Source organism: Temnothorax nylanderi, unplaced genomic scaffold, assembly GCF_030848795.1.
Source record: "Temnothorax nylanderi isolate EJ_2023f unplaced genomic scaffold, tnyl_v1.0 TNYL_tig0855_pilon, whole genome shotgun sequence".
Taxonomy (NCBI): Eukaryota; Metazoa; Arthropoda; class Insecta; order Hymenoptera; family Formicidae; genus Temnothorax; species Temnothorax nylanderi.
In genome coordinates this window covers 1-60,385 of record NW_027249917.1, presented here as the reverse complement: position 1 = coordinate 60,385, position 60,385 = coordinate 1, and the positions used below count along the sequence as shown (strand labels likewise).

General features: G+C 38.7%; 2 protein-coding genes, 4 long non-coding RNA genes and 1 pseudogene across 12 annotated transcripts; 4 read left to right on the top strand and 3 right to left on the bottom strand.

The window, feature by feature from the left end:
• Positions 1 to 3,662: 3,662 nt before the first annotated feature.
• On the bottom strand, positions 3,663 to 42,183 carry LOC139785654 (uncharacterized). Of its 6 annotated transcripts, none has more exons than XR_011722031.1 (3): positions 42,020 to 42,183; positions 40,884 to 40,986; positions 3,663 to 8,239 (listed from the first exon to the last, which is right to left on the bottom strand). It is a non-coding gene; the product is annotated as an uncharacterized lncRNA (long non-coding RNA). The 6 variants fall into 6 exon arrangements; XR_011722034.1 differs by having other exon boundaries at positions 3,663 to 6,328; XR_011722035.1 differs by lacking the exon at positions 3,663 to 8,239 and adding an exon at positions 14,119 to 14,142.
• On the top strand, positions 18,951 to 20,401 carry LOC139785653 (uncharacterized; annotated as a pseudogene).
• Positions 20,432 to 22,433, top strand: LOC139785659 (uncharacterized). Of its 2 annotated transcripts, XR_011722039.1 has the most exons (4): positions 20,432 to 20,555; positions 20,777 to 20,950; positions 21,579 to 21,785; positions 22,166 to 22,433. It is a non-coding gene; the product is annotated as an uncharacterized lncRNA (long non-coding RNA). The 2 variants fall into 2 exon arrangements; XR_011722038.1 differs by lacking the exon at positions 22,166 to 22,433 and having other exon boundaries at positions 21,579 to 21,912.
• LOC139785656 (uncharacterized) lies at positions 32,158 to 36,193 on the top strand. Its single transcript, XR_011722037.1, has 4 exons — positions 32,158 to 32,268; positions 34,192 to 34,278; positions 34,495 to 34,598; positions 35,618 to 36,193. It is a non-coding gene; the product is annotated as an uncharacterized lncRNA (long non-coding RNA).
• A 2,947-nt stretch (positions 42,184 to 45,130) lies between the features above and the next one.
• Positions 45,131 to 46,252, top strand: LOC139785660 (uncharacterized). Its single transcript, XR_011722040.1, has 3 exons — positions 45,131 to 45,331; positions 45,484 to 45,659; positions 45,740 to 46,252. It is a non-coding gene; the product is annotated as an uncharacterized lncRNA (long non-coding RNA).
• A 2,406-nt stretch (positions 46,253 to 48,658) lies between these two features.
• On the bottom strand, positions 48,659 to 50,296 carry LOC139785658 (stromelysin-1-like). The gene has a single exon (XM_071724831.1). It carries the CDS (start codon positions 50,294 to 50,296, stop codon positions 48,659 to 48,661), a length of 1,638 nt encoding a protein of 545 aa, XP_071580932.1.
• A 2,619-nt stretch (positions 50,297 to 52,915) lies between these two features.
• On the bottom strand, positions 52,916 to 54,180 carry LOC139785657 (uncharacterized). The gene is made up of 2 exons (XM_071724830.1): positions 53,506 to 54,180; positions 52,916 to 53,410 (listed from the first exon to the last, which is right to left on the bottom strand). The coding sequence occupies exons 1-2, from the start codon at positions 54,178 to 54,180 to the stop codon at positions 52,916 to 52,918; spliced, it is 1,170 nt and encodes a 389-aa protein (XP_071580931.1).
• Between the last annotated feature and the right edge of the window lie 6,205 nt (positions 54,181 to 60,385).

Genomic DNA, 60,385 nt, shown 5'->3' with positions numbered 1-60,385 from the left:
ATAGTATGATTATATTGTAATTTAAAAAGTTTAATTACAAAAGTGTAATTTAAAAAGTACAAAAAGTACATATATTGTAATTTAAAAAGTACAATAAAAAAATAATCATTACGCAGCTTTAAGAAAAAAGAATTTGATGATATATCTTAATTTATACTTTCTCATACTTAATTCATATTTGCGTCAATGACAAATGAAAGGAAAATTAGATAAATAAATTATTTTGAATAATTACAAACAATCACAAATTGAACTATATCATCAAATGTTTTTTATTTCAAAAGGAGGGGTGTCAATAAGGCCGTTTTTTGGACCACGTCAGAATCGCTGTGGTATTTTTTTCCTACCGATGTAGCTCACAACCTCCTAGAACCGTTTGCTGTCCGAGCAATTAGAGGCTGAGAACGGGCAACTTGAAATCTCAAAAATCAATGGAGTTTTTCACATGGTGGTAGTGCCGGTCTCATTTCAGCATGTCATTGTTGAGCTTCCATCACCATATTTTCTCAAAAACTACTAGAGTATTTGCTGCTTTAAATACGAAAGGGAGCTCATCAGACCTTCATGCATCCAAGATAGAATCAAGCCTGGTATTTTGAACGGATTGCTATATTACTGAACAATCATGCAATAGCATCCCTTGCGATGAATTGGACGATACTACTATAAGCCCAAACTTGATTTTAAGGAATTACATCATTTTGCGAATGCAATGTATATTCGAAATCACATACTGTGAAAAAATATTTGAATTCCAAACCTCAGTGAGGAGATGTAAAGAATATCTTCCGGAACGGACTTCTTTTTCATAGAATGCAATGCTCAGCTTCGCGGAGCATTGGTATCATTCAGGTTATTGTGTTCTGCTGCACAGTATGTACAACAAATAATCAATCGTTCCATTTTAATTAACAATTCATGCATTCCCAAAACGAGAACAGTACTGTGCACTATCCACACTTCCAGTAGCTTTGTTCTTTTGTTTTTCTTCCCGTCATTCGTTTGCCTTCACGAAATCAAGACCCAACGCATTAATTCTTCACCTCATTCAATCAATGGTTTCTCATTAACGATAAAAGCAATCCTAGAGCACAAACAGTATTGTGCACTCTTCATCTGACCAGTAGCTTAGTTGTTCTGTCTCCTTCCCGGCATTCGTTCCTCTCAACAGATTCAACATCGACTTGGATACACAGTTGTCTTTTTAGCGCGTTCTTGAACTGAAAGCATTGTAGGTGAACTGTCACCACATTATTCTCATCGCACTTATGTTTAAATGAATCGTCTTTATCAACGATCAGCGCATTTTCAGAGCATAAACAGTATTGCGCGCTGATCTTCTTCAGTAGCTTAGTTTCTCGTTTTCACTACTTTTTATCGCTCATTACCATTTTCTTGTTACTATTACGTTAATATCCATTATCCGACCGCATTATGAGCAATCGTACGAGCAGCACTTCAAGTACTATCAGTACTGAATCTGTTGCTACAACTGATACTCCTCAGTGCTCCAACATCTCGGAATCAAGCAACATCCCTTCTTCGGTGAAAATAAGAGTCAGCATCCAGGGCTGCAGAGTATCCGGGGCGAGATGCATCGTATGTAAGAAGGCTAAGAAACTGACTCGTATCTCTCCTATGGCGAGAACACAAATATTCATAGACAGAGGTATAATCATTCCGCCAGATACTCGATGTTGTATGAGACACTTGGAAAATGGTTTTCTCAGTAAAACAGCAACAAATGATATCGAAGTAAAGTCAAACTATTCGATTCTAGATGATAAAACTCTTTGTGGATTGTTAGAAAACTTGCGTTTGGTTGCTTCTCGGAAAGGACTCGATTTTGATTATCCACCTGCACTTACTGATGACGATTATTATAATCTGACTGGGTTGAAGAAAGATCAATTTGATTCCGTTCTTGCTTCAATCTCTGGTCATATTAGATCTACATCTGGACGTTCTCCTCGGACTTGTCTTGCCTTGCTTTTGACGAAACTACGTACTGGTCTTTCGCTTTCAGTTTTGTCTACCTTATTCGCTCTCCAAAAGAGGAGAGTAGGTAGGGCGATAGCTGCAGCTCGTACTGCTCTCCTTTCAATGTTTGTCCCGAACTTTTTGGGAACAAATCATATCTCTCGAGAAGATTTCATCACAAAGCATACGAGAACCATGGCTAAAACGCTCTTCGCGGGTGGAGAGGATGTCTGTATCCTTGTAGCCGACGGTACGTATATGTATATAGAGAAAAGTTCTAATTACAAGTTCCAGAGACGAACTTTCTCACTCCACAAAGGACGTCCGCTAGTGAAACCCATGATTCTCGTAAGTTTAACAGGATACATCTGAGAAGTTTTCGGACCTTACTTCGCGGATGGTAAAAATAATGATGCAAACATTTTGACCAGCATAATGCGATTTGACGCGAGTAGGCTCCGATCTTGGTTGCAACCTAACGATGTTTTCGTGGTGGACCGTGGTTTCAGAGATTGCCTCGAAATGCTGCAAGATCTAGGTCTCATAACTAAAATGCCCCATTTCCTCCGAGAAGGTTCGCAACATACTACATCTGAGGCCAATGAATCACGCCTCGTGACTAAAATACGCTAGGTGATAGAGGCGGTTAACGGTCTCCTCAAGAAGTGAAAAGCACTAGATCATGTATTCCCAAATTCTCAAGTACCGTATGTGGGAGATTACGTGCGCATTGTATCCGCTCTTTGCAATGCTTTCAGACCACCGAGGATCAGTGATGATCCAAATGATACAACCATTGCCGAGCGTATGTTGCGTCTATCGCAAATGCCGAACCTCCTCCAGGAAAGAGTTGAAAGAGAAGGTTGGTCCAGGAAAAGGGTGATGTGGCAACCCGTAGTTGCGGATTCACTCCCTAATTTCCCTCAATTGACCTTACACGAGTTGGCTCATCTGACCATTGGCTCATATCAATTGAAGCAAGCGCAATCGTATGCAGAGGAGCACACAGCTGGAGATGGGATGTATCAACTGTTCGTCCATAGGCAAGAGAGGAATATCTTACGTCTTCAGATACAGTCGCGCCACACATCATCGAAGGTGTATAACCTGTGGATTGAATATAGTCAAGGAATCAATCCCATCATATCCTGGTACTGTCAATGCAAGGTCGGTGCTAGAACCGTTGGTTGTTGTGCACATGTGGCATCCGTCCTTTGGTATTTGGGGTATTCAAGACACTCTGAAAGACTTCAAGAACGACCATCCCAATCCTACGCACAATATATCCAAGATGCAGCTGAGAACATTTCAGACTGGTCTGACAATGAGTCAGGTGGAGATGGCGACCAATCTAATTGAAGATTCTCCGACGCCTACTCCCAATTTCTCAATTACTGACTGTTCACTTCTTCATTGTGAATTCGAAGAGTATTGTAACGGTATTAAAAATAAACGATAATTAAAAATACGGCTAAAAAAATACTGTTATTAAAAATAACGGTGTTATTAACAAAAAATATATAAAAAAACAAAAATATATATATGGATATAAAAAACGAAAAATATATAAAAAAACAAAAATATATAAAAAAACAAAAATATATATATAGATATAAAAAACGAAAAATATATAAAAAAACAAAAAATATATAAAAAAACAAAAAATATATTAAAAAACAAAAAATATATAAAAACAACAAAAACAAAAAAGGAGCTACAAAAACTTTCTACGTCCACGTCGTTAGCTCTGGGTAAAGCTAAAAGAAAGTTCCCTTTTTGAATGGGCGAGAGGGGCGGCATTTCCCCTTTTTTTTTGCTCGTCAAACGCTCGGACAGCAAACGGTTCTAGGAGGTTGTGAGCTACATCGGTAGGAAGAAAATACCACAGTTTGGAGCGAACCCTCCCTCTCTCTCCCTCCCTCCCTTCCTCTCTCTCTCCCCTCTCCCACTCTCCCCTCCCTCTCCCTCCCTCCCCCTCCCTTCCTTCCCCCTCTACCTCCCACCTTCCCTCCCTCCCACCTTCCCTCCCTCCCTCCCTTCCAACAATGACATGCTGAAATGAGACCGGCACTACCACCATGTGAAAAACTCCATTGATTTTTGAGATTTCAAGTTGCCCGTTCTCAGGCTCTAATTGCTCGGACAGCAAACGGTTCTAGGAGGTTGTGAGCTACATCGGTAGGAAGAAAATACCACAGTTTGGAGCGATTCTGACGTGGTCCAAAAAACGGCTTTATTGACACCCCTCCTTTATAAACAATATTTAAAAAAAATAATATATATTTTTTCTTTTTATAATTTAAATTATAAACATCATTATAGTTATTACAAAGAACTGTAAACAAGATACTAACATTTTCATTATTAAAAATTTAATTGATCAAGAATAGGGTGCTAAGATTGCTTATAGTTTTATATATAATAATTTGCAAACAAAGCATCTATAAACATATACAAGTAATACTTTCAAATATGAATACAAGTTTATATTGAGATAATATTATAACAAAGTAAATTGTTATTATATTTACATATTATTACCTATTGCTTATTCTTAATAATATGCTGAGAATGCAATTGCTCCCCCTAACATGCGTGTCCAAAAAACATTTCAAATACATCTTTTTTAAGATGTTTTTAAGACTTTACTAAAAGACATCTAAAAATTATCTTTTATATAGCAATTAATTTGGAGTATGTGTAGTTACTTATATTATTGATAAAACATTTATTGATTATAATGTATGACACGAGCCTAACGTAACCTATACAAATATTTAATTTTTAACTAAAATCTGATAATTTGATATGTTTTATTATTTACAACGATACGACAACACAAATGACACAATTAAGATAAAGCTTTTTGAAAATGCATAAAAAGATACAAGACAGAAATTGAAACTACTTGATAATTGAATTGACTCGTTATACCTATTAATGATTTAGTACTTATATAATTGTGCTAACGACAAAAATTGATCTATATTTAATATACATCTTACATGCACGCACGCATGTACGCACGCACGCATAAATGTTTGGGCAAATGTGTCATGCAGTCACAGAGAATATCATCAATAAGGAAAATTTGTATAGTTTTTAGTTTGCAATAAAATGCAAGTAAAATCTTCTTTTGTACTCATGACCTCTTCGCGTTCTTGAGGTCACCTTCGTTTTTTTAAATAAATACCTGTTTTTATGACATATTTGATATTTGTGTAATGGGAGGTAAAAGGAATTAAAATTTATCGGGTAAAAAAAATTGCTAATATGTGTCGTTAAACTGAATTAAACTGAGTCTTGTATCGTTTTGCGAGTTTTTCAATAATTAATTAATAAGAAATTGATTAATAAAGACCTGCAAATGAGCATGCATTTGGGCGATTTCGCGGCGAGGCACTGGGAGGAGCACGCGCCTAGCAACTATCAATGACCGCTGAGCTGTCTTTTGTCACTGAATTGCGCTAACTTGTGGATTTTTAATAATTAACTTTTTATTTATAATTATTATTGAAAAATTCGCAAAATAGTAGGGGAGACCGGGGCAAATCGTGACATCTTTTGGTTTTGAATTTTTTCTGAGGTAAGTATTTGAGATAAAAATACGTTTTAGCCGGTTTTTTCATCGTGCAACCTTCTAGTTTTCAAAAAATATTTATTTGTGTCTTTTCATCACATTACTTTTAAAGTAGAACACGAAATGCCTCACTCTGTCTCGTGTCACGAATTGCCCCAATACCGGGGTAAATCGTGACAAGGCACGGGGCAATTCGTGACAATTCTTCTTTCAACGGGTTTCAATATCCGAATTCGTCCTATTTTCATGATTTATATCAAAACGTAAACTTACTCACTCAAAAAAGGTTTTTATTAATCAAATTGTACATTAAATGAAATAGGAAGGGCAAAAAATCGTTAGGCTTTGCTTTCGTCGTCTTCCGAATTGCGAGTAACGACCTTTCTCGGGCGTCCACGTCCTCTGCAAGCTGGCTGTTTTTTGGGGGGCTTGATCCTTATATTCTTTTTTTTATTTTGTACTCTTTCGTCATTTTCGTCAACAAGTGCATCGAGTTCATTAGCGTCAGTCAAAATTGCACTTCTCTTTCGTTTTCGTCCTCTTGTCGTGACTTTCCTTTTGCCCGCTTTTGGAAACGATCGAAGAAATTGTTTGAGGCTCTTGACACATCATTTTCAGTTGAGGTACCTGGCTGTGGTTGGTCATCTCCATTCCATGCTCGATTAGTGACTTGACCGGGTAAAAAATCGATTTCACCAAAAACTTCAGGATTGAAAGGAAAGATTCCTGCTGCTTTGAATCCGGCCCTGATGTTTGTACTTGTTGTGGCTAAAGGCAAAGAATCGGTGACGATCGAAGGGATGTCATATATCGTCATCGTTTTCCCAGGATTGTTCACGCAATGTGTCACAAATTACCCCAGGCGGTCATGTCACGAAATGCCCCAGCGTCACTTTATATTTTTCGTGGTCCGAAAAACCCAGACAAGAAATAAATGCATGCAACCTGCGTTACACATGTGTGTGTAAATGCCAGGTGAACAAGTAGAACTTACCGTTTCAAATCTGAAAGCAATTGCTTCGTATTGAATACAAAATATCCGTGGATTCAAAAATTTACTTTTACACGAGGTAAACACTTTTTCCGCCACTGACAACGAAACATAGTAAATACGCACACCGAATTTTGTTCTAATATAGAGGACCATTAGACCCATCTATGGTCTGTAATACAGGTTTCTACCAGCAAATGCATAGAAGTTATCCGCGCGGGAAATTTTTCGTATTGTCACGAATTGCCCCGCTCTCCCCTACAGACTTTTCTATTTAATCGAATCTGCTCTACCTATTAGAGCTCATGAAAACTAATTAATTCGATTAACCGTTTAATTAGTTAAAAACAAATGCACTGGTTAAAATTGATTAATCGGTTAATTCGTTAGAGTGATTAATATTATTTGATTAATGATTAAAGTGATTAGCCATTTAGTCGTTTATTCCGGTCAATTATAATTTAATACATTAATTTAATTTTCCAAAATTTTTCTTTTAGAACGATTAATTGCCACTTTTGTTGTTTAACCGAATTAAACAAATAATTCTACTGTTGGCGAATTTTATGGTTTCCGGGCGTAACTCCGGTTCGCCAATTGGCGTAAGATGCCGGGTCGACAGGGATCCGACGTGCGGTTAGAAAGAGACACTTGATTTTGGAGGAATGCACAAGTATTGTTTAATAGTCAGTTTAGTACAAATGATGGTTGACGCACTCTCATTTGAGCACGACACTCGGCGCGCACGTGATTCGATGAGCGCTGGTCACGTGACACGAAAGTGTTCGTCGAGCGCGGAGGCGATGGCAATTAAGACGCGCAATGTAGCTTGCACTTGATGAACGCACTTGAGGCGTTATACAGCAGTCGCACTTGTTCGTAACACAAGACGCGAGAATGTTCACAACTAGTCGAATCGATCACGATGATCGAGCGCACAATGGCGAGGCACGCAGGGTGACTTATACGCGAATGTTCACTGCTCGCGGAGACGAGAGCGAATTGCAGCACGCACGAACGGCGCGATAATTAGCGGTGCTCTGACAGAGCAGTAAACTCGGATGCACGACGGTATATTTAAGACCGCGTGAACCGGAGTAAACGTTAACGGAAGCACGGCGGTATACGACCTCGTGAACCGAAGTAATTTTGACTACTGAACGCGAACTCTCGTGTTTTGGGAGCTTTCGTTTGTGCGACGCGTATCGACCAATCACCTGCGTTTCCGGGATCATGCGATCACGGCATGACAGGATCGATACGCATCGCGAGAAACTTCGCGGTAAGGGTTGACGGGGGGAGCGGCGCGAAATCCCTTCGTTTGGAGGGCGACTGACGGATGGCGTTACCGGTACGGTATTGATCCGCGATCGCGAGAAAATTACGGAACACTGCCTTTTACACGCACATGATTCTAAAAGTGGACTTTTGACGGACTTTTGCGGTATTCTGAAAACAGTTTTATTAGTACCATTAAAAAATGAAAAATTAAATTAAGGGGTTACACCACTGTAGAATTTTCAAAAAAATCGATTTTTTTTTATTGGCTTAAAAGATGCTTTGAACCTTCTAGAATAAAGGGAAAAAAGTTTTGTACCTGTACAAAATTTTTTTCTTTGAAATTCCGAGCTCTTTCCCAAGCACGTCGGACTGCTCCAAAACGACCACCTGCGGTACGTAGATACCTGCTGGAAGGGTACAGCCTAATGACTTTCCTTTTGATTTCTAACTTCTCTAATACACTAACAGAGGTCGTTAGAAAGAGTTTGTGTTCAGTTGAAGCATTTTGAAACGAAAGTCCTACTCAAGTGGCAAAAAAGTATTGCAAGTAGCGACTGATATTGCTGTGTGTAATTTTAACGACGGTTTGACTAACATTCTGCGAATTATGAAAGTTTTGGAGATGGATGTTGGCCTCCAAGCATACAATTTTTGCCTTGAAGCCGATGCTATGCGGATCAAGCACGCCGAGCAGTCTTTGACAGATGCGGCAAAACAGGCACGCACCAGCATAAAATCGACGAGGAAAGAAAATGAGGAGGAATATTTAAGCAGGGAAGGGCAGCTTTATGGTCCAGGGATAGCAGATTAATGGTAAAAATTTTTAAACAGTCAAATTTTTCATTTTTTCCCGTCCATAACACATCTCAAAACTTTAAAGGAGTTTTTCTCGAAACACGATTTTTTAAAACGGCACGCAGCATAAGTCCAACAATTTTCATTCTATTCACTCCAAATTTTGACCATATCTTTAAAATAACATTCCGAAGAGAAATACGTACGGGATTTTCGATAAGTTGATTCTAACATTATTTATTAACAAATGATTGCCACTTTTTTTTGTCAAAAATTGAACTGTTTACTTCAAATGCTCGCCAATCACACAAAAATTAATATTTTCAAAATCCCCTACGTATTTCTCTAGCTATACTTATGTAGATTAAGAGAAAATTTTTTGTTTTTTTCTATATTCAAATTTGCGTCAGTTATACTGCGTGCCGCAGAGCGCGTCAAATTAAACATGTCTCGCGAGAATGGCTGCAGCGTCGCCATTTTGTACTATTATTGAATAAATATTTTTTTTTTAATACTTAAAAACATGATTAATTACATCCTTGAATATTATTATCCTCTTACTTTTCCTTCCATCCAAAAAAAAATCGCAAAAAAACGCTTTATTTTAGACTTCTACAGTGGTGTAACCCCGTAAAAGTGTTATTTCTCTCTCTCTCTCTCTCTCTCTCTCTCTCTCTCTCTCTCTCTCTCTATATATATATATATATATATATATATATATATATATATATATATATATATATATAAATGAATGTATGTATGTTTGTGCGCTATGCAAATCTACAGTTTTCAAATTAGAACAACCTAATTTGGTATACTATTTGATAGGTATTTGATGCACCCTGCTATTGGTGCATACCACAATAGAATCGAGAGTGTAGGTGAAGGATATCGATTAGGATATGGATGTCGCGATTATCGATGTACTGTCGCGATAGGTGGATCCTTCTTCCGTTAGAAAGCAATCTGTATCGCTACGTAATAGACGAGTTCGTATAAGCAAAAGGCGACTAGAAATTATTTCCTTTCCCACATCGTTCCTGCACACAAAAGGGCATATTGCGCTCTCTGCCAACAAGGTTATGGGCCCAGCGAAAAGGTAAATGGCTCATATTCGTAAAAGGGACAGAGTTGATCGAGACAAGGGAACATATAACCTAACTTGTGGAAGGTTCTCAAAGTCAGCAAATCTCGATCTGGTTGTGAGATAAAGGGAAAGCGTATATGCATATAGATACAGAAGAAAGGGCCTCGTCATCCCAATTTGTGGATCGCATCGATAAACTAAACGGTGCGAATTATCGGTCATGGAAATTTAACATGAAGATGACTTTAGTACAAATTAATGTATATCACGTTCCTAATATAAGACGCAATCTATTGTCAGTTTCGCAAATAGAGAAGAAACACAAAAGACTTTTGATAGACAACGGAAAACTTAAAATTCAAAATAAAGAAAATAGAGCAATAGTGGGGGAAGCTTTATATATTGTTAAAGCGAAAGTCATGAAAAATAGAAATAAGCTAGAACAAGAAGAAACACACGTCATGTATACTGATAAGTTAACTGATAGCAAAAAATGGCACAAAAGATTTTGTCATGTAAACGTGAAGACTATTCAAGAAATGTCGAAAAAGGATTTAGTTAGAGGCTTAGATAATGTAAACATAGTTGATACACACTGCAATAGTTGTAGCGTTAGCAAATCAACGAAAGCGCCATGTAAAGGATTAGGTTGTAGACAAACGAAGAATGTATTAGAGTTAATTCACTCCGATTTGTGCGGCCCTATGCCGATAAAGTCAATTGGTGGAGCAAAATACATCTTAACATTTACTGATGATTATTTTAGAAAAGTAACAGTATATTGTCTACGAAGTAAAGATGAAGTAGGGGAGACCGGGGCTAAACCGCCAGTTTTTTTTTGGTGCCGATTTTTAACAAGAAAATAAATAATTTTAGTTAAATGTGGTATACCACTGTAAAGAGTGAACCTTTAGCTACAAAATTTATATAGGAAATTTTTATCTATGTTGCTTTGTTTAACCGGTATAGAGCAAAAACGACAACGGTGGAAAAATTGAAATCTCAAAAATGCCGGGGTTGAACCGCCACCCCCCCGGGGCTAATCCGCCACACTGCATTTTCAATACATATACGTACATCTAATCCTGAAAAATGATAGGATACATTTTAATAATTGTTTTTTAAGAGAAAAATATAAAAATTTATTTAAAATTTTTATGCAAAACATTATTAAAAAATAATTGTTTTACCTATTCCATAAAACAATTTAGGCACGTGAATACAGAGGTTAACCAAATCGTAAACTCCCCAACGGCACGTCACATTGTCAACGCGGGCAACCACGGGGAATACGCGTGACGGCGTTCCGGTGCCATAGGATCAGCGCGGACCCTCGAGCAACCTAACCAAGCCGCGTTTCTCGCGGGGGAGCGATAAATAGCGACAGGGGGGTTATAAAAGCTCGCGGTGGAGCGCGACCATTTTACCGACTCGACGGCTTCCTCGCGCCGATTCCTCGACGCGCCGACGACGACGACGACGACGACGGCCATGACCACCACGACGACGACGGCCACGACCACCACGACGACGACGGCCACGACCACCACGACGACAACGGCCACGACCACCACGACGACGACGACGACGACGACGACGATGACCACCACTGACACCACCATCACTACAACGGCGGCGACAATGACGCCGAGACGATGCGGCGAACGCTAGACGATGCGGTCGCACGCGCGACTGTCACTGACACAACGACCAACAACGACGATTTACCGCGGCCGGGAGTCGGGACGATCTACAGCGCGCGCGGCATGTCAACTCTCGCGCGGAAATCGCGGGATCTCAGAGCCGTGCTGTGCCTCGCCGTACCTCGCCGACGTGCCGTGAGCGTGAGCGATCTCGAAAACAACGGTCCGCCATCTTTTCGGTCGGCCAAAACACCCGTTTTGCGACGATACGTGCGTACCATTTCCCTCCTACACAAACTGACGCACGTGCAAGGGAAGACAGAATCACGCTCGAGAGAAACCTAACCTGAAATCGCCGTGAGCTGAAGTCGTGCGCCCGGCGCGCCACAGTGACGAGACTGGCGGACCAACCCCGGGTGCTTACTGGCGGATAAGCCCCAAACATAAGTTTCAGGTTTGATCGCCCACGAAATATTAGACATCAACGTTAATGAAAAAACTACACTGGATTCGTGTTCAGCATGCATTACTCTTTATAATCACGTACCTCGAGATTTGGAGAGCAAACATTATTGCAGATATTACAATATTTCCACGCGCAGAAAATTTCACTTTCACCTTCCGAAAACACGTTTGCCCTCGTAAAAATCATAACACGGCAGGTAACCTGCCGAAACTCCGTTGGTCACATGGGTACCATAAGCAGCGTTTACAATGTTAATAGCGAGTTCGCACAATATACAGGTTCCGAGATATTTGATTTGGCGGTTCAACCCCGTTGGCGGTTTAGCCCCGGTCTCCCCTAGTTGAATACGTCCGAAAATATATAGTTAGAGTAGAAAGAGAAACGGATAGAAAGGTTAAAAGATTTAGAAGTGAGAATGGGTTAGAATACTGCAATAAAACTCTTAAACGGATATTTGATGAAATGGGAATAAAACATAAACGAACGAACGTATATATGTTACGGGCAAAGTCCGCATGGTGTGCAGTGTCGGCATTGCCCGGGCAATGTCAGCATTGCACAACGCGACTGGGCAAAGTAGTTTATTAGCGGACATTGCCCGGTTTGATGTGGGCAAAGTTAACACTGCCCATCCAGCGATGGCAATGTCAGCAACGATTATCACATTGCGGACTTTGCTCGATTCCAAGTGGGCAATATCGACAATGCTAAATCTCCGTGGGCTAAGCTGCGTTAAATGTCCGTCTATTTAGTGCAGCTTAGTCCATGGAGATTTAGCATTGTCGACATTGCCCGCGGAGTCCGTAGTAGTCTAGGTTTTTCAATTTTTGGGACAGATATTTATGTAATAAAATTATTAGGTGCAAATTTAACAGTATTTATTAGAATATAGGGTAATTGTATAGATGGGGAAATCACCTTGGATGACCTTGATATTTTAGTATGTTGTCCAGGTCACCCTCCTGAGTGACCTTTAGAAGGTTTCAGCCCGCGCTCGTTATTCGTTAAAAAGTTATTAACAAAAAAAGTTTGGAAAATATAGCAGCTATTTTGAGTATTGAAAGGCATAAATGACTAATATATATGTCGAAATAGTTCACACATACACTTTTTTTTGTTTAGCTTTTGTTTAGTTTTGTTTAGTTTAGTGACGCGCTTTAAACAGTTAAATACTACCTACATAGGTTAGATGACACACTTTAACAGTATTTAACTGTTTAAAGCGCGTCACTAATCTACATAGGTTAGATGACGCGCTTTAAAAGTATTTAACTGTTTAAAGCGCGTCACTAATCTACATAGGTTAGATGACGCGCTTTAACAGTATTTAACTGTTTAAAGCGCGTCACTAATCCGCATAGGTTAGATGACGCGCTTTAACAGTATTTAACTGTTTAAAGCGCGTCACTAAACTAAACAAAACTAAACAAAAACTAAACCAAAAAAGTAGCCCACGGAGATTTAGCATTGTCGACATTGCCCACTTGGAACCGAGCAAAGTCCGCAATGTGATAATCGTTGCTGACATTGCCATCGCTGGATGGGCAGTGTTAACTTTGCCCACATCAAACCGGGCAATGTCCGCTAATAAACTACTTTGCCCAGTCGCGTTGTGCAATGCTGACATTGCCCGGGCAATGCCAACACTGCACACCATGCGGACTTTGTCCGTAACATATACACCTCAAATGAACGGTATTGCAGAACGAATTAATAGGACATTGTTAGATCTAGTACGAGCAATGCTTAAAAATGCTGAATTACCTGAAAGATATTGGGGTGAAGCAGTCGTAACTGCGTGCTACATTAAAAATAGAGTCATACATTCGTCTATCAATGACATTCCAGAAATGATTTGGACGGGGAATAAACCAAGTGTAAGACACTTAAAAGTTTACGGTTGTTTAGCTTATGCGCATATTACTAAACAAGGTAGGCACAAACTCGACTCTAGAGGAAGAGAATGCATACTTGTTGGATACTCTAGTCAAACGAAAGGGTATAGATTATGGGATCCGATTAAGTGCGATGTAATACAAACAAAGCATGTAGAGTTTGTCGAAGATGTCTGCGGGTATGAGTACATTTATAGTAAAAAGATACTTGAAACTCCGTTTTCCAATACTGATAACATAGATGAAGTAGATACTGTAGACGATGATGAATCAGTGGAAGACGACGAATCAGTAACTATCGAAACGCAGGAAAAAGATGTAAACGATGATACGGGACCTTCGCAGAAAACTGTATCAGAGGGGAAACGTAGTGTAGGTAGACCGAGAAAAGTAGTTAGAAATCCATGGGGTCGTGCAGGCAAACCTAAAAACATAGAATTAAATTTAGCAGAAATAATTGAACCTACAACGTATGAAGAAGCGATGATGTCACCACAATCGGATGAGTGGGAGACAGCAATGAATGAAGAGTTAAAAAGTTTAAATGATAGGAATACATGGAAAATAGTAAGCAAACCGGAAAACGTTAATTGTATTGGAAGTAAATGGGTCTATAGAGTTAAGACAGATTCAACGGGTAAAATAGTAAGATACAAAGCTAGATTAGTTGCACAGGGGTTTTCGCAAAAGAAAGATATAGATTATTCACAATCATATGCACCCGTTGCTAATATTTCATTGATTAGATTGCTGATAGCCATGTCAACGTTGCATAATTGGAAAATCCATCATTTAGATGTAAAATGTGCATATCTTTACGGAAACCTTAAGGAAGAATTTTATATGAAATTGCCACCCGGACATGAAGATCGCGATATAAAAGTAGCAAAACTTTTAAGACTAATATACGGTTTAAAACAGTCAGGACGTAATTGGAATGACAAGATTGATGAATTTCTTATTAAAAACGAATTTAAAAGATTAAAAGCTGTTGTGTAGGAGGCTGTTGTGTAGGTTCACAAAAGAATAATTCGCAGGATACTCAATAATACGTCCGTTTATTACTAGCTCCGGATTGCTTCTGGTCGGAGCACCGGATTCGGGGGAGGAACCGGAGCATCGGCTCCGATTCGCGGTTCTCGCACACCTTATCGGTACTTGTCGCGCCCGCTCGCGACTACGCCAAGCACTACGTTGTGGCCGTCGCGACCGCGCGCGAATCCTGACATTTTCGGGAACGGCCAACATAACAGCAAACAGCTGTGTTTATATTTATGGTAATGATCTAATTCTTACATTATACGTAGATGATATTATATTATTTGCTCGATCAATTGACAAGATAAACAAAGTTAAGTCATTACTTATGTTAGAATACGAAATAAGAGATTTAGGTAGAGCGTCATACTTATTAGGTATAACTATCGAGCACGGAGAGAATAAAGTAAGACTATCGCAAACGTTATATTTAAATAAGTTGTTAAGCGAATATGGAATGGATGATTGTAAGACATGTAAAACGCCAATCGACCTAGGAGTAAAGTAATCAAAATGTGACAGTCCACATAGTGATGTTGAAAGAGATGAAATGAAAGGTGTACCGTACAAACAATTAGTTGGATCGCTAATGTACTTAGCGTTGGCGACACGGCCAGATATATTGTATGCGGTAACAAAATTGTCACAATTTAGCTCCAATCCAGGTAGAGCACATTGGTTACAAGCTAAGAGAGTATTGAGATATTTGGCTGCAACGAAAGATATTGGTTTAGAATACAGCACGGTCGTATACACAGGTCGCGAAACTCCCGTGGTGGGGGTATGCCTCTTAATGTAACGACCTGTGCTTCACACATCGTCCGCTAGCCGCGGAGCGCTGCGATCGTATGGTAAAACACAGTTGACACTGTGACAGTGACAGTGAGGAAAGTTTCGACGAAGTGAATTAGTGAACATCGTTTCTGTCTGTGGCTACATTGACGTAAGTAACATTGTATAATCAGTATTAAGTTTATAAAGTGTTTATTGATATCGAGAAGATTAATATTTCGGAAAGCTTTGTTGAGGCTAAGTGATTTAACAGCCACAGCTTTCTCCGAAGCTTTCTCTTTACATTTGAGTCCAGCCGTTATTTTTTCTCCTGCCGAATCCTAAAATTACGCATTTGTTCTGCCATTTGAGAATTTACGCATAGTCTTTGTGGCGTTACAGGAATAACGCTCGCGTAAACTAGTATTAGACCGTTGAACATTATTAGTTTGACGGATACGGAATAAGAAGAATATATATCTACTACAGATATACATAATATTTGTCTACACGTGGAATATTGTATGGAAAATTCTCGAAGAGATTATCTTGATTTTCATGACTTTAACAACTGGATGTCTGAGTTCACCAGCCGGAATTTGAATTTACGGAGAAATACAAACATTTATGGTTTGCCTCATCATATATCTTAAGTTCTCCTTGAGAGATCGATTTGTTTTGCTTTATACGCTGTAAGTTTTTCTACTGCTTTGCGCTTGCACTATTTTCTTTTGGTTACTTAGCAATATTATTACTGTTATTCTTTTGATTATATTTGTGTTATTCATATTTATGTGAGGACTGTGACTACCATATTATGTGTGGTAATTTGTGTTTTACATATTTCTTTTATGTGTTCTAGGAATATCGATTATTGTTAAGCATATGTACGGATATATAATTTTGAAAATATCTTAATCTTGTGGCATTTAAACAAAACTGTATTATGTCAATTTATGTCAATTTATGTTAATTTATGTCAATTTATTTGTTCTTTTCTATTAGTGTTAATTGTTTGATTCTTTATATTCTTTACATCCACCCTATGAGCTTGATTAAGATTTTGATTAATCAGTATGATCACTTATATAATTTTAAGAGAATAGGGAGAAATATTTTTAGTGTGGAATTGGCATCTTTTCATTAAAACCAATAAAACTAAGAAAGTCGCTTATGAATGGTCGTTTTATTAATACTAAAAATAATCAATTAACAATTATCTTTGAAGCTAAATCCGGAGTTTGTGTTACCTCTATCTTGAAAAAGATTTATAGAGTCAATACTGATAATAATATTAAATTAAATCAACAAATTTCTACTCTTTTTAAATTCTTAAATTCTCTCAATATTGATATTAATAGTAATATTTTTAACTAAAATAAGGTTTGTAATGAGGAGTTTTTGCATTAATATTAATTTTGGATTTTTGGGATTGATTCACTGGATGATGTTTTTGTTTTTTGGAAGACAAATGTGGACAAATGTTAACCTAAAGAAGGGAACCTTTAATTTGTATAAATAGTTTTATATATACTTCTAATTTCATTTATTAAATAAATTAATATTTTTATTTTTATTATTGATGATGGTGGAAACTCCTCTTTATTATCTATATCTTTTATTTTGTTTGTATAATCTAATTTTCTTTGTAGTACTTTGTTTATAGTTATTATACAATATAAAATTTTTATTCATTAAAATTGAAATAACAAGCAGGTTTCCTGTTCCCAGAGGAGACATATTGCTATTACTAACGGTATAAATAACATACACGAGCGGCCACGGTCGTAAGATTGACCCCGCAGGGGTGACCGATCCGCAGTTATTTGGGCCTAGCAAACCCACAACTAAGAAGAAGAAGAAGAAGAAGTCGTGTATATACGAAGAAATTTTGTTAAAATGCCGTCAGGCTGTGTTGTACCGAGTTGTGTCACAAATAAATATTCTACCGGAAAACGCTCAACATTTCAAGTGCCAACGGATGAGAATCTTCGGGCAAAATGGATAGCATCGATTCCTGGAGTAGAATCTTTGCGATCAACTCAACGTGTGTGTGAGAAGCACTTTGAAGAACATTTTATACTTAAAGAATTTATAAAATACGATAATAGTGGAAAAATTATTGCTCAGGTAAATTGTTAAAATATATTCAATATATGTAAACTAAATAATCTTTATTATATACTGTTATACATATATCTTTTTGGAAAATTTTTTCTGAAATACTTTATGTTGTTCTTCATATAAAGTTAACTTATAAACTGGTAAATGATTTGTTTATGAAAAATATTTACTTCAAAAAAGTTGTTCTTTAAAAAATGTTAACTTATCAGGTTCCGTTTAAACGTGCACGCTTGCAGCAAGGAGCTGTACCAACGATATTTGAGCAGTCTCCGTCAAGGTCAAGAAGCCCTCAAAAAGTTGTTGAAGTTCGTGTAAAAAATTACACTGACTATTCATATGCGCTACAAGAACGTAAGTTTAAATGTATTAATTTTATTTTTATTAATGTTTTTGTATTCAGTGTTTGCATACAGTTTATAAAAATGTAATTAATAATTTACATCATGCAAATTATAAATCATATCTATTTATAAATAATTTATGTTTAAGCCTCAACCTCTTCTCATTCAAGAGCAACTGTTGGATGTGAATTGGTTAACACACCAACAACTTCAAACTGTGATACCAACGTTGCTACTCAATGTAAGTGATTGATATGTTGTTTTAGAAAACGATTCAAATGATTTAAATAATAATTAATTATCGACTTTATACTAATAAAATGATTCTACATTCTTTAACAGCACTGGATGAGTTCGGAGATAATGAACAAATTTTATCCAACAATTATGAATGTTTATCTGATTCAGATGTACATTGTCATTGTACGTATATTAATAAACTTTTTTTGATAATTTTCATAAAAGCAGATAGTATGTTAGTGTTTGTACTCTTACTAATTAATTGATTATATAGTAGTAGATTCGTCAGCCATGTAGATTGAGTTACCTTATGAAGAAAGTAATGTTACAAAAGACAATATTGAAGCTCCGATGCACACAAATTCTGCGTGTTCGTTTACGACTATCACGTTTGATTCTGTCAAATTTAACTTTAACGCTCAGCGTAAGTATGATGTAAAATATAAATTTTACGAATTCAATTGTACACTATTAGTTTCTTAATACTTGTAATTTTTTTAACTTAGAATTTGCTAAGCCTAAAAAACCAATGAAAAGGATTACAATTTTCCAATTTATCTCATGGTTTATTAAATTTACAAAATACTGTGTGCTTAAAAAAATTTTATATTAAATTTTATAAGTAATTTTTTCGCATTAATGATTTATATTATGTATTTGATTTATTCTATCTTAAATAAGACATTATTTATATTTATATGCTACTTTATACAATGTAATTGAAAATAATGCTACGTTTAAATACAAAGGTAACTAGAAAGCATAATTAAATACCTTATTTCTTTTTTAGCAGGAGATGATACTCTTGCAAACTGCATCTTCCCGAGAAATTAAATATGAAATTTACATGACACCTGCTGATATTACGGGAACGAAACTGCGGCGAGTTTTAGACAACATATCAATGTTACCAGACATTTTACAAAAATTCAAAGACATGCGTGTTTGTAAAGGAATAACGTCCATCGGTTTGGAATGTGTGCCTGGAAACACTTCTTTGAAAGTCTGTGCTGGTGCAGATTGGCGTCACGCAGATTGCAAAATGTTATCTAAAAATAGTGAGAGGTGCAGTTCTTGTAAGAAATATTCTAACGCATTATTACAAAAGATTAGAAGAATGAAAAAAGGAACTAATATTAAGCGTGTTTCTGCATCTTCGAACCATTTTGATAAGATAAAGTTGAAAGCGATGCGAAAAAAAATGAGAAATCAGCGGTTAACAGCTCATCGTTTGAAAAAAAAACTCGATCTACTAACAAATCATATCGCGAATTAGCAGGAAAAAGTTACAAACATGACTGACGATAATTTAGAAAAAATTTGCAAAAATCAAAAAATTGTAATAAGCGAAATTATTTCCGCTGCAAAAAAAAAGATCCGAGAGGCCGTCGTTATACGGATGAATTCATCATGCTTTGCATGTTGATGAATATCAGATCGCAAGGTTATTATGAGTTCTTACGAAGAAACGATATAATTCCATTACCGTGCACTAAAACAGTTCGAGACTATATGTCATTAATGGGCACAAAATGTGGCTTTGATACAAATTTTTTCGAAATTCTCAAAAAATTTTTTGCAGCTAAAGATAAACAAAAACGTCACGGTGTTCTAGTGCTAGATGAAATAAATCTGAGAAAATCTGTTGCTGTATCTTCAAAAACATTAACATATACTGGCTTAACTGATTTCGGAGACGATGGACCACGAAGTTCAGACATTAAAGATTTGGCAACACATGGACTCGTCTTGCTATTTCAGTCCTTAACGGAGAAATGTACTCAGCCGATTGCAGTCTTTGCTTCCAAAAATTCTGTTGGGGGTGAAGACTTAGCGAAGATAGTATTAAAAGCAATATGTCTGATAGAAAATGCTGGTGCTGTAATACATGGACTGATTGGGGATGGTGCTTCAACAAACAGACGAATGTGGAAAACTCTTGGTATTGATAGTAGCATTGATAATTTGCACAATTGGTTCACTAATCCACTTGAAGAAAGAAAAATATTTATGTTTTCGGATACGCCGCACTTAATAAAGTGCATTCGAAATAGGCTGTACAATAAAGGTCGTTTACGCGTACGTAATCAAATTATATACTATATAAGTGCAAAGTTACATGCTGTGATGTTTTTTATATGCAAAATATTTTTTTATATTTAAGGTTAATTCGAAACATGATTACGTACAATGGAAATACTTAGTTCGTTTGTATGATATAGATAATACTCAGGCAGGTAATGCTAGAGTGTGCCCAAAAATATCTAGGAGACATGTTGAACTGGACAACACAGCCAAAATGCGCGTACAATTTGCAACTCAAGTAAGATATTTTTACGTCTATCTTTGCATTACAATAATTTTAAAAACTGACATTTTGTCCATTTTCTTCATTACATAAATAACTTTAATACTGATATAACTTTAATGCTGATATAACTTTAATACTGATATTTTAATTAAGTGTTCTGTTAAATAAGTTTCTTTAAGACAATTTTATTTTCTAATTATTTGACTTTACATTTATATTTGTCACATTCAAAGGTTTTTAGCAACTCTGTCGCAGTTGGATTACGTTTTTACTTGGCACACAATAGTGAGCAATTTCAAGGTTGTGAAGAGACAGTAGACTTTTGTTTGAGAATAAACAATTTATTTGATGCTTTAAATCGTAAGCAGCCAAATGAAGGACTAACCCCAGAATCAAAGGATTATAAGGTTACTGTTCATATTTTTACTATTTTAATGGTACAAAATGTTGAATCTTGATAAGGCTTCTTTTACACTCCTACAATATTTTAATTTTTTTAGACAAAAAATATTTTATAAGTTAAAAATTATTTTATACGATACATTCAGTATTTTCTTTCATTACATCAAATTAAAAAAAATTATGGAAAGCGAAAGTACGAGTCACTTAAGAAAAACAAAATAAAATAAATATTCATGCTTTTTCGCTAAGAAAGGGTTGACTATATTCAAAATAAATTTTTTTAAAATATTTTTAAATAAAAGACCCATATGATCCATTAGTCACCATAAACCCGCTTTCTGAATACACAAGTAGTAACCAAAGTTTATGATATACTTTTAAGGTGTTTAAAGAAATCGTTTATAAGAAGGCCGAAAAATGGTCTTACGTAGATTCGTACTTTATTTTGAATAATGTTAACGTACTTATGTCGAATATTTTTGGAAGGGACGCGATGAATGATGAGTCAAAAGATGTTAGATTAATGTCAACATAGACTCATCATTCATCGCTTCCCTTCCAAAAAGATTCGCACTTTAATCAATTTACATACATAACTATATTCGCTCACATATAACTCTATTATAATAAAAGGTATTGGAAGACGCCTTGAAGTGGTTAAATCAATGGGAAACAGATACACAAAATGGTATTATTCCAGACAATGAGTTTCTTAGTAAAGAAACCGCGCATGGGTTACGAGTAACCATCAAATCGACATTAGATTTATGCAATTATCTAATTACAAAGTACGGTTTTAAGTACTTATTGACTGGCAAAGTAAATCAGGACAACTTAGAGGTTTGTTTTTAAAGTATCTATTGTCATAAAATATAACAGAAATTAAATATAATTTCTACGTATACGAGTATAGCGTGGATGTGTAGTAATATATAAAAGTATTTGAAAACAAAAATTATTTTTAACAAAATAATGCACTAATTTTACTTTAAAAAATGTTCTTCTTTTAACTAATAACAAACTTGGTATATGTATAATAAAATTTGAGGTTTGCAAACAAATATACGTGAAAATAAAATAAAAACATTTAATTTCTTAGCATGGCTGTACTTTGAATGTTACCATTTCTTACATTTTAAAACTTTTTCATAAATTAAAATTTTTGGCCATACTAGTTATATCATTGTAACTATTTAATGAGAGGAATGTTATATTTACAGAAATTTTTTGGCACGATACGAGGAGCTGCTGGGGCCAATGAGCATTCTAGCTGTGCAACATTTTTACTACTGTATAAGTTATTGTCGGTTTACAGTATAATTAGGCCACCAAAATATGGCAACTGCACAGTAAGTGAAAAGATAGTTGAAAACGTTATAAGCGTTTCTGATATTAAGGAAATTTATGGAAAATCCAAGTCAGCATCAGCTGCAGCCATATGTAAATTACAAACCAAAATTGATGACATTATAAGAAATGAAGATTGAGAGGTTGATGAAGTTATCGAGCACGATTATACCGTATCCCCAGTTCTAGATTGCATTATTTATTATGTTACAGGTTCTTTTTTATATAAATTAATTAGCACAAAGGTAAACGACCTAGTGCTCAGATAAGAACCTATGTTCGGACAAGAGAAGTTTTTAGTTTTCTTTATTGTTATTGATTTATGAGTCGTTTCATCTATTTCTGTTGCTTTTAATTAATTAAATCAAACATAAGGATCGAAAAACTGCGCTTGTCCGTACATAGGTTTGTGCTCGAGTACTCTGTCTTTTACGTTACATGCTTCTGCTTGCTTTAATACTTCATGCTTTTTTTTACTTAATACTTATTTATTAACCGCTTTCATAAGCACGTTACAAAACAGTAGATAATGTGACTAATTGTCACTAACAATCTCTTTATACTCTGCTTGTAGAATGTATTTTGTAACATTCCCCAGAAAAAAGTAAAGAAAGGTATTAAAAATTTAAATCTATTTTCTTAATTATTTTTACTTAGTACTTACGTGATAATTTTTCGTAAAAAATGAATTATTTGTAAGCGCAATTTTGTAAATATTTAGGCATATGAACCGCTTGTATACAAAAAGGAATGTTTACTATTTCAAAACTAAATATTGATTATTACTATCATATTAACATTATATGTATAATACGCTGAATATTTTAAAAATATTGTTTCTACTAATTATAATGCTAGTTATAATGTGACTACGATTTCATTGTGTGTGAGAGACTTCACGAACAAAGATGGATTTGAATTTATGATCACTTATTGATATTTGTGATGTTACTGGCACCGCTTCTTAAGAAGCTTTGGCAGGCAACGATGGAACTGAAACTACTAAGTGGGAAGTTAATGTCAGTAGATGCAGCTCTTATAAGGGGACGTTCAAAAAAAATACGCAACGCTTTTTTTCGGCAATTTGTGACCTCCTCTCCCTTCTCATGTAACACTTTTCAACACCTTTTTACATAACCGAGCTTGGGACGCTTCCCAGCCCCCTCCCCCCTTCAAGGCGTTACGTACTTTTTAAACGACCTCTAATATGTATTTGAAAGTATGGGTACAATAACAAGTTAAGTGAAATGTTATTCCACCCATACGTTCATTTGTATATTGAGATGTAGCATTACCCGGGAAAAAATGATTAGATATAATCATATATAATTATATCTGGTATATATATAATTATATATAATTATATATGTTTTTATATGGGGTCATATCTAATTATACATGGCCACATGTGCAATCAGTGGTCCCACATACAACCAGATATAGCACCATATCTACTTGTATATAAATGTATATAATTTTATGTGAAGCCAGATATAATAATATGTGAGTAGTGCACTCTACATATAATTAGATATAGTATTATATACAACTATATATGCAGTCATATATTGCCAGATATATTAATATGACTAATCTGGCGCTATATACAACCAGATATAGCACCATATCTAATCGTATATAAATGTATGTGAAGCCAGATAAAATGATATATGCCCAAGTAGAACAAGTTAATCACAGAAACGTCAAGGTGACATTAAAATGATGAATTTTATGTCATCATATGGTCAACGTCAAGAATCAGTTTGAAATGACTGACTTATGACATGCTGTTTTACGAGACTCGCGATATATGTAACAGTATATATTGTTACAAATTGCATGATCAGTCATAATTTTCTTCAGTTCTCATAACATATTTCGAGTATATTCTTAAATAGAACGAAAAGATCAAATAAAAGTCAAAGAGAAGTAGTGATTAGTCAAGATTAGATGCTTCTAATGGGCCATTTTGACGTCACGATGACGCGTAAAAAATGATTACAGAATGATGTCATTTTGATATTTTCATGACTGATTTGTTCTACTTGGGTGAGTAATGCACCCTACATATAACTAGATATAGCATTATATACAACTATATATGCAGTCATATATAGCCAGATATATTAATGTGACTAATTTGGCGCTATATACAACCAGATATAGCACCATATCTAATCGTATATAAATGTATGTGAAGCCAGATATAATGATATATGAGTAGTGCACCCTACATATAACTAGATATAGCATTATATACAACTATATATGAAGTCATATATAGCCAGATATATTAATGTGACTAATCTTGTCCTATGTACAACCAGATATAGCACTATATCTGTATAGATTCGCAAGTCATCATATATGCTGCAGATATTTAATCCTAAATTTAAAAATTTATTTGAATCGTTTTTATATATATTATAGATATTAAATTCAAAAATTCGTTACATAATATTATATAATTCAGTATTATAAAATAATATTGCAGGTCATGTGTGCGTATGAAACTTGCCCGGGAAAAAAAAATTATATATAATTATATATAAATATATATGATTATATATAATGCAATTATATATGAATTTTGTCTCTATATGATTATATATAATTATATATAATCATATATAATTATATATGACCATATATAGTCAATATATATTGGAAAAGAACTGTTAACTTCGATAATAAAGCATTGATAAATTAAGATGTATATTTTTTCAAAGGCTATAGAATCAAAAGTGAAATAATTTATTCCATATATTACAACTTGGCACTGCTTGACATGAGACAGTGCCGTGTCTCTTGATACCGTTTTTATACCACTGTCCGTCAAATTTTAAATACGAGAAACGAATCCTATCGAATATATATATTATATAAAAAGTTTCACATACATTTTGACATGATTATATATAAGTTCATATAATTTATATATAAAGTATATATATAAGAATTAAGCATTTATCCATGTAGATTATATATGATTATATATAACCATATATAAACTTAAATTCGGATTATCCGATAGATGGCATCCGATAGGATTTATTTCTCGTATTTAAAATTTGACAAACAATCCCAGGTAGCAAGACTCGTCATTTTGACGTCAATTGACGTCAAAAGTCTGTCATTTTGACGTCTTTTGACGTCATTTGACGTCAAAATGACGAGTGCTTGCTACCTGGGATGGTATAAGAATATCAAGAGACACGGCAGTATCTCACGCCAAGCAGCGCCAAGTTATATGTAAATTATTTCACTTTTGATTCTAGCTTTTGAAAAAATATACACTAAATTTATCAATGCTTTATTCCTTAATTGAAGTTAACAGAATTCTTTTTTAATATATATAAAATATTATTATGTTAGATATAATCACATATGATTATATATAAAATCGACATTAGATATAATTAGATATAAAAAATGGCCCGATATAATTGTATATAATTACATATAACCACATACAATTATATATAACCATATATGGTTATATAATTATATGTGGTTATATATAATTATATACAATTATATACAATTATATCGGGCCATTTTTATATCTAATTATATCTAATGTCGATTTTATATAATCATATGTGATTATATCTAATCATTTTTTCTCGGGTACATACAACTTCTCGGTAAAAGAATTTTTCATACAAAAACATACATAAATATATATATAATTGTAAATAAAATAGACCCATACATGTTTTCTTTCTCTTATACAATCTCTGTTCGTATATACAGAAAAAATAAAAAAAAGAATCTAAAAATAATTGAAAAAATTATTTTCGCATTTTATTTTTTATAAAAAGTTAAGTTTGAGGAAATAAGGAAAATTTTCCCATATGTAATCATATATAACAACAGTTACATTTATATATGATTATATATAGGCAAATTTTTCTCGTTTCCTCAAACTTCTCTTTTTTTTAAATACAATGCAAAAATGATTTTTAAAATTATTTTTAGATTTATCTTTTTATTATTTTGCCTGTATATATGAATAGAAATTATATAAGAGAAGGAAAACATGTATAGACATATTTTATTTACAATTATACATATATATTTATATATTTTTTTATATGAAAAATTTTTCTTTCTTCAACCATTGAAATGTAAGTTTGCTTTTAGTAGAAATCATAGCTTCGAATTTTAAATAAATATTTGTAAATTACATGATTATATATTGCTTTTACAGGCTATCTATGTAAGCAAATATTAAAGAATGAAATTTACAGAACTTGTAAATTTTGTCAAGAAGCTCTAACAAGGTCCGACATTAATACGTCAGTTTCGCAATTGGTTAACATGAAAACAAGAGGAGGCTTAATTCATGCAAATTTACATTTTTTTTATTTAATCAAATATGTTGAAGAATGTTTCTCTAAACACGCGACTAATTCAAATGTCTTTAATTTAACGGTAGATGAAGTATTGGATAATTATGAATTCACATTTCCCTGTAAAGATCACGGTTCAGACATCTTGTCTTATGCAATTTTTTATTATATTCGACTAAGAATGCGCCAATTCACTTACCAGGAAAATCAAAAAGTAAAAAAAAAATGTATCATTCAAAGAAAAATGTCAAAACTTAACAATGTTTAATATTTAATATTCTTTATTAATATTATGAAAAAAAACTTGACAGCGAATTAACTATTGGACTTTCAATAGTTAACTATTAAATTTGAATAGTACGTACTATTCAAATCTAATAGTTATCCAATAGTTAATTCGCTCTCAATAGTTTTTCAATAGTTTTTTATTAACACGTTCACTTGCAACAATAATGTGTATATCTCTATATAAATATAAATGTACCTAATATATACATATATGAATATATTTATAATATTTCATACAGATATTGTTATTTCAAATCCTTCAAAAAATACTAGGAAATTATCTACATAATTGTTTCATATTGCATGCATAATGTTTTAAGTATAATTACATTTTTTTCAACCATTACGAAACTTTCAATCCTTCAAGAATAATTAATGCTTTTAGTGTTATTAATGCTTACAAGGGAACGGTCGGGGGTGTCCGAGACCGATTTGGATGCGCTTTGGATATGTTGTTGAGCATCAAAAAATATTAGACTCGTATTTTTTTTTTGCGGCTTATCTCGACGTTTATTGGTCGAAAAAACCCGATTTAGAACCTACCCGATTTGGATGCGCTTTGAATATGTTGTTGAGCATCAAAAAACATTAGACACGTGTTTTTTTTTTGCGGCGTATCTCGACGTTTAGGGGTTGAAACAACCCCTCGAAAATAACGGATTTTATAGTTTTTAGCGAATATCTTCGAAAATATAAGGCGTATGAAAAAAAGTTTGGTACAAAAGGTTTATGGCTTTTTGTGCTCTTTACAATGGCGTAATCAGATTTTTCAAATTTGTCACATTTTTTAATTTAACCCCACCCCCACCTATTATTTTTGCCAAATATAACAATTTTTCCAACGCAAATTTAAGAGCGTCAAATGCCAAATACATCCATGTGTATTTTTATTATGATACCATTATTAGATTTTTGGCAAGACGAGATGATATGTGATATAGGCGTCGCGCTGTAGGTAGGTGTTGCGTTATTTCTGTTCAAGTTGCGCCGTACGCTTAAAAATTTCCATTTCAACTCCGGGATGACCGAAAGCGCTGATGCGAAGGCCAGCGCAAGGCTATTTCGAGAGTCCTGGACTAGCAACGGAATGTCGACTCCGACATTATAAATACCGCCGAATTGTATCGGGCGGGCAGTCGCAAATTGGAAAGAGACGGTATCAAACCTAACAAAGACCACTCCATTAATTATAAAGTGCGTATTTATTTATATAATTAAAGTTCGAGACAAATATTTAATTTTAATATCTTTCAGAATGAAGTTTAATTCATACAATGTAATAATGCTACTTTCTGCAACTTTCACTGCTTTCAACTATTCACCTCTCTCTCTCTCTCTCCAAATTATGTTATGTACTTCTCGCTCAGCGACTCAAATCTATCTGCCGTCCGTCCGTGCCTTCCTTCAGAACGCGCGAAGGCTTTCCCCTACTCCATATAACCTTCCGGACTTCCTGCTTATTTATTTTCGTGCTAACGCTATCGAAATAGCGTAAACTCCTCGCTGTCAGCGCCTAGTGCTGACCTTCGCATCAGCGCTTTCGGTTGTCCCGGAGTTATAATTGGGATAGTGTATTATTGTAGCGGTTAATGTGACGCACGTTCAAATTTGCGACTGCCCGCTCGATCTTACAATTCGGCGGTGGTATTTATAATATCGGAGTCTACATTCCGTTGCTAGTCCAGGACTCTCGAAATAGCCTTGCGCTGGCCTTCGCATCAGCGCTTTCGGTCATCCCGGAGTTGAAATGGAAATTTTTAAGCGTACGGCGCAACTTGAACAGAAATAACGCAACACCTACCTACAGCGCGACGCCTATACCACATATCATCTCGTCTTGCCAAAAATCTAATAATGGTATCATAATAAAAATACACATGGATGTATTTGGCATTTGACGCTCTTAAATTTGCGTTGGAAAAATTGTTATATTTGGCAAAAATAATAGGTGGGGGTGGGGTTAAATTAAAAAATGTGACAAATTTGAAAAATCTGATTACGCCATTGTAAAGAGCACAAAAAGCCATAAACCTTTTGTACCAAACTTTTTTTTATACGCCTTATATTTTCGAAGATATTCGCTAAAAACTATAAAATCCGTTATTTTCGAGGGGTTGTTTCAACCCCTAAACGTCGAGATACGCCGCAAAAAAAAACACGTGTCTAATGTTTTTTGATGCTCAACAACATATTCAAAGCGCATCCAAATCGGGTAGGTTCTAAATCGGGTTTTTTCGACCAATAAACGTCGAGATAAGCCGCAAAAAAAAAATACGAGTCTAATATTTTTTGATGCTCAACAACATATCCAAAGCGCATCCAAATCGGTCTCGGACACCCCCGACCGTTCCCTTGTTAGTGTTATTAAATAAAATTTAAATTATACAAATAATTTCCATAATTTTTACATTATTTATACAATTTATGTAAATAATAAAACGTCTTCTTGTCATTTAAAACTTTGTAAGAAACAAAACTTTATAAGCAAGTAATTTGAAGCTATATAAATATATACCTATTGTTTTCACATTTACCATACGATCGCAGCGCTCCGCGGCTAGCGGACGATGTGTGAAGCACAGGTCGTTACATTAAGAGGCATACCCCCACCACGGGAGTTTCGCGACCTGTGTATACGACCGTGGAATACAGTTGCGGTGCAAATAAGATAGAGATTTTTAGTGATGCTGATTGGGCATCAGATGTCGATGATAGGCACTCCTATAGTGGAATGATAGTACTTCTAAATGGAAACCCAATAACGTGGAAATCCAATAAACAAAAATCGATTTTAACATCTACTATGGAGGCTGAATATGTTGCTCTAGAAGTAGCTGTAAAAGAAGTTACCCAGGTAGCAAAGTGACGTCTATTTAACGTCATTTTTTGGTCATGTTCTGACGATTGCGACGTTATGAAATGACGTCAAAGTGCCGTAAAAATGACGTACTTTTGTCTCATCTCCGTGACGTCATATATTGACGTCACTAATACGTAATTAATGACGTCGCTGGGACGAAATAAAAGTACGTCAGATTTTGAACATTTGGACGTCATCTTGGAATGGCAGTCACAAGACTGACCATAAAATGTCGTCAAATAGACGACAACTTTTTAATCTACATTATTTTTTATAAAATTAAAATGTTAAAATGTCCACTTGATAAACGTTTATAAAAAAACGTTTTTCTTCTTTATCTATGAAAAAAAAAACGCTTTTTTAACTGTTTCTTTACGTATCATGTGCATATAGCCCCGCTCTCTCAAGGCGGTCACCCATCCTAGTACAGTACCGCGCCCGTGTTGCTTGACTTCGATGATCCAGTGAACAGTGACGATCTTCTGACCCTGATGCTTCCTTAGTAAGTAACTGTACTTGTCTATAACAAGTACATCTTTAAAGTGTTCAAAAATCTTGTAATGATATCTTCTTGATAGCTATAACACTGCATGAAATAGTTATCATTGTCTTATAAACGTCCATTATTAGTCGCCGACGTCATAGACCAAAAATGACTAAAAATAGACGTCATTATGTCGATGTCGTCTTCTGACGTCACTTTGCTCCTTGGGTTGGGTACTGGTCTACAAACTGACGAACCAGATACGTCGTGTTAAAGTCAGTCAACTAACGTCTTTTATTAGTCTAAAGTCTGACGTCTCAGGTACGTCGTGTTAACGTCAGTTAATTAACATCTTTTATTAGTCTAAAGTCTGACGTCTTAGGTACGTCGTATTAACGTCAGTTAACTAACATCATTTATTGGTCTATAATATGACGAACCAGGAACGTCGTATTAAAGTGATTTAACTAACGTCTTTTATTGGTCGAAATTCTGACGTCTCAGATACGTCGTACAATGGATAAATAACTAACGTCATTAAATGGGCACTAATCTAACGTTACTTGGACGTTATAGTTTGGTTAAATTGTCGAAGTGTTTTTATGGTTATACAAATGACGTCAATGGTACGTTATAATGAGGTCATTCTACGATTAGTTATTATTTCGTCAAAAAAGTCACGACATTTATACATCTTAAGTTGGTAAAATGACGTCGTACCCAAAAAATGACGAATTATTGACGTCATATTAACGTCACCTTGCTACCTGGGTATGTGGTTGAATATGATGTTCGATGAATTAGCGCAGAGAACAAGTTTAAATGTGCCTTGTAAGCCATATGTCATCAGATGTGACAATAAATCAGCAATTGATTTTACAAGAAATAAAATAGAGAGATCGCGTACAAAGCATATTGATATAGCTTATCATATTACTAGAGAGATGCATGAGCATGGTTTGATTGAGTTGAAATATCCCACATAGCACGTAATATTACAGAAATATTGCAGTAATATTGCAATATAGTAGAAATATTACGTATTACAATGAAATATTTCAGAAATATTACTGATGTATTATACGTTTTTAAATAATATTGAAATATTACAGTAATATTGCTGCAATATATTGTTGAAATATAATACTTTAAGTAGCAAAATAATGTCAAATGACATTTTAATGACATCTTATTGACGTCATTAAGACGTTATTAAGGTATCACACAATCATACGTACGTATTGCACAGATAATATATACCAGTTAAAGAATTTTGGACTGAAAGAAAGAAAAATCTGAATCAAAAAATGTGATGGAATCAAAAGACTGACTTGTACTTTCGGGGAATAAAAGTGATTAAGACAAATTTTATAAGTGGTATTTAATTTTATAACTTGTTATTTGTTTTGTAATAATAAAAGGTAATTATATATACAATTAATTTTTAATTAAGAGCCAGTAAGTAAATTGATAATAAAATAAATGGATAAAATTTAAAATTCATATTTCTTATATAATCAATATTAAACTTTTCAAATTACGAGTTTGTCACACGGATAAACAGAACGTTTCTGTGTGCGTAAGTGGAGGGAAGAACGCTAGTGTGTGTGGCTATGCGCTTAGTCGCAGCACCGACCCCCACCATTCCCGGTCTTCTCTCGCTGTCTCTTGCAGGAGTCGGTTGGCGAGCTCGATCGTGTTCGGACGTGTTTTGTCCGGAAGCAAATTTTTTCAAAGTATTGCGACTGTTACTGTCTGCATTGTTTAACTATCAGTACCTTGTATCGGCGCCTTTCGAGGCCTACAACCTTTGTAATTACGCCGCTTGCGGCTTATAAGACTAGTGGTTCGCCCTGGCCGTTTTTAGAGCAGCACTACTGCTTGAAGGCCATCATTACATAGGAAGAAGAAGCTGTCTCTTGCATGGCTCCGTGGGACCACGCAATCACGTAGTACGACACCGCACAGAAACAATCGTTTTAATTTCAGGTAATTTTTCTTTATTTAATAAATATTGTTCACACAAATATTTTTAAAAGTATTTTCGTATAATTATTACTAATATGTACATTGTACATATATATTTGGCGATTTGTCGTTAAATCCAAAAATAGAGATTACGTGGCATGGTCTGCAAAAACCAAAAACCACGTTTATATCATAAAAATAATTTCAATGACCATCTTAAAATACATATATTTGCCTTTGTAACCTTATTGAACGAGTCTCTAATGAAATTATTTATTAACGGCTTTATTCTTAAATCTTGATGCTAACTTAACCTCAAAATTTTTAACAGTTTAATCCAACTGGAGCCCTCATAGTACAGTCATTTGGTTGTAAAAGAAGAGGTTACCTGGAAAGTTTTCCGGGAGTTTTGAAAATTGGTAATTTTATATATTTCGATGTGCTCTTTCCGAATTTCAACTTTGCCACCTCGTATCTTTGCCGCTCGCGCCGCCGTATTGGAAAAATGGCGCCTGAAAGCAGTTTTTTGACAATATCTCCTTTCCGACTCATTCCACGATAAAAACATTTATATACAAAATAAAACTAGAGAAAATTTCCTACAATTTATGTAATAACCTTTTTTCCCGTAAAATTAATAGTTTTGGCGTACGAGCGCCGCAAAGTGTAGTTCAACACGCGTTTTGGCCTAAAAACTCATTTCCACACCACCTTGAGGTAGAGTAAGCGGCGCGTTTTTTTTACCGTGGTATCCCCAGTAGGCCTAGTCCACATGCAATTCACTATTCTAAAATTTAGCGCATTCTTCTTCGCTTCGCTGTTCTTGATGGACCAGGTGTTGCGAGTTCATCCCAACCTTTCTGCATCCACAGGCTTTCTGACATCTTTTTTTGCATTTGCAAGAAATAAGTTTTAACAAGCTTTCCGGAGCTGGGGGCTCGAGTGTGGTGACAGGAATTAGCCCGTTCCAAATCATTAACATGCTCGAGACACTCAACAATCGCTCGACCCCAATTATCATTACGAGCTCGAGCAAGTTCTGAAATACTGTTTCTCATCGATAATCGCAAATGCAAAAAAAGATGTCAGAAAGCCTGTGGATGCAGAAAGGCTGGGTTAAAGTGCTCCGTTATATGCACGAATTGTAGTGGTACCTGTGATAACTCGCAAGTTCCATCACAAGATAGCGACGAAGTTTCGAGCAAACGTATGATGAAATCGAGAACGAAGAGGATTGCGATGAAACTGATAATCCCATCGCGGATGATGTGGAAGAAATTTCGGTCTGTGACGTTTCGATCAGTACTAATGACGATGAACTCGCAACACCTGGTCCATCAAGAACAGCGAAGCGAAGAAGAATGCGCTAAATTTTAGAATAGTGAATTGCATGTGGACTAGGCCTACTGGGGATACCACGGTAAAAAAAACGCGCCGCTTACTCTACCTCAAGGTGGTGTGGAAATAAGTTTTTAGGCCAAAACGCGTGTTGAACTACACTTTGCGGCGCTCGTACGCCAAAACTATTAATTTTACGAAAAAAAAGGTTATTACATAAATTGTAGGAAATTTTCTCTAGTTTTATTTTGTATATAAATGTTTTTATCGTGGAATGAGTCGGAAAGGAGTTATTGTCAAAAAACTGCTTTTAGGCGCCATTTTTCCAATACGGCGGCGCGAGCGGCAAAGATACGAGGTGGCAAAGTTGAAATTCGGAAAGAGCACATCGAAATATATAAAATTATCCATTTTCAAAACTCCCGGAAAATTTTCCAGGTAAAACTACCAAATGACTGTACTATCAGTTGCAGATACGTGATAGAAATATGCCGATCCCAAATCTTCTAAAAAGCAGTTTAATCATTAATTAAGTGATTTAACCATGATTATTTAACCATTTACGTGATTTTATAATAATTATTGTTCTTATACTATATATTACAGTATTGCTTTCCATCAGTGGATGTTCATGCAGTCCAGAGCAGCACCAAGTAGTTTGATAGAAGCGCAAAAGATTTATTTATTAGATACGTAAGTAAGAAAAAGTTAAATTTGATATAAACCATGCTTTCCAATATTAAAATCGTCAATACTGAAAATCCAAAGTATACGTGTAACATTAACTACAGATTTTCAGTATACATAGATAGTGAATATCGGAATACAGATTCATACTTAACCTACTTTTATGTTTAAAATATATAATTAGATGTAAATAATAATTACTGTTTTTGTATTATGTTGCAGTGTTACATTGCTTTCCATCAGTAGAAGTTCACGCAGAGCAGCACCAAGCAGTTTGATTTCTATCAAACTCTTCTGAGCGACAGCTTTATTTATTAGATACATAAGTAAGAAAAATTTAAACTTGGTATAAACTGCGTTCCAATATTTTAATATCCAGTACTGAAAATCTAAAGTGTATGTATAACATTAACCATAGATTTTCAGTATAGGCAGTGAATATTGGAACACGTCATACTTAACCCCGTACTCTTATGTTTGAATATGTAATTATGTATGAAATAAACAGGGTGATTTATTTCGTGTGCCAATCATCTCCGCTCTAATTATCTCAGAAAGTATTGATTTATTGGAAAAATGTTTCGGATAAAAGTTGGAGGGTTCAAGGAGGATCAATAGACAATTTTATTAGATTTTGAGTCCGGGACCTGTGTTAAGCCTAATAGGATCCAAGTCAAATTATTTAAATATAAATCCCTTTTTTATTGTATCATCTTTTTCTACTAATTAATATGAACAACTTTTGTCTGAAACATTTTTTTATTTGCCTTATACTTTTTGAGATATTCAAGGAAAACTTGGTTTCAAGAATATACTGTTGCAATAGTATTCTAATTTCTTTAAATAATTGTGTACACATGAAAGCTTCAAGGAAATGTAAACACAAATATTTAAAGAAATTGGGGTATTATTGCAATAGCATATTCTTGAGACCATATTAAGTCAAAAAGTCTTGTATCATTTTTCCCTCCGACAAGCATTTATCAAGATATCATAAGCTAAATATTTAAAAAATTACCAAATTTTTCTTGAATATCTCAAAAAGTATAAGGCAAATAAAAAATGTTTCAGACAAAAGTTGTTTATATTAATTAGTAGAAAAAGATGATGTAATAAAAAATGGGAGTTTTTATTTAAAAAATTTGACTTGGACCCTACTGGGCTCAACATGGGTTCCAGACTCAAAATCTAAGATCATCCATTATTCCTCTATGAACCCTCCAACTTTTATCTGAAACATTTTTCCAATAAACCAATACTTTAGGAAATAATTGGCACACAAAATAAAACTCACCTTGTATAATCAGATATAAATAATAATTACAGTTATTGTATTATGTTATAGTGTTACGTCACTCTTTATCAGTGGAAATTCATACAGTGCAGAGCAGAGCAGTGCAGAGCATGGAGCAGTTTTGAAGAAGAAAGAGATAGAAAGATAATATCAATATTATTTTCTTAATATTATATGTAATACTATTATTGAAAATAACAATTTGATAAAATTTAATAAAATTCATTAAAATGGTTTAATTTTTAGCAATATTAAATAAATATTGTCTAATATTACACAAATAATATTATTGCGTTAACAATATCAATATTATTTTAATATTGTATGTAACAATACTATTAAAAATAATTTAATAAAATTTAATAAAAATTATTAAAATGGTTTAATTCCTAGCAATATTGTATAAATATCACGCAAATATTACAGTAATATTACCGTAATATTACTGATATATATTACAGTAATATTACTGATATTCATTTGCGCGGACATTTTAATATTACCGAGATATCTCAGTAATATTACTGCAATATTTCTGTTATATTTCATTGTAATATTGCAATGGAAAAATAATATTGCTGCAATATTACTGAAATATTATGTGCTATGTGGGATGTTTCATCTGGTGACAACGTGGCAGACATTTTTACAAAGGCATTATCCCATATTGTAATGAACAAGCATGTTGAGAAGTTGGTATTGCGACAAATTGCAGAGTGATCAAAGTGAGGGATTTGATAGGTATTTGATGCACCCTGCTATTGGTGCAATAGAATCGAGAGTGTAGGTGAAGGATATCGATTAGGATATGGATGTCGCGATTATCGATGTACTGTCGCGATAGGTGGATCCTTCTTCCGTTAGAAAGCAATCTGTATCGCTACGTAATAGACGAGTTCGTATAAGCAAAAGGCGACTAGAAATTATTTCCTTTCCCACATCGTTCCTGCACACAAAAGGGCATATTGCGCTCTCTGCCAACACTATTTCATGATACTCTGACTTAGACCGTAGACGTATGTTGAGAACCGCATCATTACCGATTTTTTGGGAAACCGGTTCCAAAATTTTTCTAATGTTTGTCTGTCTGTCTGTCTGACTGCAAACTACTTATTCATTAATGGACCGATTTTCTGGAACCCGGTACCAAAATTTGTCTAATTTTTCGAGAATGGTGTCGTACTAATATATAAAATTCTTACGGATGGTGTATGTTTAAACGTTATTAACTTAAAAACTAATCAACCAAATCTTAAAGTATTATATATGAAATAGGGGTAGAAAAAACTGGAGAAATATAATAGAATTCAAAAAATTGTTAATAATAAAGGGGTTACCAATTTCTGTCTAAAAAAATCTACGTGATTGCTCTAATTTCCGTAAATTTTGAGATATCGAGCTAAATTTTTTTTTATGGATGGAGTATCATTAAAGGTAGGTTGGATTGAATTTGGCGAGAATTGGTGAAAGGGTTGCCTATTTTTGCCTAAAAAGTGTATAACTTATACATGTCATCTTATATAGATTATCATTAAAGGAAGGTTGTTTGAATTTGGCGAGAATCGGTGAAGGGGTTGCCAATTTTTGTTCATAAAGTGTATAAGTTATACATGCCATCTTATATAGAGTATCATTAAAGGAAGGTTGTTTTGAATTTGGCGAGGATCGTTGAAGGGGGTACCGATTTATGCCTAAAAAATGTATAAGTTATTTGATGGATAGAGTATCATTTAAGAAAGGTTGTTATTGAATTTGGTGAGGATCATGGGTGATGTGGAAAGTTATTGACAATATGTGTTTATGAATTATCAAATAAGGGAAAGTTATTTTTTATTTTATAAATTATATATTGGTGGATATAAGATTAGCTAGAACACAGATGTAATAACACAAATAGAGTTGTTTAAAAAAAAAGACGCCCGGGCGAAGCCCCGGGTAACCAGTTAGTTTATTATATAAAGAAACGTATAAACTATGAACATTAAGTAAGAAAAAACGCTTTGTTTCATATATGCATTTATTATAAAAACTCTGCAAGTTTAAACATAAAAATGATGATTTTTCATTAAATCAAATTCTTGTTTCTTCTGACATCAAAATTTCAAAATGCAGAGGCAACAAGATTTTAGTCATATAATTTTAGTTATATAACTGTATAATGACACGAATATTAAATTATACAGAAAGAAACCACATATAAAGTTGCTAATTACATCCGCGTCAGCTTACTAACTTAATTTGTAACGTAAAAGTCATACAGTAATAAAAAGAGAATAAAAACACAACAAATCAAAAAATGAATTATGTGAAATAAGAAACATATACAATACATATATGTATATTGAAGGTGCTGCTATACCATACCATTTCTTACGTAAGTGATCCGAAGTTTGAACCTTATCCTCAATACTATACACAGTTACATACCATTGTGAAATTTCAATGAAAATAACAAGTAATCAAGATACCAACTTTTTATTTGATTAGTGACTAATTAGTTCCAGCGATAAATCCGCAATCGTATTAACTGATTAATCGCTTAATCGAATAATAAATGTTTCTCTCGGTTACAATCAGTTAATCGATTGCAACTTATTGTTGCAATTTTCAAGTATTTTTATCAACAAAAATAAATGAAAAAACAGAATTTCTGTAGGGGAGACCGGGGCTAAGCCGACACTATTTTTTCAAAGGCAATTTTTAATATTTAATTAAAATTTTTAGGCAAATTCAATGGTACATATTTAAAGAGTGTTTCTTCAGGTACAAAATTGATTCAGGAAGTTTTGCTGTACGTCGCTTTGTTTTGCCGCCAGGAAAGGAAAAGTGACGCGAAGACAAATTTTCGAATTGAAAAATGCCGGGGCAAACTCGACACCCCGCCGGGGCAAACTCAACACTTTGTCTGATCGACACAATTTGATCTGGAACTTATTTTTACTGTCTGAAAATGAAAATACATTGTTTATTGTGTATTTAAAAAGTACAAAAATTCGAAATAAAGTAGCTAGAACAATCATTTAAAATAATGAGAACAAAAATTGTTGAACTTTCAATTATCTTCATCTAAACTCATGTCTGAAAAACAATTAATGCAGGTAAACTCGCGATCGGACGTGCGCATACATTTGTCATGAGCCATACGGCTGCATGACAAGCTTCGTTTGTTACTGGGAGCCGACGAAACGGCGTGGTGTTGACTTTGCCCCGGACGTCGTTTTTCACTTTTGTCACTTCAAAAACATGAAAATTTTGAAAATATGCAAAAACGATTATCGGATTCATATAGAGCATCAAATTTCCCATCAAAATCACTTACCGGTAGATTCGCAAGAGTAAAGCTCGATGAAAGAGTAGACATTTTCGAGAGATCAGAAAAATTACTTTTCACTATCAAAAACGCTTATGTCGCGTTAAAAATTACACTATAACTCAGAATGTTACCAAATTCCGTTGATAATACTGGCACATAAAGACGCATTTACAGTAGGAAAGGCAAGTTTCTACGATAGATTTAAATTGGCAAAAAGCCTAGTGTCAAGTTTGCCCCGTTGTCGGCTTAGCCCCGGTCTCCCCTATTTAATAAGAAAAAATATGTTTAGGTTACCAAATGTTCAAAGTGATAGTTATTAATAAAGTAAAAATACTGGATAAAGTTCCGAAAACAGTCCACCTCCGATTTCGATGAAACTTTGTAAAAAAAAACTTTATTTTGGGTTAAAATAAAAGCCCTTAAAGCGAATTTTCCGACTCATACAAGAAAGCCATTTTTTTTTAGATAAAATAGTAAAAAGAATGGTAAGTGTGGTAATTATTTAGTTTAGGGGAGCACCCTCCTGTGACTTTGACCTTGACATAGAGAGCACTCTCCTAAGTAATCTTTTAAAGGTTTTAGCCGTTCGTTATTTATTAAAAAGTTATTAACAAAAAAGTTTAAGAAATATAACAGTTTATGTCAGTCCTAAGGAAAATAATTTTCAAACTTTTTTGTTAATGCTGGTAAACTTTTTAATAAACAACGAGTGACGATATCGAAAAATGTAATAAGAAAATAAGCTTTTTTGATTTCTTGTTTTTTTCATAATAATATTTTGATAACGCTATACGTTATACTGTTTTCTAATACACTAATCAAATGAAACATTTTAGCAAAATATTTTAAAATTCTATTATTTTTTTGGTAATTATGCAGAAATAGGGAGCCACTCCCAATTTCAATAATTTTGAGATATGTTATTAAGATCATCACTCTGAGTAACCTTCGAATGGTTTTAGCCGGCGGTTATTATTTGTTAAAAAGTTATTAACAAAAAAGTTTAAGAAATATAATAGTTTGTGTCAGTGCTAAGGGAAGTAATTTGCTGATATGTTATATTTCTAACATGTTATATTTCTCAGTTATATTTGTTAATATTTTCTTCTTAATGAACAACAAGCACCGGCTGCAATTTTCACAATATTATTCTATGTGATGATCTTGATAACATATTTCAAAATTATTGAAACTGAAAGTGACTCCCTATCTCTGCTATCATAATTACCATTTTTTATGTAGAAATCTTAAAATTGTTCATTAGCCAGATAATTAAGATTTGAATATCTTGGAAACTATACGTTTTCATATATTCACACTTGTGACATTCGATTACATTTAGTAAGTACTACGTAAAATTTTATCAAAATCAGAGGGGAGTAGCCTTCTAAAGTTAAGCCCTATTTTCATATAAAATAATAAAAAATAGAATTTTCATTTAAAAAATTTAAGTTGACCGTTGTTTGACTTATAGTAGCGCCACCTATGGTGAAACGGATAATGTCATCTTGTGACCCCTTTGATTCTCAACAAGTTTTGTCTAAAACATTTTTCATGGGAAGCATATATTTTATGAGATATTTGTCTTTAACATTATAAATGGTTTACCTTATATACATATATGTATATGTACGCATAATAATTCAGAGAACATTAAAACATCTCATAGGATGTTTGAAAGACGTTTTAAAATTGAGACGTCTTATACAGTTACATATTATTAAAAGATATAAAATGCACACAAAGTAATTTGATTTATTATATTAAAGCTATTTAATAATGCGCAAGCATTTATGTTTTAATTATACTATTAATTTTAATTACATAACAAATTGCAAGCCTTAAATAAACTATATAAAAATAAAATTAATATTAAATAAATAAGTACAATATTAAACATGCATGCAATCGTGCATATGTACTGTATAAATTGTAACAGAAAGTAAAAGGGACGCAGAAATATTTAATCTTATAACACATACAACTTTTGCTGAACACACTTACTAATATTTGTATTTGTCTTATTCCGGCAGATTTCTACATCCATTCTCGACATCGATAATAGCTCTGCTATTTTGTCTGTGACATCATCACTAAGATCTATTGCCTATAATAAATACAGAGAGTCACGAGTAATAGTATAATAAATAAGTAGAAATTTAAGTGACAGAATAAATAATGGTATTAACAATGTGTAATACATTAACATATATATCAGATTATTGATACGATGATATATGTATATAAATTACATTTTAACCAGGTTTTAATAAAAATAAAATTAAAAGATAATATATCATTTTTAAGGATATTAAGATTAAATAAATTACTTAAGGTAGTTCGATGATGAATGGCCGAAGTCAAAACAATGTTTATAATTTTTTTATTTATATGATAATAAAAAAATAGAATAACGCATCGCAAAGCTTCGTAACGACGTAAAAAGACCATTAGTAAGTAATTTTTACGTTGTAGAATAATATTTTGCCTGAAATAGATTAAAATAAAGTGTGTGTTAACGCGTCGCTTGACTAGTTTTCAACTTTAATTATTAATTTAAAAAAAACTGTACGGTGGATGGTGTTCACCTTCAATTATAGGCTTTCTCACAGTGTCCTCTTTCCATCGATATATATTGTTTGGACATTTTTGGCAAAAGATTTTTCGCAAACTCGTGTTATTCATAGGAAACTATACCTCTTTTCCTATTAGACCAATGTTAAAATCATTAAAACCACTTAATTTTGAAATTTAATATCTTGAGAACGGGACGGTAAATTATCTTTTTTCTAGGCTTAATCGATTCAGGAGAGTTCCTTCTTTCGATATAAAAAATAAAACCTATCACTTTTGGCAAAAGTTGTTTCATCATCGAACTACCTTAAATATTGGTAAAACAAAATTTTATAAAAATAAAATTAAAATTCAAAACATTATTATAAAAAGATAACAAAATTCTGTCGCAAGAAAGATTTCCTTATGATAAAAGCATTCTCTCTCTACATATATATTTCTCGTATATTTATTTTTGATAAAAACTTTAATTGCTGTCACTTATTGATGTTACTTTAATTATATGTACAGTATGTACACATATATTACACATTTAATTATATATTACATATTATAAGATTACTTACACACGCAATGGTGATAAACAAGTTAAAAACGAGTGTTATTTGTTTCATGATTTCCGAATTTTCTATATACGTCTTTCCTATACGTGTTTTCTATACATCTTTCGACGACAAACTACAATCGGCAATTCCAATTCACTCGTCCAGCAGTATACTGCTGGTGATATCTCGATATATAATATTTATATACCATATATACGACGATAAATATTACGAGGTTTACGTATTACCGAGGTTATCACGCAGAATAGCTGCGTAAACTTGTTAAGAAATGTTCTCAGTGCTCGACAAGCATTGGCGTGCAATGCTTGTGTTTTTGTGAAATCTGTTACAACTATTAGACTGAATTAATCTAATATAATCGGTGCATTGGCGTCAGATTTCTAATTAATGCTCATTATACACTTCTCACAAAAATTAAAGAAACACTAAATTTTTCTTTAAAAATAGGCAAAATTCAAGCAGCTGTACCTTTGTTAAAAATAAACGAAATTTAAATATAAAAAAAGGATTTTAAAGCTTGAAATCTCTACTTTCGAAAGGTTACTATTATTGCTTCCTCATAGAGGAAGCTTTATGATGGTGAAAAAATTTTTTTTCGAGATTTTGAAGGAAATAGGTTTAAAATGTTCCAAAATGTCGAGAAATCATATTAGTAGAAAATGTCCGGAAGTATGTATGTATGTGTGTACGGATTTTTGTACACGCATCTACTTCTACAATTTTTTAGATACCGGGTTGAAATTTTGCAAACAAATAGAGTATCATAGAAAGTATGTTCTCCTTTAATTTTCTTAAAATCCGTCGACCAGTATGGATTTTAAGGGGATTTTCATTTTTTAGAAAAGTGTGTTTTACGCTGTAGCTTTCTCAATATTTGAGATATCGCTATTTCTAATTCTATTATATTCTTCAGTTTTTTCTATCCCTATTTCATGTATAATTCTTTAAGATTTGGTTGATTAGATCCATTTTTATACGCGATCAAAGGTCCATAATTTTTTTAGAAATATGTGTGGCAAATTTTGAAATATCGGGCTAATTATAGTTTTATTATATTCTTGGCTTAATTGTCTAGATCGGATCATGATCTAAGATCGGTATGATCCAAACAATTAAGTCAAGATCGGGGCATGATCCGGACAATTAAGCCAAGATCGAGGGACGATCCAGACAATTAAGCCAAGATCGGGGCATAATCCAGACAATTAAGCCAAAATTTGGGCATGATCCAGACAATTAAGCCATAGTTTTCGTGTAAATTGAGAATTAATCGTGCAAATTAGAAACTTAAACATTACTTTTTCGTTAAAATTTGAACTTTAGTGTTCAAACAATGTCAATTTCGTGTAAATTGAGGATCTTAAAGAATTATATATGAAATAGGGGTAGAAAAAATACTGAAGAATATAATAGAATTAGAAAAATTTCCAATATTATAAAATTTAAATTCTTAAAGATTATATCTCAAATCTCAACCGCTTGTTAAAGAATTATATATGAAATAGAGGTAGAAAAAAGATTGATCAATATAATAAAAATATAAAAATATACAAAGTATGCAAGTAGAAACTTGCACATTGCTTCCTTATAGTTTTTAAGTGTGCAAGTAGAAACCTTCGCTCACAAAGCTCCTCTATGAGGAAGTTTTTATTTTATTCGATGTATAATTATTAGTATTTATTTGTTTTGCCTTCCTCCTTGCCTTCCATAGAGGAAGCTTTGTGAGCGAAGGTTTTGTGAGCAAGTTTCTACTTGCACACTTTTTTTATTGTGATAAGCTTTATTGCGACTAATATCTGTTATACTAATATCTGTTATACTATTACAAAAAATTTGGTTGATTAGTTCTTGAGTTATAGTATATAAGCGAAAAAAATGATAAAAAAGCAATATGTAAGTTTCCAATTTACACACTTTTTTATTATACTAGAACACTACAAGCGCGCGCCATTTCTTCAATTTTTCACATATATACGTACATATATACGTAATGTATATACATATATACGTAAATTGGTAACCCCTTCACCGATATTGCCAAATTCCACACCAACCTACCTTTAATGATACTCTATCCATAAAAAAAAATTAAGCTCGATATCTTAAAATTTACGGAAATTATGGACCATGTAGCCTGAACTACTCAAGTCAACATCGATTTAACATTGTGTCGATTGTAAAACTCTATTTGTGCTACTAATTTATTATTTCATAATTTTAGTAAGAAAATCACTTTTTATATATTTAAAAAAATATTTTAAAGTAGAAATAAAAAACTAATGTATAAATAAAAAAATGGAACAAAATGGAAAAATTAAGAAATGTCTGCAATTAGTAAGGATCATTTTAGTAAAAACGTTAATTAATTATTTAATTGATTTTTGTAATACAATAGTATAACAAATATTAGTCGCAATAAAGCTTGTCACAATAAAAAAAGTGTGCAAGTAGAAACTTGCACATTGCTTCCTCATAGTTTTTAAGTTTGCGACGCTTTTTCCCACGGTCTCGCTATCCGGAGGAGGGCAATCTCGGATTTACAAAACGCGAAGTTAGCAGATAATTGCCAGATAAACGTAATATGGGCGCCAGGCGCGACTATTCGCACCACCGTACAATATCTCAGCACCAATACTTAACACGATACCTCAGGGCGTAGTTTCCTTTTCATGGAAATTTGTAGAGGAGGCGTGACGCAATTAATTACACATAAATAAATAAAATAAGAATGATATATTTGAAAGTAAAGAAAAGATAAAGTGATTGGATGGATCTCCGGAGAGATGTGCGAACAACTGGAAGTGCGGCGAACCGCCCTTCACGCCAACGCAAATCACAAGTGCTCAACGAGCTTAAAGCCTCGTCTACAATAGACGCACAGGCTATGTCGTATGTCGCATGAGAATGTCGCAAGAGTACTGTTTCCGGACGCAAGGCTGTCGCAGTCGCAAGAGCCCTTGTCGCACGGAGTTGAGCCAACTTCAACTTTCTGCGACTGCGACAAGCGTGTCGCATGAGATCGGCCAATCACAGCACAGTACGTTGACGCTAAAAGTGTTTTGACGATTTGCGTGTATAAATTGCTAACTGATCTTGCTGATCCGTGGTGTATTTTTTTATTTTTGTTGGTTTTAATTACAAAAATAAGTCAAATAGAATTTGAGGAGCATCTCATTAATAGAGAAATAATAGCCTTTGTCCGGTCAAACCCCCTATTGTGGCAGAAGCGTGTAAAAATTGACAAGAAGAACAAGGACACAATCAGTCAAGCATTTTCGCAGATTGGCTCCCTATTATCAGAGCCACTGACAGGTGAGGAAATATTTGTTAAGAATCATATATTGCTAGGCCCTACTCTTCTATCCTAGTGTGATTGACTATTGTCTATTGACTATCGACTATTGGTGAGGTTATGTATGTGCTAGTAGTGCTCGACCATCCCATGATTAATGCATGTTACGTAGGTGATGCGGTTTCAACTCGGTGGAAGAGTCTCCGAGACCAGTATTCAAGAGAATTGCGCAAGGTGACTGCCAGTCAACCCCGTTCTCCGTGCTGGAAATGATGAACCGTCCTACAAGCCAACGTGGCCCCTCTTCAGTGAAATGTCATTCCTGAAGGATGTCATCAAACCAAGAAAGTAAGTCCACTCACGTTATTAACTTGGCTTGGTTTAATCGTATATCCAAGTTTTCTTGACATCAGTGTTTATCTTTGCAGGACGCAGTCGAATGTCAGCAGAAAAAAATTCAAATCATGTGAAGACACAAAAATCGGTGACAATCCTGTTAATATTGTCATTCCGTCATTTATCACGCGCACTCCAAAAAATACTAAAGAGGTCATGTGTGAAAAATCTAGAGACAGCCAAGTAATAGAGATAGAGGAAAGCCAAATAGTAAAAGAAAGCCAAATAGTAGAAGAAAGCCAAGTAGTAGAAGAAAGCCAAATAGAAGAAGAAAGCCAAGTAGCAGAAGAAAGCCAAGAAGTAAAAGAAAATTTCTACTTGTGGAATTCAGAGGTTGAAGATATATTCAAAAAAACAAATACAGCAACTGCTGAAGAATTCGACGACGATGTAGCTTCAGTAAACTCATCGAGTAGGTCAGCTTCTGGGAGTCAGCTGTCCATTATTCCCCCACCTGATAACTTTTACACTAAAAAGAAGGCTGCGATAGAACAAGTGCACGGCGTAATTAAAAGCACTGCAGCAAAAATAAATTCTGTCTGTGATACCATCAGTGTTAATTATACACAGCCTGAGCGTACTCCATCTATTGAAGAGAATTCTGCCCTGGTTTTAATTAAATGCTTTTTTAAGAAAGTTCCTTCAAATATGAAGGTTAAATGTCTGAGCAAAATAATGGCAGTATTAGATAAATAGGGGAGACCGGGGCTAAACTGCCAGTTTTTTTTCGGTGCCGATTTTTAACAACAAAATAAATAATTTTAGTTAAATGTGGTATACCACTGTAAAGAGTGAACCTTTAGCTACAAAATTTATATAGGAAATTTTTATCTATGTTGCTTTGTTTAACCGGTATAGAGCAAAAACGACAACGGTGGAAAAATTGAAATCTCAAAAATGCCGGGGCTGAACCGCCACCCCCCGGGATAAATCAGTTTCAGGTTTGATCGCCCATGAAATATTAGATATCTACACTGGATTCGTGTTCAGCATGCATTACTCAGTAGACCAATAACAGTACCCTCCACTGCCGGGTACAACCGAGGGGAAGCGGGGGGGGACGCGCGCACGCGGGGGGGGAACGCCATAAGAGATGGGCGAGGGGGACAAGGGGGGAGCATGGGGTGGGAATGGGCGAGGGGGAGGGGTGAAGGGTGGACAGGTGCAAGGGGTAACAGGGGGGGTGAGGGGGACAGGTGTGCGGGGGAATTTCCCCTGTAACCGGACAAACATTCCCCTGGAACTGGACAAAGGTGTATCGCTGTCCAATCAGATCGCGGTACGAAGACTCGAAGCTGTCCAATCAGATGCGAGTATTCTGTGGGAACACCTGTCCCTAGGTGGGGTGATGGGGAAGTTCGCACCGCAGTGTTGCCACCGCAGTGTTGCCACCTTGCGGTAACCTGAAAGACGTAAATTCCCTAGGCGGGTGATGGGGAATTTCGCGCCGCAGGGTTGCCACCGGGGGTGGGGGGGATCGTCGTTCCCGGACGCTCCGAGAGGGCGCTCGGATCGGCGTTATCGACCGCGTTATCGGCCGCGAGCGGAAATCCGCCCCGATTCGCGCGTCATCGCGAATAATTTTGTTTCATCGCGCTCGTTCCAACTTGTTCAAGGTCGCTCTTCTCGACGTCCACGCGCGGTGGGATTGGTGAGCGCGCGAAAACACGTTTGAACGTGTTCAAGGCCGTTCTTTTTGCGGGTCCGATAACCGTTCTTTGTTCTTGTTTGTCTCGGTTCGAAAGTTGTTTCGATCCTTCCCTACGCATCGTAGATGACGCAATCGCGGCGATCGTGGAGTAAGCGGAGTCGGGGGACCTAGGGAGCGCGGGATCGTATCGAGATAGGTACGGAAAAGAAAGAGAGAGAACACATATATGAGATATCCGCGTACGAGCGGTAGTTTTCTATTTTGGAAAATAAAATATGTATTTACATACGTCGATACTCGTTTACATTGTTTCTGTGTGTATAAATATATATATATAAATTTGTAAACGTGCGTCGTGACGTTCAGGATTTGAAACAAAGCGCGGTAATCTCACAGTCGACGATCTTGTTAGGATCGAAAAATTCGCTTTTCAGTATCGCAGTCTTGGCCGAAGTTCCCGTCTTAATCGCGTTGGCGGCTATCTCCTGATAGCGCGAATACTTCGCGTCGACTTCCTCGATGACTGCGCTCAGCGCCGAGACGATGCGATCGACGCAAAATTGGAAATCGTACAGCGAGAGCAGGGTGGGGAGCGACATTGCCAGACGAGACGCGTTGGGTAGTTCCATACGCAAGATCGACAGGTTGTTGATCAATCCGAATCGCAGCGTCAGATCTCCGATCGATATCGGCGAGGGGGGGCGGGTTCCATCGACGAGGTTGGATCGCAGACACGCCAATATGTCGTGTTTGCGCTCGAGTAGTCCTTTCCACATATCGAGCGTCAGAGAGATCTCCTTGCCTTGCTTATCTCCCAGGGCGATATCCACGTACGAAGGTGCGGGTATACCGTACCACGGTGACTTAACCGTGACACCGATGGCTAAGTATTTGTAGCCAGTCGTCGTCAGCGGATAACGGGTCGCCAGGATGCGCACCGCAGGCGCGACGACGGGGTTGCGAACGTCGTTGGAGGGGTGAGAGCTGGAACGCGACTCCCGATGATGATGATGCTGATGATGATCGTCCGTCGATTCGATCCTTCGTCTTTTGCCGTTGTCGTTCACCTCCGAATCCGTCTCGCGAGGGGAAAGATCCCTCAGCGCGGGTCGATCGGCCAACGTCGAGAACATTTCGCACGCGCGTTGCAGTATCGTTCGTTTCTGATTTCTGTTTCGACGCGTCGTATTCAGCTGACGATGCGATACTGATGCTTTGGCGGGAACACATCGGTATAAGTAGAAAAGTTCTCACTTATATCGCGCGATGTGCGGTGTGGTGTGGGGATTTGCGCAGTCCTCTACTTCCTTCGGCGGACACGGCGATCGTAAAGCTGAACGCCGCCGCCGTCGTCGTCGTCGTCGTCGTCCGAATCGCTCGCCGGTGACGTTAAATCGCCGACGCGTACGATTCGATCGAGAAGATCGCGCAACTGCTGCAACAGTTCGGTCTTAGGGCAGACGATATTCAGCATCCGTAGATCGAATTTACCGGCGGCCGTGACGGTTTTCGTAAATTCGTTGAATCTGTAGAACTGCGTCCGAGTGGTGAAGTACAGATTGCCGTCGACGTATCGGAAGATCGACGTCACGCCGGTCGGTATTCCGGGAAACGTCGCCTCGAGAGGCGTACGTCTGACGACTTTCTTCGTACATTCGTCTATCTCGCCCACCGAGTTACCGTTGTACATCACGAAGGAACGGCCTCTATGGGTGTTTACCGCTCCGTTGAGTTTCGCATCTGCGGGAAATCCGAGTTCTCGCAAAGTCTTCGGCCAATTTGGCCTCAGAGAAAATTCCGGATATTGAACCATGTATACCAAATTATCTACGAACACCATGAGATCACCGGACGGAGATTGATAGGCGGCAGCTATGCGCGTGTAATTGTCGTGAAGAAAGCTCATGTGATTCGACAGGGCTAACGGTCCATTGTACGTCCTGCCGTCCAGATCGATCGACCAAACGTAACGCCCGTACGAGATGTACATTCGATTTTCCAAAATCAATATCGCGTTTACGCGACCAAGGGCGCACAGGTCCGGCGATGGTTGCGGCGGCCGTGACCGCGGTGGCGGCGGCGGCGGCGGCGGCGGCGGCGGCGGCGTCTGTGAGGGCGCGTTCGTCCGTTTTTCACCGTACAAACGTTGAATGTCGAGAATGTCGAATCTGTCGAGCTTAACCGGATACTGCTTGTCGGGCGAGTACGCGAACATCACCGAGGTCTTGCGCTCATTGTGCCCCAATCCGAGAGAGTGACCGATCTCGTGCGTCAGCGTGAAATGCAGGGAAAACGTATTCGGGGAATTTTTACCAACGTGAATATGCCACGGCTCGTCACCGTCGACGTGCACCTCGGAGACGAATCCCGCTTCGTTCGTCGGGAGATACGCGTGGGCCAGCACGTTACCGGGACCGTCGAATTTGGCCGAGCAATTTGTGCCGTTTACGTTGATATTCGTGTTACCGTGACGTCGGGTTCGCCAAGATATTATAATGTTAGGATTCGTTTCGGAGCGTTCAAACGTCAACGCCGAATGTTGCGACCACAGGTCGAACGCGGCCCGCGCGGTATTTAGCTCCTCTTTGGCGGCTACGTAAAAATCCCACGTCAGGTGAGTCCTCGGCCATTTGGATAGACTCGCCGCCGTTCCGTGCTTCAGGATATCTTGGAAACCACATCGCGGTTTACGCATAAATTGCAGCGTTTCGTCGTCGAGCGTTCCATCGCCGGGCAGACCGTAGTATCGTTGAAATTCCTCGATGGCGTTACGAAGAACGTCGTTTCGTCTCTGAGCCGGAAACGCGTCCACATCTTTGGTCAGATATCCATATTTCCGCAGGTAATCGATCGTATGTGCGTAATTCTCATCCGTGGGATTGACACACCTCGCGGCGATAAAACACGCGGTTAACGCGATTACGCGCGAGAGCCACATCGTCGAGGGCGAGAGAGAGCGAGAGAAACGGCGGAACTGCGATAACGGCGTTTCGCGATATGAGCGCGATCGCGACGCGCGGCTCACGCGGTGACGCTCGTTGCCGATAGCGCGGACAGGTGGCGGCGGGGTCTCGCGGTGGAAAAATGCGTCGATTCCGGCGGACGAGTCCGGTTTGATAAAAAAAAATGCATTTTTTCCTCTGTGCAAAATTTCTAAAAATAGTTTTTTTATTGCACAATATCGATGCTCGCTACCGATAGCGCTACCGATAGCGCGGACAGGTGGCGGCGGGGGTCTCGGGGTGGAAGAAATGCGTCGACGATTCCGGTGGATGAGTCGGTTTGATTAGAAAAGTGCATCTCTTCCTGTGTGCAAAGGTCAATTTTTTACATAGTTTTCATTACACACGCAATATCCTTTATGATTGCACATCCCTTCTTTGATTCCGCATCCTTCTTCGATTGCGCATCCTCGATATATATAAGGACTCGAGGCTAGACTCGGGTGTAATTCGTTCGCAGTTTTTGTTGCACATTTTTTAAACGCGCAAAATATGGATGGTGTAAAGGAACTGATAAGGGTGTGCGAAGACGTGAAAACGCACATTGCGTCCCTAAATATGGCTAGGGACGAGTTGAACGAGGCGATGCTGCGGCTGCAGCATCGTCTGACGACCATCGCGGAGAGAGCGCCGCCCTGCTTACAAGTGACGATCCGCGTCGACGAGGACGCACGAATGTTCAATCGAATGTAAGTTTACAAAAATGTAAATATATATATTCTACATCACAAATTATTAATAGTATTTATACATTCAGTAATATATTCATTTACACTCATTTACATACTCATTTTTATTCTCATTTATATACTCACTTATATACTCATTTATATTCTTATTAATAATGATATTTGTTTTTTGCGCAGGGTCCTCATCACATCGGTGGTGAAAAAAGCTCAAAAGTACATCCGTCTGTACACCGCGAGGATGCGCGGCATGAATCGGGACGCTGCGCGGTTTGAATTATCAGGACGGCGTTACGAACAAAACGACGACGACGACGACGACGGCGAAGACGGCAACGGTGAGGACGAGGGTGGGCGCGGAAACGTCGACGTCAACTTGATAGACGTCGACACCGACCTGATAGACGTCGTCAACGACGACGTCGTCGAAGGCTGGCCCACCCCCTCTCCAATCGCAAATAAATACAATAAATAAGTAATATAAGTAATATAAGTAATATAAGTAATATAAGTAATATATAAGTAAATACTGAATAACTATAAATGTAATGTTAAATAGTAAATAAATATAAGCAATATAAGTAAATAGTGAATAACTATAAATGTAATGTTAAATAATATTAAATAAATATATAATTCCATAAACAACCAAGGAGGAGCATCTTTTATTTGCATTATGAAATATCTGTTATACGAAATCTGTGATTTATAGCTAGACATATAATGTTCAATAAATATTAAATATTAAATAGTAAATATTAAATAACTATTATATAAAGATAAATACGCGTGAACAACAACGAGATTAGACGCTCCCGCCGCCGATATCGCGCTTCCGCTCGACGCTCCCGACTCCGCGCTCATTGACAGTTTCGCGCGCTCGGCGTTATCGTTGCCGTTCTTCTTCGGAGTTCGACGCTCTCGTTCGCTTACGCATCACGCTCGTCGCTCGCGCGCTCGACGCTATCGCGCTCGGCGTTATCGAGTACGATTATACGTACGGTGTAGGTATGCGAATAATGAATAACTTTCCTCGTTGATTTTGCATCAGTTTTTTTATTGAATAAAATATAGATAGATAGATAGATCTTTTTTATTGAATAAAATATAGATAGATAGATCTTTTTGTTATTGATTAAAATATATACATATATAGATGGATGGATGGATGGATACACATTTATATTTGATCCGTGGAGTCGATGCTGGAGAGACACTCGCGTCGCTCGTTCCACCAGTCGCGCAACTTCATCACGTTCTCCATCGCGCAGCACCGTTGATGGCGTCCACAGCGAAACGTGCAATCGGCGCGAAGAAACTCCAGCCGATCGATGTCGTCGTACTCGGCGTCGATGGTCTCGATCGTCGCGTCGACGTCGCCGAGAATCTCCTCCAGCCACCTCTTCTTCTCGAGGCCTTTCACGTATATTCGCGCGCCGGGCGTCTCTTCTCCCTCGCCCAGGTCGTCGCACACCGCGCGTCGAATAATCGACCTGGCTAGGCGATAGTCCACGTCCCCGTCTTTCCAACGGAGGCCGTGATGGTTCGCCATCAGCCAGTTGGCCCTTGCTTTTTCGGCGTTCGTGAGCAGGTCCCACTTCATCGGCGCGCGAAACACGTGATGCGCGAGTTCGCGCGTCTCGCTTCGGAACACGGCCACCTCCTTCGCGACGAATCTGTCGCTCACCACGAATCCCTGCAGGTCGACGAAGATCGTCGTTGCCGCTGCGGCCATCGAGTCGGTGCGCGTCGAACAATTCACGCTCAAACTGCTCGTTCTTAACGGGATCTGAGGAACGATCGAAGGATCCCCGTCTTTATATATATCTCCCGTTTCCGGGGTGTGGTATCCTACAATCGCCATTTCCGCTAGATGATTTTGCGCACCACATTGGTCAGCGGACCGTACTCGATGACGCGATCGTGAACGATGAGACAAAAGGCGGTGGTCTTCGGCGGAACGTTTTCCTTGCATTCGAATTCGATGCGCACGTCCACGGTGGCGCTCTTCACCGCTTCGTTCTGGCGGGAACAATCGATCACCACGAGCGGCACTACTCGCGCGAAGTCGCGCGGGGAAAAGAGCGCGTCGTCGCGACTGTCCCCGTAGTACGCTCCTCGAAATTTCGCGTACATCTCGTACAGCACGGCGAACTTGTCGCTTTCGAAATCCGCGTTCACGTCGTCGTAGGGATAGAATTCCGAGTTGAGATACAATTTCACGTTGGCGAGCGCGCAATGATCGAACCTCGAGGAGTCCTCCGTGAATTCGTTTCGCCGTCCGGTCTGCAGCGCGAATATGACGTATCGCGGCTTCTCCAACTGCGGCGCGGCTTTCACGGCCCACGAATGCTTGGTCGTGCTCTGCAGCAGAGGAAATTCGTACAGGTCCCAAGAGCGAAAGCCCACGCTCAGAATCGTCCGCTCTCCAACGTTCGCAAAAGCGACAATTTAGTCACGTCGTTTAACGCCACGTGCGGCATACGCCATTGCACCTTCAGTAGCGTAATTTTAGGATCCTTGGCGGGATCTCTCGGCACGGTTTTTTTCGGATCTACGACGCAGTTGACGTCGTTCCGAGCGCGTATCAGGATAAGTTCGTGTCGCGCGTTTATCACCACGCGTCTGTAGTCCTCGCAGAAACCCAAAAGAATATTCAAAGGTACGCAAAAGTTGAATTGATGGGACGCGTCGTTCAGATTCGATTCGTTCGTCGGATAACTCCATCCGGCGTTCTGCAGTCTCCTGGCTCGTTCGGCGGTCAGCGACGCGTAGTTCTTTATCGTGCTGGTTATGCCGACGTTTCTACACCGGTCGATCTCCACGCCGTCGAGTTCGTATCGAATCTCGTCGAACATAAACGCTACGCAGTTGTTGACCAATTTCGCGTATTGCCTTTGAGCATCCGTCGCTTCCGACGTCGTCGCGCCCGCGCCGTCGTCATAGAGTCGTCCCTCGACGTACAGAAAACTGTCGCACGGCAGCGTATACAGATCCTGTTGCTGTATGGGTATTCGTATCTCGTCGTTGTGCCCGAAAGTCGTGTTCACGTACGGGTTATACGTGTGAGTCTCGATTCCGACGATGCGCTCGTCGAAGATCGGCTCACCGCCGATACTCAGGATGTCGGCCATGGTCTTTCCTTTCGAAGTAGAAACGACGCGTTTCTCACGGCGAGACCCAGCGATCGTAGGAACCTGACGTTGGCGTTGCTGAGAACGGCTCTCTTTCCTCCTCGACCACCACCACCGCCACCTCTTCTCTTCCTTACGCTTTCGATTACGTCGTAGAACGGGCTAGCTCGCTTGTTCGTACAATCCGCGCTCGATCCGTTCAGAACGAGCATCCCTCTCGCTCTCTCTCTTCAGGTCGCTGAGATACGCGCGCACACACACTAACTGCGGCGACGACGTACGTGCAGTCTAATCGTTATCTCCTCGCCGCGAAAGTCGATCAATCGATCGTTCTGGTCCACGATTCGCACCGTGATATCGGTGACGTTTCGCGCGACGATCGGGAGGTAAATGATCTGCGTCGGAGTCTCCGACAGTTTATATCCCGGTGGAACTTTCGGCGCGAATTCGTGTATCGCGTGCACCGAGCGTCCGTTGCTGTACGCTCCCGTGGTGATGCTGCATTCGATGCGAATTATGTTCACGCTCATGACGTCAACGGGTTCGTCGGAAACGTACCATTTGTTCGGTTTTAGGATACGATCGCGCGAGAAACCCAAAAGAGAACCGATGTTGTTCGGTTTTGTAAAATTCACTCTGTAGGCGCACTTTATCTCGCTCCTCATGGTATTCTCGTTGGCGCGAAGAGCGAGTACCGTTATATCGCCGCCGTCATCGTCGTCGTTCTTGCCGTCGTTGTCCCCGTATATGCCATAACCGTCGTCGTCGTCTTCGTCCTCGTATATGCGATAAGCGTCGTTGTTATCGTCGTCGTCGTTCTTCTCCGTTCGTTTATTTTCTTTTACCCGTCCAGCGCCATCGGCCTGCAGTTTTTCTCTCTTCTCTTTCTCTTTCTCTCTCTCGCGGGCGCGCCGTTCGCGATGAAGAAGAGCGGCGCGCAGATATCTGCTCACGGCACGCAGCTCGTACGACCCTTCCGGAACAACGATCTTCCGGTCGTCCTCGCCGAAGTAGAATCGATTGTTCGCCGGCGTAACGTTCGGTATCGAATTGTACGTCTCAAAAGTCGCCAAACCCAGCTCGTACTCGCCGTCGCTCAGATCCAAAGCGGGAAAGTGACTCGCCGTGAGAACGCTGCTGGTTCCGGTCAACGTGAGCGTCAGCGACATCGCGCGAGAACGTCGATCGTTCGCCACCGCTCCCCCAATCGATCTCGCGAAGAAATCGCAGGCACAGCTGTCCGCAGATTCTCTGCTCGAACGTCTGGAACGCGCGACGATTGTACGTCACGATCGCGCTCTCGCCGCCACCGCCGAGATATCGCGCGAGATCCCTCGGCGGACGGAGATTTCCGAACGCGTCGAAGTAGATCGCCGCGTTCCCTTTCTTCGCGTAAGCGACCCAATGCGTGCCCGGACCCGCCGCGTCGTCGAGATTCACGATGCCGCACTCCGCGTGTCGCACCCTCGTCGGCAGAGCGTCGCGCATGAACACCCCACGGAAGAACGGTATGCGTAGGCGACGCGCCGATCGATCGAGCTGCTTGTTCGTCGTGACGCCGTACGGCGGCAGATCCGACGTCGCCGCTAACGTCGCCTTCTTCCGCGAAATTTTTTTTTTTTCGGCGATTCTCCTCGCGCCACCTCCGCGCTTCTTATACGGCGTGAGGTACAGCCCGCGACCCTCCATCGCGCGATTGTGTCGCTGCAGTTCCTCGAGTTCCCGTCGCGCCGCTTTGCCGGCGCTCACCGCCTTGGCCACGCCGGCCGCGCCACCGATCAAAGAACCGAGCGCACCCAACATCGGTAGAAAAGGCAAGAAGCCGCCGCGTTTCGCCGTCGGAAGTATCCTCCGCCTCTTCCTCCTCGTCTTCGCGTTTCTCCCCGTTCCTTTCCTCTTTCTTCCATTTTTCCTTTCCATACCCATGCCCAGTTTCGTCTTCGCTTTCATAGCCGCCCATACGGCCGCCGCGGCGAGTCTCTCACTGACCGGCGAGTCCTTCGCGGTGACGCGCTTGCGCGCCCTCTCGGCGAGCAGTCGATCGGCGACGTGTCGTTCGGCGAGCTCGCCGCTTCGCGAATACGCTATGTCGTGCTCGCGACACGCCGCGTCCAACGGATTGATGCCTTTGTCGCCGCGCGCTAGTCTCTTCGCTAGACGCGTACCGGGTCCGCAAAACTGATAGCCGGGTATATGCAGCTCGAAGGGAAGAGCGTTTATTGCGTGATCGAGTAGACCGGCGCCGCGCATTCGGTCGCGGTTGCGGGTTGGTTTTTTCTTCTTCTCAATTCGAACGGAAACGTTTCGACGACTCACCGTTCAGAGCGAGCGCGCGGTTGCACTCGTAGCAGTCCTTGACGAGCGGCGGTGGACCGTCTATGTGCGTTCGCTGCCACGGACGATTGTAATGTTCCATACACGATATCTCTGCACCTCGGGATCCGCTTTTATATGTTCGGGCAAACGGTCCCACAGCAGTTGCACGTATTTCTCAAATTTACGCAACAGAACGATCTTCGGAACGAATTCCAGCTCCTCGGCCGTTAGATCGAGAATATCGCGCCTGTCCGTCAGTAGGATGGGAAACATCTCGATCACCGACGCGCGCGCGAACGATTCGTTGCTTTTGAGATCGAATTTCTACGGATACGACGACGCGCTCGCGCTACTTATACTTGCGCGCGAGGCGTTTGCGCACGCGCGACGAAACGAAACGACGTCCGTGCTGCCCTCCCCGCCCCGGCGCTTGGGCGCGTTCGTCGCGCGAACGAGCGCGCGCTTGCGGAAAAAACCGAGAGAGAGAGCGAAAGAGAGAGGGCGCAATGCGATTCGTGCGACAGTCGGTGACGATAGGAGTCTCGAATGTGGATCGCAAAACGCAGGCAGGCTCGGGCGCGACCGAGGGAGGAAACGGAGAATCGCGCAGACACGGTCCTCTCCTGCCGAACGTCGTACGTTGCATCATCTGCGGTCCCTCTAACTGCGGTAAGACGAACGTTCTGGTGAGTCTGCTGGAACAAGCGCACGGTCTTCGTTTCGAGAACGTATACGTGTACTCGAAATCTCTGCAACAACCGAAGTATCGATATCTCGAACGATTGTTCGAGCCTATGGAGGAGATCAGCTATCGCGCGTTCTCCGACAATCGCGACGTCGTTCCGCCCGACGAGGCGCTTCCTGACTCGGTCTTCGTCTTCGACGACGTGGCCTGCGACAAGCAGGACAGAATGAGGGAGTACTTTTCTATGGGTCGACATTCGAATATCGATTGCTTCTATCTCTGTCAGACGTACGCCAAAATACCGAAACATCTCGTGCGCGATAACGCAAATCTGTTGATCCTGTTCAGGCAGGACGGCACCAATCTGCGGCACGTGTACGACGATCACGTGAACATCGACATGTCGTACAACGAGTTTCGCGCCTTCTGTCGCGAGTGTTGGCGACGCACCTACGGTTTCGCCGTGATAGACAAGGACAGCGCGTTGCGAGGCGGACGGTACAGACGGGGGTTCCACGACTTCGCTGTGCTGTAGAGCCGATCAGTGCGCTTCGCCGAACGACGCGAGTATGAGCGCGATCGCGGAAGAGAGGACCGCGCGAGAGATAGCCAAAACGCGCGCCTCGATTCGCAGGAAGTACGTAGCTCTCAGGGTCGGAAAAATGGAGAGCGAGATCGCTCTGGAAAAGAGGTACGAGCCCATCGTCAAACCTTTGAAACGGCTCGCCGATGACGCGGACCGCAGGGGTAAAGGACCGGGCAAAATTGACGACGACGACGACGACGACAGCTTTACGCTCGCGAGAAAGATGAAAGAGAGCGAAGAAGGATAGTGACTACGGTGATGACGACGACGATGCAGGCGCCGACCTGGAGCGCGATTACGGGGAGGACGACGACGTATTCACGCCAATAAGGACAACGACGACCGCGGGAAAAAAAGGAGAGTCGCGTCCAGCACGGTTGAGTTCGGCTCCCGCGACGACGACGACTATCGCGAGCTCCACGCCGATCCACGCCGATTCGGTCCAGTTTTTACCCAGAGAACACGAGATCGTCTCGGAGACTACGACTCCACCCCCCGCGCTAGAAACGTCCGTCAGGGAGTCTTTGAGCACGGCGGAAGGTCGCGACGCTCTGAATAGCCAACTAGGACCGTTAGGGCGGGAGTACGTGGGCGCTCTTCTGAGCGGCGACAGTAAAAAGGAGATCGACCACGTCTACGGAGTGTATCTCGGCGAGCACGGCACGATGCTGGGTAACAAGCGATTTGACGTGGCCCCGGATGACTCCGTGATCATCGACGGTGTACGGTACAAGGGCACGCGCGGTCTGTACGAGTTGATCTTCATGCGAATTCCCAACGCTCGCGTCTACACGGAGAAGGACAAACGAACGTACAGGAGTATACTTTTCGCCACCAGCGCTCACAAACGCGGTCGCAGCGCCGGCATGCCTGTCAAGGGTAACAGGGGACACAAGTACACAAAAATAATAGCGCCGCTCGTACACCCGTCTCACACAGTTGGGACTACGAAGGGCGCCGGACTACCGTCGGCCATGCGACTGACCGACAACGCGATCGATTACGTTCACTGGGACGATCCCAACGAGCTGGTCGATTGACTTCGACTGCTAGACGCTTCTCGTCGGGCCGGCAACAACGCTCACGACAACGAAATTCTGTCGATAATCGAGGAACTTCGCGAGGCCGGTTTCGTCGTAAATTGATCGGTCGCGTCGATCGCGACGGCAGTACGTATCGCGCGCTCTCCAGCGCCTCCCCCGCGCGCGCGCGATGTCCGTGAACAAATTCGGCATGTCTCTGACAAATCGGAGCAACGGTGACGGAATCGACGGTGCGTCCACGGTGCGATTACGCTCCTCGATTCCTACGACGCGTCGGAGCGCAAGATACGACGCGTGGCCGCGCCGGAGTTCGACACCGACGCGACGAACAGGAGTTACGTGGAGGACGCGATCGAACGGTTCAAGAGCGCCGTGATCGAAGAGATCGAGAAGAAGAACACCGTCGATCGAGAGTTCACGGGCGTCATCGTGACAAACGCGAACCAGGGTTTGAGAGACGAAATCGCGAGGTTTCGAAACGACGCGCTTCTCTTGCGCGAAGATTCGTACGACGCGTCGGAGCGCAAGATACGACGCGTGGCCGCGCCGGAGGTCGGCACCGACGCGACGAACATGGGCTACGTCGAGGGAGCGATCGCGGAGCTCAGAAAGAACTTCAAAGATCTGATAAGAGAATTTAGAAGCCAGTTCGTAACTGTGAGGAATACCGTGGATAAGCACGAAATCCAGATCGCCAGAATTCTGAGTATATTGAACCTTCTTGAGCAATGAGTGTGGAAAACGGAGACTCGTGGAGGAATTGCACGCGCCGGCGCGAAAAAACTTTCCTCGCCGCCGCGTCGTGGTGCGCGGTTACGACGACCTGTGGCAGGCCGACGTGGTCGAGATGCGTCCCTATTCGCGCGAAAACGCGGGTCACAATTACATTCTGACGGTCATCGATGTGCTGAGCAAGTACGCCTGGGCGATCCCGCTCAAGACTAAGAGCGGAAAGGAGGTCGCGACGGCTCTCGGAAAGATCTTTCGCGAGGACGCGCGACACCCTAGGAATCTGCAAACGGACAAAGGAAAGGAATTCTACAACGCCGACGCGCGCAAAATCTTCGACGCGCGCAAGGTGAATCACTACTCCACGTATTCGGTGATGAAAGCGTCGGTGGTGGAGAGATTCAATCGCACGTTGAAAAACGACATGTGGAAGCTCTTCACGCTCCAGGGATCGTACAGATGGATAGACTCGCTGCCGCGCCTCTTGTCGAATTACAATCGTCGCAGACACAGAACGATCGGAATGCGTCCGGCGGACGTGACGCCCACCGTCGCCGAAAAACTGTTGCGCACGGTGTACAGTCGCGCAAAGATCGCCGCGCCGGCGAGATTTCGAGTCGACGATCCGGTGCGCGTGAGCAAATTCAAAACGATCTTCGAAAAGGGCTACACTCCCAATTGGACCACCGAGATATTTCGCGTAGCCAAAGTACAAAGGACCAATCCCGTTACGTATCTGCTGAAAGACGTTCGCGGAGAAGCGATAGCCGGAGGATTCTACGAACACGAGTTGCTGCGCGTCTCCGATCCCGACGTCTATCTCGTGGAAAAAGTCCTGCGTAAGCG

Bases quoted from the DNA above. Each gene is read 5' to 3' on its own strand.
- LOC139785658 (XM_071724831.1), bottom strand. From the start codon at position 50,296: ATGTGGCTCTCGCGCGTAATCGCGTTAACCGCGTGTTTTATCGCCGCG.
- LOC139785657 (XM_071724830.1), bottom strand. From the start codon at position 54,180: ATGGCCGACATCCTGAGTATCGGCGGTGAGCCGATCTTCGACGAGCGC. The intron at 53,411-53,505 runs GTGACTAAATTG...CCTCTGCTGCAG, and splicing joins CGCACGTGGCGTTAAACGAC to AGCACGACCAAGCATTCGTG.